Source organism: Ruditapes philippinarum, unplaced genomic scaffold (genome assembly GCF_026571515.1).
Source record: "Ruditapes philippinarum isolate M1 unplaced genomic scaffold, ASM2657151v2 ctg5209_1_1_1_1, whole genome shotgun sequence".
Classification (NCBI taxonomy): domain Eukaryota; kingdom Metazoa; phylum Mollusca; class Bivalvia; order Venerida; family Veneridae; genus Ruditapes; species Ruditapes philippinarum.
The window spans coordinates 1-72,089 of NW_026867272.1; the positions used below are offsets into that span (position 1 = coordinate 1).

General features: G+C 33.3%; 4 protein-coding genes across 6 annotated transcripts; 1 reads left to right on the top strand and 3 right to left on the bottom strand.

Moving 5' to 3' along the window:
* Positions 1-9,587: 9,587 nt before the first annotated feature.
* Positions 9,588-15,002, bottom strand: LOC132735477 (uncharacterized). The gene is made up of 3 exons (XM_060722430.1): positions 14,941-15,002; positions 13,227-13,423; positions 9,588-10,261 (listed from the first exon to the last, which is right to left on the bottom strand). Exons 1-3 carry the CDS (start codon positions 15,000-15,002, stop codon positions 10,068-10,070), a joined length of 453 nt encoding a protein of 150 aa, XP_060578413.1. The 3' UTR covers positions 9,588-10,067.
* A 3,166-nt stretch (positions 15,003-18,168) lies between these two features.
* LOC132735478 (solute carrier family 23 member 2-like) lies at positions 18,169-21,772 on the bottom strand. The gene is made up of 2 exons (XM_060722431.1): positions 21,454-21,772; positions 18,169-20,012 (listed from the first exon to the last, which is right to left on the bottom strand). The coding sequence occupies exons 1-2, from the start codon at positions 21,770-21,772 to the stop codon at positions 18,490-18,492; spliced, it is 1,842 nt and encodes a 613-aa protein (XP_060578414.1). The 3' UTR covers positions 18,169-18,489.
* A 2,495-nt stretch (positions 21,773-24,267) lies between these two features.
* On the top strand, positions 24,268-33,203 carry LOC132735482 (copine family protein 1-like). 3 transcript variants are annotated; one of them, XM_060722435.1, is made up of 6 exons: positions 24,268-24,588; positions 26,042-26,161; positions 30,313-30,413; positions 31,307-31,423; positions 31,973-32,104; positions 32,800-33,203. In XM_060722435.1, exons 2-6 carry the CDS (start codon positions 26,050-26,052, stop codon positions 33,127-33,129), a joined length of 792 nt encoding a protein of 263 aa, XP_060578418.1. In that variant the 5' UTR covers positions 24,268-24,588; positions 26,042-26,049; the 3' UTR covers positions 33,130-33,203. The 3 variants fall into 3 exon arrangements, with proteins under 3 accessions (XP_060578418.1, XP_060578419.1, XP_060578420.1); XM_060722436.1 differs by lacking the exon at positions 26,042-26,161 and adding an exon at positions 27,838-27,973; XM_060722437.1 differs by lacking the exon at positions 24,268-24,588 and adding an exon at positions 27,838-27,973 and having other exon boundaries at positions 26,038-26,161.
* A 2,487-nt stretch (positions 33,204-35,690) lies between these two features.
* On the bottom strand, positions 35,691-45,967 carry LOC132735481 (uncharacterized). The gene is made up of 3 exons (XM_060722434.1): positions 45,481-45,967; positions 37,255-37,560; positions 35,691-36,337 (listed from the first exon to the last, which is right to left on the bottom strand). The coding sequence occupies exons 1-3, from the start codon at positions 45,737-45,739 to the stop codon at positions 35,916-35,918; spliced, it is 987 nt and encodes a 328-aa protein (XP_060578417.1). The 5' UTR covers positions 45,740-45,967; the 3' UTR covers positions 35,691-35,915.
* Between the last annotated feature and the right edge of the window lie 26,122 nt (positions 45,968-72,089).

The window sequence follows — 72,089 nt, forward strand, 5'->3', positions numbered from 1 at the left end:
TGTCGTTTAACAAAATGTATTTTGTTGAAATGCATGTTTACAATGTTAAATCGGCAAACTCAATCCAAGTATGCAACATTGGAGTTTACATACAAAGAAATACAATTGTATTTTAACTATTGACAAACTGTTCAACTCAGATCAACAAGGCTGGATTTTTGGCAACGAATAGCCTCCATAAACACTAGGAGTGGACTTTTTGACATTCATTATGAGTTTAAGAAATTTCAACTGAAATTGCTTTACAATATCAATGTTTCCTACACCCCACACTTCTACACCATATAACAAAATAGGAGTGACCATGGAGTCAAAAAGTTGTAACTGTAAATCTATATCAAGACAAAGAGTTCTGGATTTTTTAAGTACAGCAAACATAGCTTTTCTAGCTTGGTCACACAGGTATTTAGTAAGTTTTATTGAACTTACCATAAAATAATTAAACTTAACACCTAAGTAGCTAAAATCCTCACATATCAAGTATGGGCACTGTTAAAGTAAAAAGAAGGAGTAATTTCTACATTTCCGCTTTTGAAAAAAATCACCACTTTAGTTTTTGGCTGTATTTTACTTGAAGTTTCCATAACTCGGCAAATAAAGTAGACATACAAGCATCTAGTGCTAATTGAAAATCAGATGCAGATTCTGCAAAAATTACAGTATCATCAGCATAAAGCAGTAAAAACAATTTAAAAGTAAACCTCCTAACTATATCATCACTTAGTACATTTTTAAATAGACCTGCGAAAGTAAATCTAAACCATATACGGTTTTGAGATATGTTCTTACAAGATAATTCAGGAAGACAGAAAAAAGAATGGGTGATAGGTTTCAGCCTTGACGAACACCTGTTGCACCTTGTAAAATATGTTGAGAACCCTGATTGCTTTTTACACCAGGATTTAGCTTTGTCGTAAATGACTATAAATTACCCTTAGCATTTTACCATCTACACTGTGCTTTAAAAAGTTTCATCCATAAAAAAGTTTTTCTATTTAACATATCGGAGCTTTTTATAAATCCACAAATGCACAATATAATTTCTTATTCTTACTATAGATAAGGAATCACTCACTAACACGTTTCAAAGTAAATATATGATTACAGTTCCATAATCTTTACGAAAACCAGCCTGCTCTTCACATAACAGTCCTGAATTTTCTAGAAAAGTATTAAGTCTGTTATTAAGAATACTTGTGAATAATTAAGTTACGCCATGTCGCACAGGTCTTCGTACATTCGCATTTTCGGATAATAAAATAAAGGCGACCATACAACACACTAAATATGTGCGAGCATGCGTGTGTGTGCGTGCTTTTTTTAAAGTATCCATATTTTTACAGAAAAAAAAACTTCATGGGGAGGGGGTGCAGGGTCAGGTGGATCCCATATGAATCTCAAAATTGATCCAGATGTGCACTGTAACACCATAAGTGAAAGGGAAGATAGGTCAGTCACATTGAATAGTAAGTTTTCAACTATTTAAATATTTATGTAAAATTCAACGCCCTTTTGAAGAAAATCGAAATATTATTCTCGAATTTTCATGCAGTCTTCGCCGAGATATACTTTCCGTCGTACGTGTGAAGAAATGCCGTTTACAATTTTACCACCAAACGATGCTTAACATTCAAACAGACCATTTCTGAAATATTAATTCAGATTTGAACAAAGAATCGTCGGTCAAAATTTCATCTTATCTCAATATGTGCTGAAGAAATCCATGATATGGGCGCATGATATCAAAAATCATCAACATAATTACGAATGACTTCCATCAAGTAAATTGTGTATCATTTTGTTATTAAATCCGAAATAGACAGATTTTCAAAGCCGGGCGAGAATAACATAATCAATAAAGAATGAGATAAAAGACATTTATCAGCTTACTTAAAGCTATGTTTTATTTATTTTAAAGGTATACGTCCGTCCGGTAAGCTTAAATAGGTAAAGCGTTAGACTGTGAATCGGGCGACCCGGGTTCGTTTCTTTCTACCTCTGTCCTGGTTAAGGTTTAAGTTCCTTGCTAAAGTGAAATGAAAAATGGACAAAGGTAGGAGAGAAAAGTATAATTTTATAGAGAAGTCTAAATCCGATTTTGATAAGATTGAGAAACTCGAAGATGAAACATTAGACCATGGTATTGATGGAGGAAAGGACACTTCCGATGGCAGAGAACTGGAACAGAAAGTTGGAGAAGCAATAGAAGGCAAGGCAGAGAAAAACGAAAAGGAAGGATTAAGGAAGAAAATAAATAAAGTTAAGCGGCAACGGGGTGATAGTTGAGTTTTATACTCAGTTGAAGATAAGCCACCGTGGCATTTATGTATTCTACTTGGATTTCAGGTGATTATTTTGCAAATCGGTTCCAAAATGCTCTTCTTGGTACGGTCGATATGAGTTATACATTACTCATGTACAGCAAATATTAAGGTGGCTGATTTGGAACGCTTTTGTGCGTCGTGTTCGCGCTAGCGACAACAGGACAAAGCGCCAAACGGCGCGTTGTCAGACTTTTGTCTTTGTCATCTTGTCGCTAACGATGTACGCCAAACGGCGCGTGGTCGTGCAGCATGTTGTCGCGATGTCACATTGTCGTTCGGTTATCAAAATTAATAATATAATAAATTAATGAATAATAAATCGGAGAATGTGAATGTTTGACAAGTGATGTTCACAACGAAATTTTGTCCAGATAGATAATGGCTCTAAAAATGAATGGACACGCGCACGTTTCGACACAAGATGCTGTACACTAATCCATGTCGCTTTTTATACCGTCAGGTGTATGTGGCACGCAGGTATTGTTCAGTCGTGTTGAGTCGCTAGTGATGAACAGAGCACTTGAAAAGGCTCGACTCAACTGAATATAAGGGCATTGATAAGAAGTAAAGATTTGTTGGAATGTTATGTCGATAGCTGAACTCAACGGTCAACTGTTGTCATACAGATACTAATATCAGAACTAACAAGTACATTATACTATTTAGCTTGTATTTTATTAAGCGATACTGTCTTTCTCTGAGATCCTGTAAATCTTATTTATCATCTTCATCACTATATCATTATACAAAAGAATCGTAAACTTCATATATGAAAATCGCACTCGAGTCAGTATGCACTGGAACTGACTTAAATTATAAGAGATATAATCATTTTTATGTTGTGATTCAGCCTCTGTGAAAATAATCACGTCATTGTAAGATTAGAAGAGCAGACAAATCCCGCATACATATTGAAATTTATTGTATTGTAACATCATTATTCACTATCGATATTCACTATCATTTTTCTCATTATCTTATCACGTCAGTATATTATGTGTTCAGTGTATGATATATTGTCCAGTTACTTGTTATCATTTTTATTTCATATAATCATAGAATAATAATTATGAAAACTACTGAGTCACTACGATATCGAATACTCTGAGAGTCAGCAGTAGATAAATACAACTGAGCAGATAGATCACAAGTCAGAAAAGAATCGCAACTCCATTCGAAGAGAAATCCGGATCATCGCATCATCATTGGAGAATCTAATTATATTCAATATGTTTCTATCACACTTGACATATATATGTCAATTAGAAATCAGACCTTTATCATACATTATTATTTCAGGTAGCATCACTTAATGTATTTCCGAGTCAGCGTATTGACTTTGACTCAGTCAAAAATATAATCATATTGTAAGATCATTGTATTGTGTTCTTATGCATCAAAAGTCGTATGAAATTGTCTGGTTAGTTATTATTTGCACAGACTGTCAATAGCGAAGTCTCAATGTGTTATATGTCTAGTCCTGCATTAATTGGCTTGGTGAGTTGCTCGTTCGCCGGATAACTCTGGAGAATTGTAATGACACAAGTTTGTAGCTGAGTAGATGTACAGGGATCAAAATTCTAGCCAGGAATTTATGTTAGTATAGTAACAGAGACACAGAAAGATCGAGTATATCAAACACAACGTTAAGCCTATGAGAGATGACTTATCAAGGGTGGTCAGAAGAATTTATCCATTTGATTCTTACTTATGAACGTGATCTATCGAAGAGGTAGCACTTTGTGCTCGATAAAAGTTAAATTCAGCTATACATAAGAGACTTCGGCATTTGGAAATTTTATGCTCTCCAGGCTCTCACTACTCCTAACTACTCTACCTGTGTGAGTCCAAATCATTTAATTAAGCATCGCGTAATGGGAATAGAATACATCAAGCGACTTAACAACCCAAATGTATAGTAGCCCAATACAAATTATAAGTAGATGGAGATTTTCATTTTCGAGGTCACGTAGCGTGTGTCGATCAGCTCTGTACGGAGACATTGAATATTCAGTTTGCTAGAAAATAGCTCGTTGCTAGAATATTTCTGTATGGACGAAGAAGTGGTCGGTATAAGTGAACTAGTAATTGTGTTAAGTTTTAATAGTTATGCTGAGCTATTTAAGATAACGTAACTAACCCACATAGGTATCTGTTTCTAGTCTATAGTTTTTCCTACCTATCCAGTCTGATGGAATCTTGAAACTGTGTCTGAGGTGACTATCTGTCACTGTGGCTTTCTACAGTGTGATTTAATCAGTTTTCCTATCGAGCTATTTACAACAACTAAAGGTGACCTCTACTAGCTTTGGGAGTTTGCGTAGTGACCTTTAGTTCCCTGTGTTTTGCCACCGAGACATATTTGCTTTGATGGTTTTGAGTAATATTTGAGCCATGAGAGAGGTCGAGCTGTGTGGGTGTGGTTGCCACGATGCGAAGTGACAGCGACTTGCTATTGTTCTGTTATAGAATTATTGGTTTTTATAATCCATTATTTGTTGTATACCTAGCATACTCACGCTGACGCTTCTTACAGTCCAGTGAGTGAGTTTTCCTAGTAGTGAGATCAGCTGTTGTTCTTGTCATGTTCTCGAATAATTCGTATCACTAGTATACACGCCCAATACTGTGAGTCAATTCTTCTCTCCGATCAGGAAGAGATAATGTCAGTAAAACTTCGTTGCAGTTTGTGTCCGGATTAAGAATCGGTGCTGGAGATATGATAACTTGTTTGTTGTACGGCTAAGAGACTTCGGGTTGTAATCACAATGAGTCGTGCTGTACGAACTTAAATGAATACACGGATTTGAAGTCCGTACAGCCATAATATAAGATATATAACTCGTAGTTTGTTAATTTTGGGATCAAGTTATTTCCTTCCGCGAGAAGTCCGTTTTTGTCTTTTCGCGTAGTTCTTATAAAGTTGTTCGTTTGAAGATTCCCCGCGTAGTGCTTGACATTATAATTTGGTGATTAGCAATTTATAGAAGTTGCACGAATGAAGATGAAGCTTCAGTAACAGCATTACATGAATTCGTAAAGCTTTTTTTATGTATTTAAAATCGTGAATTCAAGTTGTTGATAAATTTATGAAGTTAAATCTCTACAAGGTCACTTTACTCTGAATATCTTGTGAGTGTAAACTATGATCCGATCATTTATTCAATATTTCTGAATTACATGTTTTATGCTGTACAGATTAAAATCGGGAGACTAATAAACTATTAGATAATAGATATAACGTGTCAAGCAAATAGGTCTTTTGTTCAGTATCCTCATCTCTGTGGTGTCTAGAGAGATACACTGGGATTACAAGCGCCAATGGAATAAAAGTGGCTATCCGGGATAGTCATACCCTCAAGAGCTTATGGCAGCGAAACAATGCTTTGTATGAGCACATTTGCCTCGGAGGCACATTTGTCTCCGAGGTGGTTGATCTCTGAGATATCTGTTTGTCACAAGTGAACACACATTCATGTTTATGTTCCTGATCGCGTCATATGTGTGAAGCACATGAGATTGACCTTGACTAGGTAGCTACGATTCTGGGTGTTAGACCTAACTAGAAAGAAAAGTTTCAGAGCGCTAGGACACATTGTATCTCTAGTTACTATCTCCATAAAATTTTTGTATACCAAACGTATACAATTGCATGCTCTTCTGTTGCAACCTGTGCAATGGGCAGATTCGTAGACGTCATGCCTCGTAATGCAGTCTTATGGTGATTTCTAGTTGAGTTAGCTGGGACCAATATCTAAAATTTAACCTACACTTGGGTTGCCGGAAATAGGAGAGTGTGTAATTTTAGGTCGGTTCGGTCTACCTCACCATGACCAGCTCCTGGCCGTAGAAAATGTATGATTTAGATCTTCTGATAACGTGAAGTAACAGAAAGGAGCTATAATCTGTGCGTCCTGACTGTCTTGGTTCACAAGAGCTGCTACTAGCAGTGAGTACAGATGAAGTTTTATCTAATATGTAACATTGTTGTAGACAGAATAACTACAGAATAAGGCCTCTTCCTGCATAATAAGTGCCAACTTCATGATAGACAGAGTTAGTAACGAGGTTGTATTGTTCACTTCTCATATATTAGCAGCGGATGACAACAGTAGTATCTTGTGCGGCTCGAGAGTCTATTGGTGACTTTGACCATTAACGCTTTATATGTTCTTAACATGTATCTTATTTAATTATAGAGCATTAATATCCTGAGAGCACGAGTATCAGAAATATCTCGGTATTGCTAGCTACCATAAACGAGAAGAGGCGGCAATTTATACGACGTAATGGATTATTACTCACCTTTTTGGCTTTTTGCACTTAGCGAGTTTAATGGACGGCTACGTTTAAATATCAGTGTGTGTGCTCATACACCGATATTATGCACACTTAGGCAATCAGCTTAGTTTTCAGTGTAGACTCGACCTTTCCGTGTAGAGTAAAGGAGAATGCAGGGATTATCTCTATGACCAGTAAGAGAGATCAATTCAGGAGCTATACATAGTTATTAGGTTTAAGCAATGTACTTCGAGAGAAAGCCACGTGAAATTTTGAGTTTTCGAGAGTTTCATTATATACAGCCGCCATTAGAGCACATAGAGCGGTCTAATTGCACCAATATCGATCTTGAGGTGACAGCGTTACGCTGTACTGATTCTTGTGCAAGGAGATCTTCGTCGCTGCGCTTAAATATGAGAAATATGTCGCTATGATCTGAATTCTCATATATATGGAGTACGAATTGTGTACTTTTTATCCTTGAGCTCATGCCAAGACTTAGACAAGGAGCTGCACTATCCGCGGGGACACAATTGATCTACTAGCTGACAAATTTAAGTTTTTGACGAGGATGGAATTTTCACAAGAAGGTGTTGCCATTGCGTTCTTGCAGGATTGAGGGGCACCTCTAGAAGAGTAGAGCGAGGAACATACATTGTGATCTAATGCTGAAAACATGAGATCTGTCTTAATGTAAGACAAAATGGGCTGTCACATTCGCCGCTATGTGACAAATGTGCTCAACACAAAGTTAGGCATGCCTTTCTGTATAGACTCAGAGTATCCAAATCGGTACCTGGGCTTTGAGTATGTTAGTGATAAAGTAGTGGGGTTCGCTTGACTTAATATTGGAATAGTTTTGTCTGAGCATACTAGTTTAGGTTGAGTATACACAAGCACGTTAATATAGAAGAGCGTATGTTTAACAATAGTAGGAACACTGTCATGAGGTAGTATCAGGACTGTTAGGGTTATCAATATGTATCATAGTATATTGATCCTCGAACTATTACATCTCTACGAGAGATACTATTACATTTGAGATGTCTATGTGTACGCTTTCGTGTATATCTTCCTCGGTAATTAGCAGTCTCACAGATATGATGACAGCTTAAGAGTGTAGCATGTATGTCTCACTGGAGCATAACCTTTTGTGACAAATTCAATATTGGTGTCCACAATGGCAATCTTGTTTGTGTAGTAATATTTTGTATATCAGATAAAGAGTAATCACTGTATTATCGCGTTATGGGCCTTTTGGTATGTACGAGATAAGCTCATATTTTGTATTAGAGAACGTAACACTTGGTTTTGTGATTACGAAATTACACAGAATATAGTTCCTGGACTTGGTAAGAGGAAAGGGTAATTAACTCGTGGAGACAATTATATATACTGCATATCGGTTTGTCAGGTAAAGAGATACGCGACACACACTGTATACGAAATATGCTAAATTTAGTAGGCAAGTCTGGTTGTATATACACATTTACTACACTCGCATTCAGTAGAATGTATGTAATTACAGTATCTGGAGATGTATTCATTTAACTACTTCGTCATATGACCTATGTCCCTCAGTGCTGTCCTTCCTAAGTGGATTATTATGTCCAAACGAGGCTATATTCGTTTGTATTAGCACGTTCGTTATTTTGATACAAACAGAAGACTATGGAACGTATAATATTAAGCACATTAAGGAGTACCGATACTCTCTGTGTATGGTAGGCAGGATTTTGTGATTTCATCCTTCCCTGTGTTTGTTAGCCAATAGTGATATTACCTATATTTTGTATTCTCTATGTTTTGTATGACTGTAAGTACTTTATGTATCTCATAGCTATGCATATTGACTCGGTGTACACAGTGCTACATTCGTAGGCGAGATCGCTCTATGGGTCACATATATGGGGAGCACATATAATGTGTATATGATTCTCTGTTCATCTGTTAATAAAAGTGCGTAATACACCTTTTGTATATCTAATACATAGAGGTATTAAATGAAATTGTGTAATAAGTGTCATCTTATTGTTGTTTTTATGAATACTATATGTGGATTGGCAGCTGTGTAGTAGAGCCGAATAAAATGCTACCTTGACAAATGTCTGTTTAGATCTGCACAGTAGTATATAGTTATGCATTGCTTTTAAGAAATGGTCATTACACAATAAACTCGAACTCGAACACAAAATAACTTTATTGAGTATAGACAATTTGTATAAAATGCAAATACTTGCATCATAAAAGGTAATGGTGATATTTTTCTTTATAATTCAATAAACATTGAATAATAAATAGATATGATTAAAACAAAGTATGAGAAAAAATACTATAACAAAAGCATGAGTTATGATGGGTTTAGTTCCTGCTATCTCGGTACTCTAAAAGCAATAAAGATATAACAAAAGTTTGTTCTGGAGAATCATAAATGGTAAGCTATTTTGCTAAATTAACATTTAAAAAAAATATTTAAGATATTTCAACAGATGTGATTATTATTTGAAATAAAGTATCCCTTACTCAGTAATGTGAAAATGAAAGCGTTTAAGATACAAGTGTTCAATTACGTGAAAATGAAAGCGTTTTAAATACGAATGTTCAGTTAATTATGTGAAAATGAAAGCGTTTAAAATACGAATGTTCAGTAATATGAAAATGAAAGCGTTTAAGATACAAGTGTTCAATTACGTGAAAATGAAAGCGTTTTAAATACGAATGTTCAGTTAATTATGTGAAAATAAAAGCGTTTAAAATACGAATGTTCAGTAATGTGAAAATGAAAGCGTTTAAAATACAATGTTAATCTATGTGAAAATGAAATCGTTTAAAATACTAATCATTTGAAGCAAGCATTGCCTCTATCTACTTATGTACTAATTTGTTTTGGTAACAACATAAACAAAATTTTGAAATAATAATTCAAAGATGTGTTGAAGTTTTAAGTTTTTTTTTTAATCTATCTATCGTGGCAGTAATCGCGAAAAAATTGAACATATTTATTATTTGGTTGTAATTGTAACCATTATGAGACGGTAACAACGAAAAAGAAAGTACAGTGTCCTTCAGAAATGCAAAATGAGCTTACAAAAAAATCCAAACAAAAGAAATATTTTTTACTTTTCATAAACGCCATTTCTTGATTGGCATTGTTAGTTATACATGTGTAACAAAATAGAAATAATTTCAGAACACTTTCCATAACTTGCAATAAAAGAAGCAACTATAAGTGCGACAATGCCTTTCTCACCAAAGATGCAAAAAAGAAACACAATAGCATTAAAACCGCCACGACGCCTTTTTTAAGTTATAAGTTCTTAAAAGAACAAAAAAATCTGGACACATACACTCTGTTCCGATCTTCCTTTTAACGAAATACAGTTAAATTAAACAATTAAGATATCAAAATTGAAGTATGCAGTAATGTAAGGCAAGATTCACACGGATCAATATTCGTTGATTTTATCTAAGGCCTGGAATAGCTCTGGCAGCCAAGATCAGCATCGGTGAAGCCACAATATTGAGTATACCAGCAACAATACTCAAACCAAACGATGCATGAGGTTTGAAATGGAGCAAGGGTCTCGTCGATTCCGCAAATTTCTTTGCCTCGTTGTCGACAACAAACATAATGACACCGGTTATCACGAACAAGCCTGCACAAATATAATAAATAAATAAATAAATAAATAAATAAATAAATAATAAATGAATTAAGCTCTCCGACATTTTACTATCATTGTAGCTTTATACGTCAGGATGCAGGATGCAAGAATTTGACGGATAAACCTCCCCAAGTACAAGCATGAAATAAAGATTTGTTTGATATGTTAAGTTCATGTTTTTCATATATAACATAAGGTCATTTTAACTATTTGCATTATCATCATCTTCTCCATAATCATCTTTATCTCTTCATCATCATTACCTTATCATCATAATCATTATAATCGCATCATCATAATAATCATTGTTTCACCGTCATGATCATCATTATAATCATTATCTCATCATCATTATCTCATTATATTAATCATCATCATCTTTTTCTCATTATCTTAATCATTATTATTTCATCATCATTATTTTATCATCATAATCATCATTATATCATCATCATAATCAACAGTACATAGTTATCATTCAACATTATCATCAAGAGAAATCATCATTATTATCCGTACATCATCATGATTTATTACAATGTTCTTAATCAATATCAAAAATCATCAATTTATCAGTGCATCATCAGCATCTGACATTACCATCGTAAAATTGGTTATCAAGCTGCTCTGGTAAGTTTAAATGTCATAGCCATAGTTGTTATGGTCTTAGTCGTGGTCTTAGTGTGACATAAAGTTGTCGTAGTCGCAAAAGTTGTAGTTGTAACTGTACTCGTAGTGTAAAAGTTACTAGACTTCAAGGGTGGCCGATTCAATTGTCCCTATGCTTCAGGTAAAACGGACAAGTAAGTCAATATCTGATTTTGCCGGCTCCAGTAGTAGTCTATACGTAGCTGTAGCTGTCTAGTGGTCATAGAAAATACCAATATACTTGCTGTCGAGGTCGTACTGTAGATAACGAATTGTTGTCGTAAAAGTGTTATAAGAAGCTTGTTAAATGGTAGCCGTAGCTGTTTAATACCAGGCGTAGTCTTTAAAGTCTTAATCAATCTATTGTCTATGATTTTCTTGTCGGTTACTATTATTTTCTTTTATGTATTATGAAAGTAATTATCCTATTCTTGATCTGCCATGTGCCTTGTCCTGTTTTTGCGACTTCTTGCCGCTGGTACTTGTTGCTGGGTCGTGTGGGGGTTGCGTTCATTGAACGCCGCCTTTTCTTATTGATATTGTTTATCATATTTTGTTCCTGATCGTAGTTCTAGTCGTAGTAATCTTCATTTTGGTAGCCGTTTGAGTCGAATAATTCGTATTCGTAGTTAAAGCCATCGTAATTAATCTTCGTGGCTGTAGCCGTACCTGCAGTCGTGTCCTTAATTGTCGGCGTATATTTTTTAATACGTAGGCTTGGACGTTGTCGTGCTGTAGTAGTCAGCGTAATCGTAAAAGCCAAAGATATACTCGTAGTTGTTAATTTTGGGATCAGTTATCTTCGTAGTCGTTGCTGTACTTATAGCCGTTTGAGTCGTAGCTTGGACAAAAGTGGTGATCATGTTGCGAAAATGAACTATATACGGTGATACCCAGCATCTTGACGGATACAGCTATCTTACATGTAGCTGTATTATACGATATTACAGGTAACGTATACAGCTCAGCTCACGGGTGCTGTACATGGGATTACAGCGCAATGGATAAAGCTATCCGGATAGTCATACTCCTCAAGAGCTATATGCAGCGAAACAATGCTTTGTATGAGCACATTTGCCTCGGAGCACATTTGTCTCACGAGGTGTGACCGATGTGCTCGTAAACATTTATATTTGCGACAAATTGGAAATGAGACAGATGTGTTCGGCACACAATAGAAAGGACACTCGAGGCACATTTGTCTTACATTCTTCCATAAAATTCTATAAAGGTAATTTTGCTCGTCTGTATACCATCTACCAGCCATTGTTCTGTGTTTTCTGTACTGATAATACCGTTTTTTAGGTCAGTTCAGTCAATCAAAATCTCCCTGCGTCTGCATCTGCATAGAAGTCATATATTAACTTATATAAGAATACCCTTGTTCTGCAAGTTACGCACGGTGAAAATTTCTATCATTGCAGTATCCAGAACCAAAACACATATATGCAGCGAGTCGATTCTGATCGTTTTCAATTGTGAAACGTTTCTTTCCGATGCTTAAAGTTTAATAAATGATTTAAGAAATATTCTGAGCAACAACAAGGTAGCATCTACGGTTGCATAAAGAGGACATAGGATTAAGTTATTTATTGCCTGCGAACACGATAGCTATTACGTGGCCACACGATACAATTATTTGCTTGCGTTTCAGTGTACGCCTTCAGGTTCAGGGAAACAAATTTCTTGAATAAGAGATATCAGTTTTAATAGTAGGTTTCAGGTTTAAGAGTTCACGAAAACAGGTTTAAGAGTTCAGAAAAAGCATTAGCAAACCTATTGATGATTACACTTGAGGTAAAACGGCACAGAAATTCTGCCGTGTGAAAATATGTGACAAATAATTCATAAAATGAGACAAATGTGCTTTCTTGTCCCCTTAAAAAGCTTGATCGGAGGACATTGTTCACACAAATTAGTTTTGTGGGTAGACATTTGAGGTCCAACGTGGGACAAATGTGACCGCATCTGTCTTATGTAAGAGACAAATGTGCTCCTACAATGCTTTCTTACTGATGTACTTTTGTTTGTTAAAAGTGGGGGTCTCCACTACTATTGTCCTATTATTCAAAGTGGAAGCAGGTCAAGAACACTGTATTACAAATGGTCACAGTTCAGACAGAAAAATGAAAATGCACTTTTGTTGTTTATAAGGGCAATTAAACACGATATTTGAAGACGTTTTTCAACATTACACGTACTAGTTGACTGTTTGTTTCAGTTATAAAACTGAACTATACTTTAGGCAGTTTTACTGTAAACCTTTTAAACATAAATTTGACTGTATCTGATTCACGTATCGCCTTACTTGCAAATAAAGGAATGGGTGTGGCTATGTACAACAGACGGTTATTCTCCTTCTTGAAAAATATCTTCAAGCAGACGACAACTATTGCCGCCGTGGTTGCCAGGATGGCCAGGATCTCGAGAGCACGTGCAGATTCAAATGCATTAGCTGAAAATAAAGTAAATAAGTAGTATAAAAAGTATTTTGTCAACCGAAAGCTTGTTCAAATTCCTTTCCATTTTGATGTTGGTCATATTTAAACGCCTTTTATCTTACAACGCAAGAAAAATGGCGAAATATACTGAGAAGGCACGAGATGTATGACGAATGAAACACCTTAATTACACTTCCGTCATTATGTGAATGCAACTGCTCAAACTATGTCTTTATGTTTGAATTTTTTACACTCATGATAAAAAATATACATACATTCTTGAGTTGTTAAGAAGTTACATTTATCTAATTGGCTTCAACAAACCCATAAACGCCGTGAGTCATCTGATAGGGAAAAATAAACAAACAAGATTGCATTTGTGAAACAATATTGAATTTGTCACAAATATGCTATGCCGCCGTATTAAACACTGCTCTATTAGATCTAACTCTAGTAAATTCCGGACTCAATGTAATATTTCAGCAAATATAACGAATAACAATGTAATACTGTGACCATTTGTAATACAGCGTTCTTTACTTGCTTCCACTTTGAATAATAGGACAATAGTAGTGGAGACCCCCACTTTTAACAAACAAAAGTACATCAGTAAGAAAGCATTGTAGGAGCACATTTGTCTCGGAGCACATTTGTCTTACATAAGACAGATGCGGTCACATTTGTCCCACGTGGGACCTCAAATGTATACCCAAAAAACTAATTTGTGTGAACAATGTCCTCCGATCAAGCTTTTTAAGGGGACAAGAAAGCACATTTGTCTCATTTTATGAATTATTTGTCACATATTTTCACACGGCAGAATTTCTTGAAGAATCCAGGTGTGCCGTTTTACCTCAAGTGTAATCATCAATAGGTTTGCTAATGCTTTTTCTGAACTCTTAAACCTGTTTTCGTGAACTCTTAAACCTGAAACTATTAAAACTGATATCTCTTATTCAAGAAATTTGTTTCCCTGAACCTGAAGGCGTACACTGAAACGTAAGCACGTAATTGTATCGTGTGGCCACGTAATAGCTATCGTGTTCGCAGGCAATAAATAAGTTAATCCTATGTCCTTTTATGCCACCGTAGATGCTACATTGTTGTTGCTCAGAATATTTCTTAAATCATTTATAAAACTTTAAGCATCGGAAAGAAACGTTTCACAATTGAAAACGATCAGAATCGACTCGCTGCATATGTGTTTGGGTTCTGGATACTGCAATGATAGAAATTTTCACCGTGCGTAACTTGCAGAACAAGGGTATTCTTATATAAGTTAATATATGACTTCTATGCAGATGCAGACGCAGGGAGTTTTTGATTGACCGAACTGACCTAAAAAACGGTATTATCAGTACAGAAAACACAGAACAATGGCTGGTAGATGGTATACAGACGAGCAAAATTGCCTTTATAGAATTTTATGGAAGAATGTGAGACAAATGTGCTTTGAGTGTCCTTTCTATTGTGTGTCGAACACATCTGTCTCATTTCCAATTTGTCGCAAATATGAATGTTTACGAGCACATCGGTCACACCTCGTGAGACAAATGTGCTCCGAGGCAAATGTGCTCATACAAAGCATTGTTTCGCTGCATATAGCTCTTGAGGAGTATGACTATCCGGATAGCTTTATCCATTGCGCTGTAATCCCATGTACAGCGACCGTGAGCTGAGCTGTAAACGTTACCTGTAATATCGTATAATACAGCTACATGTAAGATAGCTGTATCCGTCAAGATGCTGGGTATCACCGTATATAGTTCATTTTCGCAACATGATCACCAATTTTGTCCAAGCTACGACTCAAACGACTATAAGTACAGCAACGACTACGAAGATAACTGATCCCAAAATTAACAACTACGAGTATATCTTTGGCTTTTACGATTACGCTGACTACTACAGCACGACAACGTCCAAGCCTACGTATTAAAAAATATACGCCGACAATTATGGACACGACTGCAGGTACGGCTACAGCCATGAAGATTAATTACGATGGCTTTAACTACGAATACGAATTATTCGACTCAAACGGCTACCAAAATGAAGATTACTACGACTAGAACTACGATCAGGAACAAAATATGATAAACAATATCAATAAGTAAAGGCGGCGTTCAATGAACGCAACCCCAACACGACCCAGCAACAAGGACCAGCGGCAAGATGTCGCAAAAACAGGACAAGGCACATGGCAGATCAAGGATAGGATAATTACTTTCATAATACATAAAAGAGAATAATAGTAACCGACAAGAAAATCATAGACAATAGATTGATTAAGACTTTAAAGACTACGCCTGGTATTAAACAGCTACGGCTACCATTAAACAAGCTTCTTATAACACTTTTACGACAACAATTCGTTATCTACAGTACGACCTCGACAGCAAGTATATTCAATTTGGTATTTTCTATGACCACTAGACATCTACAGCTACGTATAGACTACTACTGGAGCCGGCAAAATCAGATATTGACTTACTTGGCCGTTTTACCTGAAGCATAGGGACAATTGAATCTGCCACCCTTGAAGTCTAGTAACTTTTACACTACGAGTACAGTTACAACTACAACTTTTGCGACTACGACAACTTTGTGTCACACTAAGACCACGACTAAGACCATAACAACTATGGCTATGACATTTAAACTTACCAGAGCAGCTTGATAACCAATTTTACGATGGTAATGTCAGATGCTGATGATGCACTGATAAATTGATGATTTATTGATATTGATTAAGAACATTGTAATAAATCATGATGATGATGTACGGATAATAATGATGATTTCTCTTGATGATAATGTCGATGATAACTATGTACTGATGATTATGATGATGATATAATGATGATTATGATGATAAAATAATGATGATGAAATAATAATGATTAAGATAATGAGAAAAAGATGATGATGATTAATATAATGAGATAATGATGATGAGATAATGATTATAATGATGATCATGACGGTGAAACAATGATTATTATGATGATGCGATTATAATGATTATGATGATGAGGTAATGATGATGAAGAGATAAAGATGATTATGGAGAAGATGATGATAATGCAAATAGTTAAAATGACCTTATGTTATATATGAAAAACATGAACTTAACATATCAAACAAATCTTTATTTCATGCTTATACTTGGGGAGGTTTATCCGTCAAATTCTTGCATCCTGCATCCTGACGTATAAAGCTACAATGATAGTAAAATGTCGGAGAGCTTAATTCATTTAGAGCCATATGCTATCTGACAAATCGTGTGAACATCACTGGTCAACATCACATCTCCGATTTTATTATCATTTATTTATTTATTTATTTATTATATTTGTGCAGGCTTGTTCGTGATAACCGGTGTCATTATGTTTGTTGTCGACAACGAGATAAAGAAATTTGCGGAATCGACGAGCCTCCATTTCAAACTTCATGCATCGTTTGGTTTGAGTATTGTTGCTGGTATACTCAATATTGTGGCTTCACCGATGCTGATCTTGGCTGCCAGAGCTATGCCAGGCCTTAATTGTTTAATTTAACTGTAATTCGTTAAAAGGAAGATCGGAACAGAGTATATGTGTCCAGATTTTTTTGTTCTTTTAAGAACTTATAACTTAAAAAAGGCGTCGTGGCGGTTTTAATGTTATTGTGTTTCTTTTTTGCATCTTTGGTGAGAAAGGAATTGTTGCACTTATAGTTGCTTCTTTTATTGCAAGTTATGGAAAGTGTTCTGAAATTATTTCTATTTTGTTGCACATGTATAACTAACAATGCCAATCAAGAAATGGCGTTTATGAAAAGTAAAAAATATTTCTTTTGTTTGGATTTTTTTGTCAGCTCATTTTGCATTTCTGAAGGACACTGTACTTTCTTTTTCGTTGTTACCGCCTCATAATGGTTACAATTACAACCAAATAATAAATATGTTCAAGTTTTTCGCAACACTGCCAGATAGATTAAAAAACTTAAAACTTCAACACATTTTTGAATTATTATTTCAAAATTTTGTTTATGTTGTTACCAAAACAAATTAGTACATAAGTAGATAGAGGCAATGCTTGCTTCAAATGATTAGTATTTTAAACGATTTCATTTTCACATAAATTAACATTGTATTTCAAACGCTTTCATTTTCACATAACTGAACATTCGTATTTTAAACGCTTTCATATTCACATAATTGAACATTCGTATTTTAAACGCTTTCATTTTCACATAACTGAACATTCGTATTTTAAACGCTTTCATTTTCACATATTAACTGAACATTCGAAGGTTAAACGCTTTCATTTTAACATTACTGAGTAAGGGATACTTTATTTCAAACAATAATCACATCTGTTGAAATATCTTTTATCTTTTAAAAAGAAAATTTAATTTAGCTAAATAGCTTACCATTTATGCTTCTCCAGAACAAACTTTTGTTATATCTTTATTGCTTTTAGAGTACCGAGATAGCAGGAACTAAACCCATCATAACTCATGTTTTTGTTATAGTATTTTTTTCTCATATTTTGTTTTAATCATAACTATTTATTATTCAATCTTTATTTAATTATAAAGAAAAATATCACCATTACCTTTTATGATGCAAGTATTTGCATTTTTATACAAATTGTCTATACTCAATAAAGTTCTTTTGTGTATTTTCGAGTTTATTGTGTAATGACCATACCAAAAGCAAGTATAACTATATACTACTGTGCAGATCTAAGCAGATATTTGTCAAGGTAGCATTTTATTCGGCTCTTCTCAAAGCATTCAGCGCACAGCTGCCAAAAATATTAAACTCTACTGAAGGTATTCAGAACAAAGCTGCCAAAATTATAAATAAAAGTCAATTTCCACAATTAGTATTCATAACAACAATAAGATGACACTATTTCACAATTTTCATTTAATACTTCTATGGTATTAGATATACAAGAGTGTATACGCACTTTTATTTATCATGAACAGAGAATCATAAGTTTGCTTCGTGAATACATTATAATGTGCTCCCATTTACACCGCCTACATGGTTACACCGTATAATAACAAAACTGACAGTCTACAAAACAAAACATATATCATTGCAAAAAAAGGAAAAACAAGCACGTTTCAAAGAACTTACTCCATAGCTTCGTTTGAGAAGCTATTCACGATTACAGGTTTGGCTAAAAACCTTGGACACACCGGGACATAGTTAAATAGTTTAATTTTGTCCAGATAAGGTTGAATATAAGGGAAATTATACAGATCATAATTTGATTGTGACGAGCCGGACTTTACCGAAGACGACGTTTGTCTCCACGAGTTTATTCCCCTTTCCTCGTCAGTTCCAGGAATAGTATTATCCAGCACAAAACCAATGAGTCCTCCAACAAACATACTGGTACTCAAAAGGACGGATAATAATTGATCTATGATGTCATTTCCGGTATCGATGACGTCATGCTCTGTAATCCACATTGGAAGACTAAGACCGAAGAATAAAGAAACTCCTAGAATAAATAGGTTTCGTGGTGAGTTAAGATCAATATACTGTAGATTTGATAACCCTACAGCCGTCACCATACCGAAAGTTATCATAAACATTCCTCCGATTACAGGTGTTGGAATTAAAGTAAACAGTGCCGCAAACTTTCCAAAACAACCAAGGACTAGCATCATAAGCCCGCCGATTTGGACTACACGTCTACTGCCTACTTTTGTTATACCAATAACGCCTATGTTTTCAGCATAAGAGGTAGTTCCGTTTCCAGATCCCCAAATCCCTGCAAGAACGCATGCTACACCTTCTGTGAAAACTCCTCTGTTCACCGCATGTAATGGCGGAGGAGGAGCACCTGCAAGTCTTGCGCATGCGTAATAATCACCAATGGATTCGATCATGGCAGCTATTACGCCAGCGAGCATTCCAAATACACCAACCATGCTGACTTTTGGTAAACCCCATTGTCCTGGATAAGGAAAACGAAACCATTTAGCTTCAGTCAGTACATGCATACCTGTGTCAGTTCGTGCCATATAGCCCCATTTGGTTTTATCAGCCGGAAGTACATCTGTTGCCGTCAAAATTATACACACTATAAACGACGTCATAACTCCAAGCAAAACAGGGAACAGCGAGAAAAATGCAATTTTATCTTTTGTGCAGAAACAGGGAATTTCAACTCGTTTCATATATTGGCTAAATATAGTAATGAGAAACATTGTAAGTAAGGCAATCCACCAATGACCAGACGCCATCTTGGATCCGGCGGGAAAAAGTGAAATACCTGTTAATGTTATGATTGGCACAATGCAAAGAGGGCCTATATATTTCAACATGTACATAAGTATACCACTGACTCCTGTTAGCACTTGGAACAACGATGCCACAATTATAGCCCCTTGTATTTCACGTATCCGCAACATCCACATTTCGCGGTGTTTTTCACTTCCTATTTCCGGCAACCCAAGTTGAGTTAAATTTAGATTTGGCCCATACTGGTTCCTAGCTGTTACAAACTCACACTCCCATTGCGGTTGTAGAAGAATTGCTATAGTTGGTATAACGAAAGTAACAGTCCCTCCTTGAACTATTGGTAGTCTAACACCCAAAGTGCTCTGAAGCAAGGTAGCCAGACCAGAGACAAACAAGATGGTCCCTTAAAAGAATTAAAATGTTTATGTATAAAAGATAAACAAAATATTTTTGCAGATACAGATTAACATTATAACCCCATTATCAGAAAACAGTAAGACAAATATGATGAATATGGACAGATTCATAAATACGAAAGACTTTTAACTTCATAAATTTATCAAGAGCTTGAATTCGTGATTTAAAATACATAAATTCATGATGTAAGCTTTACGAATTTATGGTTTTAGCTTTACGAATTGTCATTATAACTTTATTAATTAACGAATTTAACTTCACGAATTTAGTTAGAATAGAGGTCAAATCATTCCATTTAAGTTGTCTTTAAAACGTTTGCAACACAGTTCTTTAGAACCAGGTTCCATCCGAGAAACGAATTATAATTTTCTGCGTTTTCTGTGTTGGTTGAATGAAGACAAGGGGTTCTAACTCAGTAAACTCACGGTGAGGCTTGCACGGGTTTACAATTTGGTTTTAAAACAATATTTTTAAGCTCGAACAGGAAGTCGCCCTTTCCCTTTAACCCAACCCTAAATTGGTGTCCCTATGGGAAAAACATGGGCGTAAATGAAATTTGTGCTCGAGCCCATTTATCCCCGTGTTGGAGGGGAGAGAACCCCTTTAAAAAAAGACCCCTCGGCCCCCAAAAGAAAAGGGAGAAAATATGTAGAAAATAAATGTTGTTTCTTTGTCAATGTAGAAAATTAAATTAACCAATAAGTTTTACTTAACCGACCCCGTTTTCGTCCCTACAGAAATATTTGGCAAAACACAATGGAAAATGAAATAATGTTCCCCCAAAAGGGTGTCCCCGTGTGCTGAAAAGAAAACAAAATTTTTTTGTTAATTTTTTTGTTTGCTTGGGTTTTTTCCCCAAAGGGTTTTTTTCCCACAAGAATATTGAAATGTAAATGAATACACAATGCAGCCAGTCTCTTATGCTGAATTATATGCGAAAACACTACAGATATGCGGCTGAAACACAAGATTTCGCTTTGGCGCGCAAAGAAACATTATTACGCTTTCGATCATTCTCTTTTTCGCCACTCCATATACATTGTTCATGCATGGTAAAAATCAGACACTATATTTTGCAATAAGGAGGCGATACATAAAGTGGTTCAGTAATAAAGCATTCGATGGCATAATAGATTATAATGATTATCATCAACATTCAGCGGTGCGATTTTCCTTTTCATCTCAAACGTTTTTTTTTCGACTCAATACGAGCCTGCCAGTGTTTTCATAAGTTATTCTTTTTTGATTATGAAATAAAATATTTACAGTCTACAACATCGCTAACAATAAACTGGTTGTAAATGAATAATGTATGAATAATATTGCCCAAAACCAAATAGAACATGTGTTATTTTAGCCTGGTTTGTACCCGAAAAAACCAAAATAAAAATACAAAAGCCACGGTGGGGTTATCTTAAAATGAGTACAAAACCCCCATAAACACCCCGTTTCCGCTTTAAATTCATTTTTTTTCTTCCTTAATCCTTCCTTTTCGTTTTTTTCTCCTTCGCCTTCTATCGCATCTCCCACTTCTTGTTCCAGTTCTTTGCCATCGGAAGTGTCTTTTCCTTCATCAATACCATGGTCTAATGTTTCATCTTTGACTTTCTCAACCTTATCAAAATCGGATTTAGACTTATCTATCCAATTATTACAATTATTACCTGTTTCTCCAAGCTTTGTCCATTTTTCTTTTGCGTTCTCATTTCTTAACTGTTCTTCGCCGTCTACTTCCTTTAGCTCCATATTTTATATTTCTCAATCGCACACGGTATATTGAACATGCACTTTATAAATGCTCGACCTCATTTAAGCAGTTATTTATCCTGAATTTAAATGCATTCATCAACAAATTTAACAGGTAAACCTATGATACCTATGACAGGTAAATAAAAATATGCATTAGTATTCCTTAACATAAAACGAAACGTGACCATGACCTTTTAACCCTAATTTGCATAGATGTCTTCCTCGGATAACTTATTCATGAAATGAGAGGACATAAATTATTTTGACTATAACTATACCATTTACGCATGAGAAAATCTTGTCCAGATGACCTGCCAATGATGGGACTCTTACTTGTAACACTTACTTATCTTTTATAACTTACTTAATTTTCTACCTTATTCACGCGTACAGTAAATTTGTCCTCTTCTATCCTACACGCACACTCATTCATGTAGGATCTATCCCACTTAATACAAATAACACAAAAAGTTTTGGAAAATGGTGACTCAAAATGGTGATTTTAATGAACAATTGGTTTCAGTTGTGAACCGCTTTTTTCCATTTGAATTTTTGAAGAGCCGACATGATTTGCAAGTAAAAGTTATCTAGATCTAATGCTAAGTATACGTTGATGCAGATTCATGTATGTACTGTAGAATGTCATTATTATTCATAATGAGCATTACATATGCAAAAACTAAAGGTGGTGAATTAACATAAAGGAAAGTATTCCAAATATAAGGACATACACGGTGGAGTGCTTGGTTTATGTGCCACTATTCATTCGTTCATCTTGGCAGTGAAAGAAATCTTAGAACCTGTACTCATTGTAATAAAAACGTAATTGGTGATGCATGTCATTATTTACTTGAATGTGATACTTTTTAAGGAAATCAGAACACAAATGTTACAGAATTACTATTATTGTGCCACAAATGCCTGTAAACTGTAAGAACTAATGAACAGTAAAGATCATGCTAAATTAACAAAATTAGGTTTACTTTTGTTCAATGAGATTTTTGTCACTTGTCATACTGCCCTTTTTTTCTTTTCTATATTGCAATAGTATAACAACAATTGCATATAGCAGTATTCATTATAAGTATTAAAGCTACATGCCTCCAGATGAGTCAAAATATTTCAAAAAGATCAAACTTGAGAAAAATGTACTAAGATGAAAGGAAAAGTAAAAACTTTCAAGATTCAAGTAATACAAAATGTATTTTACATATAATGTGCGATTAATGACTGATTTTTCAGTATTTACAACTATATTTCTACTGAGTTACTAACGCAACTTAAAGGCTATTTACGCATATTTTGACCACCTTTTGGTTATATACGTGTTTGTAAGTGCCAATGATAATGTGTATATTGCTTCCTTTAAGTTACTTCACAATATAACACATTAAAATACATTTTCAAAATTTTCATGAAAATTAGCATGAATCTTGCGGCGTGCTGCTTTAAATTTGTGTCAATATTACCTATGTTTGATAAAGTTTTTGTTGTTTTGTTAGCTGTTTATACGCTGTATAATGTGTTATCAATTAATAAAGAATTGAATTGTTTTTCTAACAAATATTAATGAAAGAATCGAAATTAATTTCTCCATCTTTTTATTTGAAATGATAAAGATTACAAAGTATGTAAGTTAAATTAATGGGTTCTCCGTTGTTCGGGCTTCTCGACAAGTAGCAAATAAGGAATCTATTTTGGCACTTTGCATAAACGATTTGAGAAAGTCTGTTATATTCAAGTATATAGTGAATTTTTGAAAAAAATATTTTGCTCCAAATCCCCCACCAAACACGATTTTAATCCAAATCGTATTAATCAAACGAACGTGGGTTCTAACGGGCCGGCTCTCACCCCGTAACGTTACCCCAACCGGATCACACCTGGAGGATAACGGGTGGATGGGGGCTATTTAAAGGCACATCATACCTCAGAAATAAATAATACTTTAATTCTTTAGAAAGGGCAAATATGAGCTTTATAACATTTTAAGAATGGATTAAGAGCGTGTTAGATGGTTTACACGTGAAGAAAATAGAACTGAAGTTCTAAAAGCAGCAAAATGTAAACAATGTACAAATGTAGTATTATGACTTCCATATAAAATACTTAATCATTATATCACCATTAATTGCCAAAAGACAACATTCAGGAAATTGGCGAATGAGAGACATTTTGGACACTATAACAGGACATCAAAAATGAAAAGCTTTTGAAAAAATCTCTTGCATATAATGGGCCTTTAATAAAAGGTCATAATTATATCCCAACGAAATCCCCTCGTATTGCGTCGCCGCATGAACCAGGCAGTGTTAGTGCAACGAAAGTAATAACTGGGTTCATCCCCCCCCCCCCCTCATAATTAGTCCACACTAACTATATACTAAAGATGGACGAGAGATAAATACAGTGTTTTACAGGGTATAATAATTATATGCTTAAACATAGATATTCTAACTATGGCACCAAAATATCGGCATTTTTTCCAATAACAGAGAAAGCTTAGTAACATGCGGCCATATTGAATTTTCTACGGAGTAATTTATAAGCTTAAGTATACAAACGCGTCGAATAATTTGTGTAAATACTTTACTGATCACTGAGTTTGTGTAAACGTTTTTGTATTCAATAAATATTTCAATATACAAACGAGTTAAAAACGTGGGATTATTGAGTAAAAATCGAGATATTAAAGTTATTAATATCGTCTGTTTGGTTATATGTATATTATCGTAACGGACGTATATATACATGATTTAGGACTGAAAAACTAGGACGTTGTTAAAACATTACTGCCGTGATTATTTAAACAGGTAAGCTTTATTATTTTCTTCATGAATTTATCTAAGGTCTTCTTGACATGTTAAACTAAGCCTATACAATATCGCCTATGAAGTTCATTAAACCGCATATATATCATGATACTGGTTAAAAACTCATTCATTTATAAGCATGCACCTGTTTCGGTAGTATTTTAAACAGTTTAAAGGCACACATCGACATATTTTTTACAATAAATATAAGGGTGCAACATTTAAATTTTATCTTAAGTTTACAACTAATGCATAGATCCTTGACCTGACTAATTGTAATTATCAGATAAGAATTTCACCATGTAGCATATTTGATAACAAATCTATTGTTATTCGAATTAAAGGTCATATCAGAAATCTATCAATTTTAAAAAGTTCGGCCTTCCTTGTGTTTAAGGTACCATATAAAATGTTAAGCACATATGAGTCCATGATTTACCATTCATATACACCCAGGGTTATATAAAAGAAATTCGATTTGATATAGAAAACAATTTGTATTTTGCTAAAATATTCAAATGTTTGTATAATAAAAGAGTGTTTGCTGCCGTTGATAAAGAGGTTATAAATTTTGTATGAAATAATACGGAATGGATATTGATTTTGGAAAAAAATGGCCAATTTACACTGAGATAAGCTTGCATGTACACTAGCTATCTAGATCAACTCTCGATTTCAATGATAACAACAATGTCGTTTATTAAAGACCAATCAAGACCTCTTTATCATGTCTATTACTTAAAGCACGTGCAGTAGATTCTGGTGACTCTTTAACATTGTTGCTTGAAAGTCATTCTAGATCTTTGTTTTATTAGTTTCATGAAAGTTTGTTCGACCACGGATTTCGTTGTTTTGGTATACATTTCCAATAATTTAAAGCTCCACCAAGTCAAACTTTTAGTGATTTAGACTGCAAGAGGTCTTGACCGCTCTTTTACAGTATAACTCATAGGGGAAACGGGACCACAGATTCCAGATCCAGTACATTACTTACCGGCTTTGTCCGGCCTTTGGATACCTTTGATATTATTCGATAGTGTGGTCTTTAAAACTCAAACTTTTAAACTCAATTTATTCAAATCTGTTATAATAAAATTCGGTCAAATTTTACGATAAATTAGAAAAAAAGAAATGGAGTGACATCCGAGCTCCTATGTATCTTTTGTGGTCTATCGTAGATACATGTATGATTTTGATTGCTAGATTTTTAGAATAAAAATAACTATATTTTAAGTTATGGTATAATACAACCATGTTTTATTTATACAAATGTTCGTGCCTGAAATAGGCCTAATGCACGAACGGGCACCTGAGGTCTTTCACCACCAGTAAAGCTGGAACGTCGCCATATGACCTATACTGTGACGGTACAAGCTAAAACCCAATCAAACAAACATATAAAATTAATACAAATATGTTATATGAAATGTAGGATTGTAACACAATTTTACAGAAACGAGTATGCTACGGAGAGAGAATTCGTTGAAAATCAACCAGGAACGCTTCAATGCATTGAGAGACGTCACTTCCGCTATGCGCGAAGAAGGCCTGCGCAAATGCGGTCTAATTTTTGGTATGTCTGTCCCGTAGTAAGTTATTATGTACATGTACACTGTCATATACTTATATATATTTTGTGCACTTTAAAGCATTATTGCATGCTTGTTTGCTTTTAAATTACGTTTTAATTTGGTTGAATTATTTGAATTTGTTGGTTTTTTTTGTTGCTGTTTTTTTTTGTCTGTAACTTGTAGACCTAGGTAGTTCTATGCTAGATATGCAAGTAATTATTAAGTGAATCACAAAGCATATAGTATACGTTTTAAGTGCAAAAGAGTGGCATATATAATTTCGCGAATTGTTTTGAAGGCATGGACTAATGCTTTAAAGAAAATATATTTACAACATATGGGGCATGATATGATTAAAGCATTTTATGGGAGTGGTGCATAATGCGTTGCAAAGCTTTTTATATATATCCAAGATGTTTTGGGTAATGCCCAGTTTTATATGGATGCTCAGAGATCATTTATTGCAGTTGTCCACGTAAAATTTTACGAAATATTAACAAAATATACCTTTTCTAGCTCTACTTACTTAACAGCCTTAACCAGGTGAGCGATATAAGAGGCATTATGGCCCTCTTGTTTTAATACTCCCGGCGACCTTTCCTTTTCATGAATAATACTGTTAACACATTGTTGACCAACATTAAATTGCTTCTCGTAAAGATATATGTGGCCTTCTGTTAGTGCATTTGAGGGATATATGAATAAGATTTTTCCAGTATAATTTTATGATGTTTGGGAACTGCTTGTGACCTTTTGTGTGCTGTAATTATAATTGTGAATTGTACAACGCATCGTAAAACATTATAGTTTGAGTAATATACATTTTGTATTTAAATAAATTCAGATTATCCATTTATGAAAACTTATGTTGAATGTGAAGCGCGTATTTTGTAATGAATCACTGAGGTTCTGAACCACTAAATGAAGTTTGACCCGTGGTTCTAAACCACTAAATGAAGTTTGACTGGGGTCCCTGGAATTTGTCGCAAATTTCAAAGAAACCTTCCAACTTTGGATTCTGAATATATTTTTCATCATAACATGGAGGGATAGTTTGAATGTTTGGTGTTTTTTGGACTGTTTTATTACACTATACTCACCATAAGGTTCAATGTCTGGTACACTTGAATCTACTACAACAAAAATCTCTCAATAAAAACTAGAACTAAATTAAGTCACAAAACATGAATCGGTAACTGTCGAGTAAATAAAGAAGGGTCAAATAGAATTTCGATTTTTGAAAAAAAAATATACATGTATATGATATACATGTATGTGGAAAATAATTGATATCGAAAAATCTCACCATTCATTTTTTTCCTTGACACGCCGCATATGGATGCTTAATCCTCAAATGTAAAGACGGAAACCCACATACTTATCTCTGAGGCACATTTTGTTCATCCATATGTAGTACGGTTGGTGCCCCATGTCAAAAGATAATTTCCTGTATCACATAAACACGTGGTCGGAACCCCATATGGATCTCAAAACTGGATGAGCGGAAATTCACATATATATTTTACCGATGCTCACGTTTGATATCCATATGGGGTTCCGCCCCCGTGATAAAAATAACGTCATAATGCTGCGCTCCTGAATGGTGACAATCAACTCATGCCCCGTCTTTCTCTAGATGTAGTGTAGAATGTTTTGTTTCATTTTGCTTCTGTTTTAGGGCAGTTAATTACTAACAAATGTGCACAAAATGGGGGATAACACTCTCCGCATCAACAGAGATAGATTTTCTAATCTCCGTGAACTTGGAGACGCTCTCGCCGAAGAAGGCCTGAAAAAGTGTGGTCTCATTTTTGGTGAGAACTTTTGAGTTTAATTATATAACTCTAGCAATTTCTTGATTTTTATTGGCTCGCAATTTCGCAAATGAATAAATCGTTTCGAATTCATAGCTTACTTAGTGATTTTGGCACCAAATGTTTAGGTTTTAGTTAAAATGAATTCATTTAATTGTTAACATGCGTTGATGCGAGAATAAAAGCTCATTTTGTATAAACAAGTTACAACAAAACTTGATCGGATTCGAAAACAAGCAATTTTAAGTAATTTCTTCTTTTCCAAAAGATAAGCAAAAGTAATTTATTTACTTCATATATGGAGAAGTAGTAACTGTCTATCAAAACATTCACAATTGCTTACTTTCGAAATCTGTATTTTGCTGTTTTGTTTAATATTAATTTTGTATACATTTAAGTTATTCATTTATTTTATTTGAAAGTAGACCGTAGTTTATCATGCATCTTTTCTTGTTTAAATCTAATGCGTTTATTAAATGCTTTTCATCACTCATGTAAATACCTCATACATGTACTTAAATTACTTAAATAGTCATAAAGTATTTGAAAGGTATTATTTTTATATCTCAAAAACTTTTTATTTTTGGTATCTTTTGACAGTTGCCGAAAATTTGCTCACTGACCATATTGATTTTCTTTTGCTTCTTCTGTTCTTTAGCAGTTGTTATATTTGTAGTGATTTAGTATTTTGTATAGAAGTCAAAATACTATTTTCTTTACATTTTGCTACCTTGGCAACACATTATTGCACATCCATTACTACTTTATTCAGTTGTTTAGCATCCATTATTAAAGCATTATTCGACACATGTATGACATTTCTATACACAGTTGCTTGAAACAAACTTTTTTGTTCTATATGGGCTATATACTATAATAAGATATATCTTAATATACATATATAGGCCGATTATTTAAAATATTTGATTATGTGACTAGCGCCTGTGTTTCTATAGAATTAAAAAAAATCTGACTGGTGTCTGTCTACTTAAAATGGCTTCCATATAAATATATTCTTATCGTCTTTATTTAAAATATCGTGTTTTGTTTCAATGGAAATGTACAGGTATTCAACATATTTATAGATATGTTTCTAACAAAAATGCACGTGTATGATGGATGCAAACATTATTTATGTATATATCTGTATATACATTGTATTATCATAACGTTGTTTAGGATGACATTAAACATTTTCATATAACGTATAACTCGTAATTCTTCTTAGTTAATTTCTAACACACATTCTCTCGTAGTTTTCTCTGGCAAACTACACCTTTCTATTACAACTGTCAGAGTTCTTCATAGTTACAAAGGTAAAATACCTAATAGTATATAATTATAGATAAATTTAGAAGCTTCCCAGGTATAGCTACGTATTGCTTTTCTCGATTGATTGTACACATTGAGAAATAATGAATATTTCAAGATATGTTTATGCATTCGTGACGTTATAAGACTATTTTTGTGTGTGCCTCTCGTTAAAGATTTAGCCCAATTTACTAAAATAATGATTGGTGTAACATTCGGAAGAAAATGTCTTGACCATAGCGTCGTGAATGGAAAATTCAATATTTTACAAGTTATTTAAATGAAATCAAACTTTTTAAATTCACCAATGTTTAAGCCTTAAATTTTGTAAATTAATACACTGTTTTGTCTGCTTTACGGTCACCATCGTCCACCTCACGGAATGTTTTCATAAATTAAGTTTCAATCGGTCAAGACAAGATTTAACGAAAAAAAACCGAAGTTTAACGATTTTGATTTGTCTGATCAGTTTCGTACTGTGGGATACTTTCATATCTATTTTATTTTCTTGGCTTTCAGCGACAAGCTATTCAAGTCTAGATATTTGCACATTGATTTCTCCCTACTTTTAATGGCTTTCCAGCAACGTTACGTTATATAAGATCATAATACCGTAACCGGAAATAAGAGAGAATATTATCTCAATATGTCTTCATTACACATAGCCACAAACTATTGATCAATGTTATAATAAATAGGTTGCTTGGCTTATGACAGACATTATCTAATCATCTAGAAAAAAGTATAAAATAGAAAACTTTCAGATTCTTGGTCAATTACTTTTCGAGGACGATTAATCATTTAATGTTATACATTTTCAGACTGCTTGTAATTCCATAAACCGAGTGTCGACTCGAGACTACGTGTCAGTCTTTAGACCACGTGTCAGTTCTTAAACCCACGGGTCAGTCAGTACTGTCTTCTTCCTAGGCATTATAGTCTTGATTAATCGATTGATTGATTGATTGATTGATTGATTGATTGGTTGGTTGGTTGATTGATTGATTGATTGATTAATATTATTTCAGGTATTGATTACACGATGAGTAATAAAGTTCAAGGAGAGAAAACTTTTGATGGAAAGAATTTACATGAAATTAGTGAGGACTGTTTAAATCCGTATCAAGAGGTATTTTGTTTTATCTATATATCATATGAGCCGCGTCACAACAAAACCAACATAATGGGTTTGCGACCAACATGGATCCAGACTAGCCTTTGCATCCGCGCAGTCTGATCAGAATCCACGCTGTTCGCTTACAAACCCTATAACAAGTAGAGAAACTGATAGCGAACAGCATGGATCCTGATCAGTCTGCGCGGATGCGCAGGCTGGTCTGGATCCATGCTGGTGGCAAACGCACTATGTTTGTTTTTATCTATATATTATATGTTCGTTTTTACTCATAAATAGAAAATCTACTGGTAATTGCTCGAAATTATGCTCTCCGAAAGAGGGAAGATAATTTTGGGAGGAAAATGAGATAGTTACAGTAGATACACGTTTAATCAAAGTGGTATTTGTTGAAAACCTTGGACATAGCCATAATATATCCCAATGTAAGTATTCCGAATGTGACCGATTCACCATGGTTGAGTGATGGAGATCACTTATTCCGAATTACTTCCCTTTGTTCTGGCCGCTGTGGACGAGTATATGTGCAAGAAGGTGCACATGGTGACATCATCTATGGTAAAGTGAGAGTGTTGTCATGATATGTGACTGTCATGAATAACATCACCGCCATTTTACAAGTTCCAGTATGTCGCATTATTTTGCCAGAGGTCTTTTGCGAAGCGTAATTGCCGAGGAGATCAGACTCCTTTCATGTGCAATGTTTAGGCTGAAATGATCTGATTATGTTCGGAAAATGACGAAAACTGCCGAATATTTCCGACTTAACTAAATACACGCATATTTCCATCATGCCTTTAAAATTAACAACATATTTTGAACATTTATATTACTCAATATTTATTCATTCTTTAATAGTTCTCCGTTTTTTCGTGATCAATTTTCAGGTGATAAGCATCCTTGGTGAAACCCTGCAGCCTCTGGACTCGGACGGTTTGATACCCGCATATGGGTTTGGCGACTTTGTTACAAAAGGAGACGATATATTTCCTCTGAAGGATTATGTAAGTAGTGGTCATGTAAGGTCATCTTTCAAACATTCAAATAAACTTCTACTAATACGGTACGTGTGTATAATCTCGCTCATTTCAAACCTCATATATTGCGCATGTACCGTATATTACATTCCATAGTAAAGTACCAATATATATATATAATAGCCCGTCGGAGGTTTGCACATTTTACGACGGTTTTTAGTTTATATTATGGCATGTGATATAAATAATAAAACATGCTTTTTACTGCTTTTTTTAAAATAGCATTTTAACATTAAAATAACTTGTCTTATAATTATTATATAGACCGAAACATGCTAGCTTTAGATGCGTTTAATGGAAGTCTATATAGAGTGATAACTCATATCTATTGGCCGGGTATATAGAACTGAAGAATAAAAAGTCTGAATTTCAACTCATATCATTGAGAAAATAAAGACGGACAACACAGAATTTTAAAAACCTATATATTTACGTCAAAGAAGCTTCAATTCCAAGTCTTCCAGAAGTTTTTACCAAATTAAATTTATGCATGATTAGTTATTAACTTCATTTCAGGGCTCATGTGTAGGATTCCGTGAAGTTTTACAAACATACAACAGGATAACACCTGATATTAAACTCTTTAGACCAACAAACTTTGCACCGCTTATCCGGAAAGCCATAAACATCGTTAAACAATCTAAAAAGGTGAGTATTTTACCAAACATTTTGTCTCACAAACGCGGTGATCACTCCCATGATGTCTTATATGACCCTTAGACTGGTTAGCTCCAGGGAGTGGTTGAAATAAGCTACAAGTATTTTTCCTAATCAAGTGCATATAGTACAATATTAAGACTGGACCGAACATTTGCACGAAAACCATGCTTATGTCATTGAAAGTCATGAAATTTTGAAACTGACGCATTTCCATAGCAAATATTGAAATTGATTTTGAGTTCTTTGGATATGTAAAAAGGATTTTTCTCAGAAGACAATAGTGCTAACCAGTCAGAAAGAGAAACTCGATAGTATAAGCGTTGTTTTTTTTTAGCATTAGTAATTACAGTAATTTTGTATAATTATGTGCTTTCATCTCGTTGCCTATTTTCTGACCTTTTATGGACTCTAAAACATCATAAATACCGAAAGCTATTATCTTTTACCACCAGTGTAGAACCAGATCTGCTTGCATTTCTTTGTACATAGTCAGACCAACTCTATTCTGTAACTCTGTTGTTATTTCAATTTGTGTATGTTGCTTTTGTAATCCTTTAAAATTTGAATGGACTGTTCTTGATTAAAAGAAATGCAAAGCCATTACATAAATTTAGCAGGTTAAAAGTCAGACTTTTTAGTTCCAAATTATACTAGTTATCTCTCTTGACCGTTTTGTATTTCAGTACCATATACTTGTTATCGCAGCAGACGGACAAGTTAACGCGGAGGAGGACACCATTCAAGCTATTGTTGATGCATCAAACTACCCACTCTCAATTATTTGCGTCGGTGTTGGAGACGGGCCATGGGGAATGATGAAAGAATTTGATACGAGATTGCCCAAAAGAACTTTTGATAATTTTCAGTTTTTAGATTTTCATGACGTAGTAAGTCACGCGCGAAACAGACAAACAGCGTTTGCACTGCACGCGCTGATGGAAATTCCTGACCAGTATCATGCCATACAAGAATTAGGGCTACTCGAACGTCTGCAAGAGGACGAGGAAGCGTGATCGTGATGACGATTGATTTTAATTTTCGGAGGTGTGTTCAGATATCGGTTCAAAAATATTTGAAATAACAGTATGAAATATCTCAAGGAAGAATGTGTATAGATCTATATGAATTTGAGAAAGTGTGAAACTTATAATGTGAAATTATGTTAGTACTAAAATAGTGCTAAACTTGTATATTAATTATTGTATAATCAGAATACTATTTCAGGATGTACAAATAAAGTACGTTTTAGGTACTTTGTTTGTTACAAAACGCATAATTACAATATTGTAAATGTTCATTGTGATAGTTGTAGGTGAATTAATGTGAACATCCGACTTCTAGAAACGTCGCCCTTTGACCCATTAACCCTCTAAATATTTTAAATGAACTTTATTTGATTAATAGACCTATATTTCATTTCCTGTAGTTGTATATGTTAAATAATTATGTTTATTAATTCTAAAGATATTTTTTGACATTCATGTACTTACAAAATTTGTATTACACTATTTTTTGCTCACTTAATGATTAGATAGTTTATTCATGAATATTATATATTAAAATTTATATTAATTTGTTTATGCCGACGACATTTTCCCGCCGTAATGTTTTGTTCTACATTCTTGACGACGGCAATTTATTGGTTGCCTCAATACGCCTTTCTTATACATTCATACTTATATTTTATTTATTCATGTGATGTGTAGGTTTTTGTCCGTGATATTGTCCCGAAGTCTTTGTCAGTGATAGTGACTCAGTTTATAATAAAGATATTTATATACAACTATTAACAATGTATCTTCTTTGTAAATTTTTGCCATTTCCCCTCTTCCTCTGTTTACAGCCGTTCGCCTTTGAGGCCTTAATCATTTTGTAAATCACTGATTAAAATCCGTATTGATTACCTCCCTTGGTTGTTAATACGTGGATTATTATGCAACTTGGTTTTCAATTTTGAACATCCTAGACATTAGATTGGCGAATAGCGGGTGGCTGGGTGGTTTGTGAGCGTGATGGTTTCCGGTCGATAAATAGAGTTAAGAATCCAACTTGGTATGTAGCAACCTATTGGACTCCGAGGGTCAAAATAGAAAATGGTTTACCTACCAAATGAGTAAACTAAATGATAACAGAAATAATGAATCCGTTTAGACAATATACGAGTTCCTTTTCGCAATTGGACTTATACAGCTTACGTTAGCTGTATACGTTGTCAATTTACGAATATAGCTCTCCGTAAGCTGTATACTTATCAAACTAACGTATACAGCTCACGGGTAAGCTATGTTCGTCGTAAACTGTATACCGGTATATAAGTACTTCAAATATTTTTAAAAACAATAGAAAAATATCATTAAATAAAAAAAATATTCTTATAAAATGATGCTTTAAAAGTAAGTTTTTGATAAGGTTAAAAATGATTAAGAATGAACATTTATTGGATCAATAATAGTATTTTCTTCAAGAAGATTTTAAGGTCTGCTATATAAATACTAATATGTAATATCAAATCATGTATCTCACACTTGCCAACAACATCCATATATAATTCTGTCGTGGTTTGTTGTCATACTGTCATAGTAATTATCTATTGTATTACATACCTTGAATTATAGACTAATTTACTTTAACAATTAATCAAATTTGAAATCACATTTCGACAAACCAAACCATCGTGATGAGTAATTCAAATTAACCTTGATTTTTGAATGATTTTCAACCAATAATGCGTAATAGCGTGGAGTACAATCTTTTTTAAAGCCTAGTTTCATGGCATCGCGATGTTTCTTGTATGTTTTTTTTTATTTTTGTGGGGAGCGGGTTGTCATTTGTGCGTTCGTTCTCATGTTGTGTCACATGTACACCTCTTAAAGTGCTAAAGCTAGAGTCAACAAACGTTACAAGAATGTTGTTGATTAGCATGTGGTTTGTGCGTGTGGTTTTATCTAGTTTTGTCAGAAATATTTCCCTTGACTTCGCTAATTTCAAGTTGTGTCAAAAAGCGTTTGACCTACAGTCATGAAATTTTACAGAAATGTTGGTCCGCATGTGTAGTTGTGCATCTGCATGCGGTGGAGAAAAATCAAGATGTCAACAAAGGAAAAAATGGATGTCGTTTTTATGCCCATCTACTTATGGGTAGGGGGAGTCATGTAGACATTCCTTTGTATGTCACACTGTCATTCTGTCCTGTTGTACGTCACGTGATAGTGGGGACATCCGTGTCCTATGAACACATTTCTAGTTTATCATTGATTTTTTTTTATTTGATACAGCGTAAACATATGAATAGACTTTACAAATATACTGTACATTTATATTATAAAAAATATTTTATATTAAAAGGATCTTTCCAATCTGATTAAAATCAGCTCCTAATTAGCTACACGAAGGAAGTAACTTATAAGTTTAGTAGATCTGTACTTTAGTCAGATTGGGGTCTTTTTAAACCATGACAGTAAGGTATAAAATGTATTCATAAATAATTAACAGGTTTGATGGTTGATTAAGAAGGATGAAAACTTTAGTTATATGTATGTTCAGTTCAAAATCGAGAAAAAATAATTGAAACCCATTCTTTATTAATTTTAATGAATAATTTTGATTTTCAATGATCAGCATAATAATGCACTTAACAAGAAGCCTCCGTTCTTTTTAAAAGTACATGTTTAAAAAATATTAGCTAAAGCACATTAAACATGAAATTGCTCGTGATTGGGATGAGTTTTCTCCAAGAACCTCGCCCAATCTTCCCTTCCCTGCCACACAACTCCCTATTAAAAGTTAAAATGATGATTTATCAAAAGCACATTCCAAGGGAATCAAAACACTCTTTAGTCGTTGAAATAAAACATATTTTACAATTATAATCAGCGTGTTTTCTACAACAATGACACCGCACTTTACACAACTTTGAATATAACCCTTCAAACACTTTCAATCTCTTCGATAAAACCTTGCGACTCGTTTCCGGTGCCAAATTTTTAAATATGGGCGACGCCTCGAGTTCATGTGATTTCCTTTTTATTGCCAGTTCTAGAACTTCCTCTTTCAATTTTGTCAGTTTATGTTTGTCAGCGGCACTGAGCATACTGACAAGTCCATGAATGAGAGGTTTTTCCGTTTTCTTACATCTTTGAATCATGTGATTCTCACATTTATTAATGAGGTCTTTCTCGTTGTAATCTACGGCAATACGCAATACGTCATGAACGTTGCCGTCTGTAATAGATAAAACATAACGTTAAATATGTATTGAAAAAGGCAAAAAGTGGCGGCATGGCCGAGTGGTTGACGCTTCGGACTAGTAATCAAATGATCGCTAGCCGCATGGGTTCAAACCCTGACAGAGGCAAGTCGTTGTTTCCTTGAGCAAAAAACTTTACACTCATTGCTCAGTACTGGTTGGTTCCAGGAACGGATTCAATAATTTGTATAAAAGCTTATAGCTTCCTGCACAATCGAACTAAAATAAATTCTGTATAAACCAAAAAAGGCCAAACACTTGCTAGTGGTAAAGAGGTAATGAAGTTTATAATTTCCTTATTTTGTTTTCTACGCTGGTAAATATTGCATAAATAAACTCTGGCATTTGCCGTTTATTTATAAACTAAAACAGGTTTTTCAAGTTGGTGATCCAATGTTAGTAAGAAAGATACACATCAGTATGTAAATTGCCGGCACGTATGAGCATATTCATAAGAATTATTTGTATTAAACAGAAATGAGGAACACGCATTCTTGCTATGTAGGAACAAGTTTCCTGAACTTCTAAAGAGTACTAGTATTTAAATCAATAATGAATAAAAATGTCTTAAATATATGAAGGGGCGACAGTGTAATCGTGGTATATCATTGTATGATGATCCGTAGTTATTATGAACCTGGTATATACACCCAGCTACAGGCAATGAGACATGGTGGATAATTTGTTCGAAGACATTGAATCCCACTAGTATCGGTTCGTTCCAATCAGCGGGCTCGTGAGTGGACCAAATAAACTATATTTTATCAAAATTTAGCAAAATATTAATGTGTTTAAACTAATGCCAAAAATAATAACTTCCTTATACGATATTATATGATTCCATACATTCCACATCAGTTCTTCACAGTCAGATATTTGTATAGATACACACCTGTTAGATTTACGTCTAGTGCTTGTTCTCTTAGCTTTTTAAAGGTTTTCCTCGTGTCTTCGTGAAGTTTTACATACTCCGGTACAGATTTCACATCATCTGGATGAATTTTAGAAACTCTATCAAACGCTGCGTTGAACAGTTTCTTCAGATTGTATTGTTCCGCACATATTAATATATTGACCAACGCGGTCATGGGGGTATTTTTGTCATTGCACTTTGACAACAAATAGTCCTCGCATTTATGGAGTAATATGTCTACCTGATATTCATCCGCCAGACTAAATATAGGAAAAACTGTTTCATCTGAAAGCAAAAATGATATATAATATATACATGTGTCAAATTTATTTAAGTTGATTAATAATGAATATGTAAGTAGTATTGATGACTTTCGTAGTTTCTTTTTTAACTCACAGTTTTCCTAGCGATTGGAGAAACAATGTCCCATGCTTGGATCAGGAGTTGATAAATTGTCAGTTGTCATTTGTCATGTTGAGCTGAATTAGCTATAATATATCTCAAAAGATTGTCTACCATAAAAGTAAATGACCTAAAAATTGATAAATACAGATGATGAATATACAATATAAAAATTGCCTAAAAGAATTGTCGCATTTTCGCTTTCCAGCTGTACAAGCACATGCGCAACGGAGAGACCTTGCAAAATGTGATGCATATATTTATATTATTCTGACCATTGTAGTTTCAGAAATTAATTAACATATTCGCTTAAACTGAATCCATGTCTCGTGCTATATGACATATGGCAAATTTGCAATAAATCTACAAGTGAGTAACCGTAATGCGACGATGCGCAAAGGCGAAAATGAAAAAAAAAAAAAAAGAAAAGACCAACATAAATTTGAAAACGCGAAAATGTAAAGTCACGACAAATTAGAGGCGAACACATGACACGTCTATCTATCCATCCAATTATGTCGTCCTTTTGCTTTTTCACGTCGAGAATGCGAATGTACTATATGGTGTGATTCAGCCAACATTAAAGCGGCATATTTATAAATACGCCATAATTATACATTTGTTTTGTGTGGTGGAATGGTTAGGGAAAGGAAACTGTCAAAACACGACACAATATTCATTTTAGTTTAATGAGTTTTTGCCCTTCAATCGAAAACTTACATGGCATAGTAAACGCCACCATAGAGATTGGAGTATGCCTTGTTCAAATGTAGGAACAATACGTATTTCGGTAAAACATTTTGATAGATATTCATTATTTAATAGACAAAAATAAGACAAACCCTTCGAAAAGATTGGACTGGCTCCAAATTAAACAATAGAAAAATTGATTTACGTAAACGTTAATGCCATTTTGCATTTATTTTTAGATTTTTTTATGAACATGAAAATGTTTGTCTCGAGTATTAAAAGATAAGAATGCTGATTGGGACCAACAAATGGCATAAACATATCGACAATGTAAGGTGTAATAACAAAATTAAAAAAAAACGTATGTAGGATTACGTTATCATTTAATGTAGTTAACATTTCTAGTTAATCTTCACCACACTAAATAATTGAGCCGCGTGACGACAAAACCAACATAATGGGTTTGCGACCAGCATGGATCCAGACCAGCCTGCGCATCCGCGCAGTCTGATCAGGATCCATGCTGTTCGCTATCAGTTTCTCAACATGTTATAGAGTTCGTAAGCGAACAGCATGGATCCTGATCAGACTGTGCGGATGCGCAGGCTGGTCTGGATCAATGCTGGTCGCAAACCCATTATGCTTGTTTTGTCGTGATGCGGCTCATATCTTAAATGAACTTGTTTAATACCATTCGTCATTTTAGGTAAATTTATATATGTATCATGGGTTGACTGCAAAAACTACAGTAACTTATATATGAAATAAAGAAAGCCTTGCAACAGATTTGCGGTCAACTCTCAGTATGTACTAACTGAATAGCGAACATTGCTTATCATGATCACGTACTGGCTTACTTTGGTCTGCACTGGTCGGATTGGTATACGAGTACATGTATTCAGTTGCCACTAGCACACTAAGAGTAAATATCGGATAAGAACATTCAGGCTTCGTGAGAGGGGAAGGCGGCAAGGGATCGGGCCGGTCAAGGAATTTTCCGAAAATGTCTTATGACTTTCCAGACAATAAGTTTTACGTTATAGAAAAAACACAATACGCAGAACAAAAACATAACATTTAAAAGCGAAATAAACAAGTGTTAAAGGCATATAAAGCCTCAGAAAAATACGTTTTCACTTCTTTAGAAAGGGCAAACATGACTTTTTTATGTTTGAATTATGATTTTAGAGAGTGTTAGATGCTTATTATCTGAAGAAAGTAGCGATAAATTGAAATAGTTCCTCATAAAAGTAGCAAAATGTAAACAAAGTAGTATTTTGACTTCCATGCAAAATACTATTTCACTTTAACTGTTGGTTTTGCCAAAAAGCAAGAGATGAAAAAGATGGTTCAAATAATTGGTCAATGAGTAACTTTTTGGATACATTAAAAGTAAAAAGCTTTCGAGAAATAAAAAAAAAATCTAATGCAAAATGGGCTTTTTATATGTTAATTGCAAGATACATATAACGTTCGTCCTCATATCAATTTAAGCGAGATTTCAGGGATAGTACATTTTATTTTCTTTCATTCATTACATATGCCTATATGGTCTTGATTTGTTTTCGTTGAAGACTGAATTATGTGAAGGTCGAGTAATTGTATAGGCTTCACTTTTGACGAAGGTTGTAGATAAGTGGCAATTTAATGAAAAACATTTTGAAAAGAAAAACTGGGGACGATTTTTATTCAAATATTTGAACAATTCTTCTGAATCAATGACTAACTTAACACGATAGGACTCTGAGTGAAGAAACTATTTTATAAGAAAAATGTATTTTTACTTTTAACTTTCTAATTTATAACTTTTTCTGTATAAAATGTTTATATATTGCTTAGAGTTCAATACTATTCTGAATTTGTACTTTATGTAAGCAGAATATTTTTATGTTCGACATAGCTATATTGGCATACCTTTGTACATTATTGCATTTATTCGCATCTTCTCGGCCAATTTATGACATTCGCTAAAGGGTTCCGGCGACATACGAATAAAACATGTATATACATGTACTTATCTTAGAAATCAGATGTAAAAGTTTCAGACAACATGTCATTATGTATATCAAATTCAAAATCACCTGTATCTTTGGAAACATTTCTGTATTCACGACTGTTCAACGCACAAGTTGAGCACCATTGGCGTTTCCCTTTAAATCAGTTGTGAGATTTCCGATGGTCCTATTGTGTGTAAAATCTTAGAAAATTCGAGGGAGGTGGTTATCTTTACTTTTCTATTAATGATATATCAAGAGAATTTGCACACCTGATATGAAACGAAACACAAATGTGCTAAAGGTGCGCGTGGAGTAGGCCTGAGTGTACATTATATTCCAATCGAGAGCCGGAAATTAGTTGGATATCTTTTCTTTTTTACAAATTGTAAACACTTCTATGGCAGGACCAGGATAATAATCCGCAGCCTTGAGTAGCAAGATACCGATAATATCAAGTTAAGCTTATGTGCACGTGCAGTTATAAGCACGCGCAATTAATTAATTCGTTAATTATTACCTTTGGCAATGACCGAAAACTTGGCAAGAGACCGTATTGTTTTCAAAGCTTTTAAGTAAACCAACACCTTGATGTCTGATTAAGATGATCTTAAGATGTCCTATAGTCCCTGTGTTTACCATATTATATGACATTCCCATTTGTTTTCTCAAACAAAGCATTAATGATTTGACCGATAAATTATAATAGCATAAACACTAAATATACGTAAACTTATTCTGTGAGAAAAAAGAGGGAATGGATCATATTTTGTGGTAAATGTTTGAGTAATGAATTACTAAGAGTAATGACATAGCATAATTCTTGTTTCTGTTGAACAAGGATTTTACATAAGAAATTCCCTTTATTGTGACTTGGCAGGAAATGACCCGTTAAAAAATTATAATTGGTAGTTCATTTTATTGCTAATTCTACGAACGAACGAACGAACGAACGAACGACGTTATATAAAATAAAACAATATTAAACTATGCCCCTATCCTGTTACCATGTACATGTCATTTTTTTTTCATTTTTCATTGGATTTGTTAGTAAATAAAACAAAGTAAAGTTAAGAATTAGAATCAAAGACAAAAAATCTTTTTTTATTGTTCTACGAATTTACAATTCTCGTCTCTATTTCCTTGCCATGGTCAGTTAAATAAAGGTGGTATTTTGTGAAGAAAGTCACGTGTTTCCTTGCCATTGACAGTCATATCGGTGGCATCGTGTAATGAAAGTCTGTTTCCTTACCATGGCCAGTCACATCGATGGCAATTTGTAATAAAAGGCCTTGTTTCCTTACCATGGTAAGTCATAATGGTGGTATTTTGTGATGAATATCTTGTTTTCCGTGCCATGGTCTCTCTGGCATGGGCATTTTGTCATGAATGTCTCTATTTCCTTACCATGGTAAGTCATTTGTGGCATTGGAATAAATGTATTTGTTTCTTTACCATGGTCAGTCATATCGATGGCAATTTTGTAATAAAAGTCTTTGTTTCCTTACCATGGTCAGTCACATTGATGGCAATTTCGTAATAAAAGTCTTTGTTTCCTTACCATGGTCAGTCACATTGATGGCAATTTTTAATAAAAGTCTTTGTTTCCTTACCATGGTCAGTCACATTGATGGCAATTTTTAATAAAAGTCTTTGTTTCCTTACCATGGTCAGTCATATCGATGGCAATTTTTAATAAAAGTCTTTGTTTCCTTACCAAGGTCAGTCACATTGATGGCAATTTTTAATAAAAGTCTTTGTTTCCTTACCATGGTCAGTCACATTGATGGCAATTTTTAATAAAAGTCTTTGTTTCCTTACCATGGTCAGTCATATCGATGGCAATTTTTAATAAAAGTCTTTGTTTCCTTACCATGGTCAGTCACATTGATGGCAATTTTGTAATAAAAGTCTTTGTTTCCTTACCATGGTCAGTCACATTGATGGCAATTTTTAATAAAAGTCTTTGTTTCCTTACCATGGTCAGTCACATTGATGGCAATTTTTAATAAAAGTCTTTGTTTCCTTACCATGGTCAGTCACATTGATGGCAATTTTGTAATAAAAGTCTTTGTTTCCTTACCATGGTCAGTCACATTGATGGCAATTTTTAATAAAAGTCTTTGTTTCCTTACCATGGTCAGTCACATTGATGGCAATTTTTAATAAAAATCTTTGTTTCCTTACCATGGTCAGTCATATCGATGGCAATTTTTAATAAAAGTCTTTGTTTCCTTACCAAGGTCAGTCACATTGATGGCAATTTTTAATAAAAGTCTTTGTTTCCCTACCATGGTCAGTCACATTGATGGCAATTTTGTAATAAAAAGTCTTTTGTTTCCTTACCATGGTCAGTCATATCGATGGCAATTTTTAATAAAAGTCTTTGTTTCTTACATGGTCAGTCACATTGATGCAATTTTGTAATAAAAGTCTTTGTTTCCTTACCAATGTCAGTCACATTGATGGCAATTTTTAATAAAAGTCTTTGTTTCCTTACCATGGTTCTAGTCCCACATTGATGGCAATTTTTAATAAAAGTCTTTGTTTCCTTACCATGGTCAGTCCATATCGATGGCAATTTTTGATAAAAGTCTTTGTTTCCTTACCAAGGTCAGTCACATTGATGGCAATTTTTAATAAAAGTCTTTGTTTCCTTACCATGGTCAGTCACATTGATGGCAATTTTGTAATAAAAGTCTTGTTTCCTTACCATGGTCAGTCACATTGATGGCAATTTTTAATAAAAGTCTTTGTTTCCTTACCATGGTCAGTCATATCGGATGGCAATTTTTAATAAAAGTCTTTGTTTCCTTACCATGGTCAGTCACATTGATGGCAATTTTTAATAAAAGTATTTGTTTCCTTACCATGGTCAGTCACATTAATGGCAATTTTTAATAAAAGTCTTTGTTTCCTTACCATGGTCAGTCACATTGATGGCAATTTTAATAATAAAAGTCTTTGTTTCCTTACCATGGTCAGTCACATTGATGGCAATTTTTAATAAAAGTCTTTGTTTCCTTACCATGGTCAGTCACATTGATGGCAATTTTTAATAAAAGTCTTTGTTTCCTTACCAAGGTCAGTCTTATCGTTGGCAATTTTTAATAAAAGTTCTTGTTTCCTTACCATGGTCAGTCACATTGATGGCAATTTTGTAATAAAAGTCTTTGTTTCCTTACCATGGTCAGTCATATCGATGGCAATTTTTAAATAAAAGTCTTGTTTCCTTACCATGGTCAGTCACATTGATGGCAATTTTTAATAAAAGTCTTTGTTTCCTTACCATGGTCAGTCATATCGATGGCAATTTTAATAAAAGTCTTTGTTTCCTTACCAAGGTCAGTCACATTGATGGCAATTTTTTAATAAAAGTCTTTGTTTCCTTACCATGGTCGTCACCATTGATGGCAATTTTTAATAAAAGTCTTTGTTTCCTTACATGGTCAGTCATATCGATGGCAATTTTTAATAAAAGTCTTTGTTTTCCTTACCATGGTCAGTCACATTGATGGCAATTTTGTAATAAAAGTCTTTGTTTCCTTACCATGGTCAGTCACATTGATGGCAATTTTTAATAAAAGTCTTTGTTTCCTTACCATGGTCAGTCACATTGATGGCAATTTTTAATAAAAGTCTTTGTTTCCTTACCATGGTCAGTCACATTGATGGCAATTTTAATAAAAGTCTTTGTTTCCTTACCATGGTCAGTCATATCGATGGCAATTTTTAATAAAAGTCTTTGTTTCCTTACATGGTCAGTCACATTGATGGCAATTTTTAATAAAAGTCTTTTGTTCCTTACCATGGTCAGTCACATTGATGGCAATTTTTAATAAAAGTCTTTGTTTCCTTACCATGGTCCAGTCACATTGATGGCAATTTTTAATAAAAGTCTTGTTTCTTTACCATGGTCAGTCACATTGATGGCAATTTTTTTTTTTTAATAGTCCCAAGTCTTTTGTTTTCCTTACCAAGGTCAGTCACATCGATGGCAATTTTTAATAAAAGTCTTTGTTTCCTTACCATGGTCAGTCATAATTGATGGCAATTTTAATAAAAGTATTTTGTTTTCCTTACCATGGTCAGTCTCACATTGATGGCAATTTTTAATAAAAGTCTTTGTTTCCTTACCATGGTAAGTCATTTGTGGCATTGGAATAAATGTATTTATTTTCTTACCATGGTCAGTCACATTGATGGCAATTTTTAATAAAAGTCTTTGTTTCCTTACCATGGTCAGTCATATCAGTGGTATTTTGTAATAAATGTCCGTTGCCTTTTCATGGTCAGTCATATAGGTGGCATTTTGTAATGCATGTCTTTATATCGTGATATTTTATATCGCTGAAGTATGTGTCCCCTTACCATGGTCAGCCATATCAATGACATTTTATAATGAATGTGTCCCCTTACCATGGTCAGCCATATCAATGACATTTTATAATGAATGTGTTTGTTTTCTTATCATTGACAGTCCTATCGTTGTCAATTTGTGAACCTGAGTTCTGTAAATTACTAGTAACTATGTTTATGTTAGGTGGACTTTGTAATTTAAGGTTTTGTAGACTAACCTTACCACGCCCAATTTCTAGAATAGACTTGTCCATCTTTCAATCCGGACAAACCCATTCACCATTGTAGGGAAATTGGGGTACTGTCTACGCTATAAAACTTCTGTGAGGTGTGTTGTTCACTCTATAAAATTTTGAGGTTTGGGGTTTTGACTCGTGGGGTTTTGTCCTACATTCACATTAATTTAAAGAGTTAAAGATCTTGTTTTTACAAAAATGACTGTGTGCCATATGTCATATATATAAATTCAGCCTCTACCGTAACCGCCTAAAACTATTTCTATTCTTTTTTTAAAACAAAATAATAGGCGGTTTATGAATATTAAAGCGACACGCCTCCATATACGTTAAAATCAATTTTCAAAACAGCAAACTTTAGAACAATAAAATATTTGTCGTTCGCTATGGAAGAATACTTTCTGCTTACGTTTGACATTTTTACAAATTAAAGCATAAAGTGACATAAATCTGGAGGTGCGCTGCTTAAAACCGATTCAACCTAAGAAAACATGAACTTTGTAAGTCCAACCTCCATTTCTTACCAGACAGCGGTTTCTGTGTGTCGGGGTAGAGACATAGAAGAAATTCTACTAATTCTTTGTAGCATTTTCCTGGAAGAGGTATACAGTCGGCTAGTCGCTCCCGGAAATCGGACTCGAACATGTTCCTGAACACGGGTGAGCACAGAGCCAGCACCTCCTTAGAGGCGTACAGTTTCCGGTTCTCGACTAAGAACACTATACTTGACGTCAAACCATCTGACTGCGCAAACCTGGTCTCTTCTTTCATGTTGGCTTTCATTTACAATTGTCTCCAGAATTGTCGGACTGCTTTCTTATTGGTCAGGTTACAATAACAGTAAAATGATCACAACGTTACATTGAACGTATTTTAACAACACAGTGATCACAACGTTTCTTTAAACGTATTTTAACCACACAGTGATCACAACGTCACATAAGTAGTATTTTAACCACAAAGTGATCACAACGTCACATAAGTAGTATTTTAACCACAAAGTGATCACAACGTTACAATAATGGTATTTAAACCACACAGTGATCACTACGTCACATAAGTAGTATTTTAACCACACATTGATCACAACGTCACATAAGTAGTATTTTAACCACAAAGTGATCACAATGTTACATTAAACGCATTATAAGTGTTAAACAATATGTGCTAAAAGTCACTCACTACTTTAATCCGTTTACAATCCGCCTACTATTTTTCGCATGCTTTTTCCTTTGCTGAAGTTATCAAATAAACATTTCAGATTATTTCATTATATCGATCCACTATTTAAATCGTGTTCATTTAAAGTTTTATCTATTTTTTAAAAGCCATGAACACACAATTATCCGAACAAATAAACTACAACAAATAAGCGAACGATTCGATTTAAATGTATAGAACTCTATACTGAGACTATTAGATATCAACTGAAATGTTTTATGTTAAAATGCTGTATATATAAGTATTGAAGCTTCTTTGTGTGACACGTTCGTTATTTAATTTGTTGGATTCAAAAGATTATTCATATTCCAATATTATGTCTGTACAAAAATTTGGCAACAGATCTGTTTTTCTCTAAATAGCAATCATCTTTGTGATAAATATAGATATGTTATAAATTCAAATACAATAGGGGATAAACATATGGATTTTGAATAAGCTATCTTTAAACATAATGCTATAGTGCCGTCCAGATTTATCAATTACATATACATGTAGTAGTTTTATGAAGAGAATTTTTAAGAGATCATGTTATTTATAACAACAAAAAGCCACAAGCTTTTACATTATGATTTTTCCATAAAAAAGATAAATAAATAAAAGGCAATAATTCAATGAGCGCAAAAATTCCGCCCTAAGCACTTATAATACACGCTTGAATCATTTTTCTTATTTTTTTTTAAATAAAATGAACACAAACGTATATGTTTGTATGATATACCACACATCAATACAAAGATCGAAGTACAATGACCACCTTTTAGCAGTGAACAGGTTTTCAATGTTTTCATAAAATTCTTTACATCCACAAAGAGGGAATTTCAGCGGTGAAAAACAAATGACCATTAGACTAAGTGTAAATGTTCAATTAGTCATCGAACCAGTGAACTGGATTACTAATCCAGATTCCCTGTTCAATTATAGTCAACGAACCAGGGACCCCTTGACTACTAATCCAGAGTCCATGTTCAATTGGTCAACGAACCAGGGACCCCTGGGCTACTAATCAAGAGTCCATGTTCAATAAGTCAACGAACCAGGGTCCCCTGGGCTACTAATCCAGAGTTCATGTTCAATTAGTCAACGAACCAGGGACCCCTGGAATACTAATTTAGTGCCCCTGTTAAATTAGTCATCGAACCAGGGACGCCCGGAATACTAATCCAGTGTCATTGTTTAATTAGTCATCAAACCAAGGACACCAGGAATACTAATCCAGTGTCATTGTTCAATTAGTCATCGAACAAGGGACCCCCGGGTGCATGTTCAATTAGTCAACGAACCAGGGACCCCCGGAATACTAATCCAGTGTCCATGATTAATAAGTCATCGAACCATTGATGTTACAAGATCTTAACTGGCAAACTCTAGAGTAGAGATGCAACATCAGCTCTGTTACTTACCTCCCCACAATTCGACACAATCCTGTGAGGTTTGACCATCACCACCTTAGCCGTGATAAAAGGGGAATTACTCTTACAAGAGTAGCGAAAAACTTCTCGCAGTGATTACCTCCCTTGGCAGTTTCCCTGTACTGCTAAGGGGGATTACTGCGTACGAGATTGCATTTTTATTTTCACAGAGTACACTCCCTTTTAAAATTTATTTCGCTTCCGGTTGAAAGTTGACAGTGTTTATGAAAATTTAGACGATTTTGATTATTTATTTTCTGCCATTTGGATGGGCTGATACGAAGAGGTAATGAAACGTCTTGAAACTTTAGAAATCAAATAATTTGTAAATTATGTTCTTCTCTTGTAAGTTATGGAAGTCATTTCGTAGAACGTATCCACGTTTTTGACGTTTCGCACTATTGACATAGTGGGTGGGGTAATTTTCATAAAGCCATTAGATAATGATTATTTTAAAGTGTTGCTTTTCCGTATTGTTGAAAATTATGAAATCTGATAGTATTATCTTTACTTATAAAAATTATTAGCATCATCCATGATCAGTAAAATACTTATTTCAAATCTGTTTATGCTTTACTCAAATGAAAAACGATGTTGGATGAGTCATGCATCATCCCCATGTCTGAAGCATTATAGTGTCAGGGCTCATCCGGAAGGGCGATTCAGGCGAAAACTTCGCCGTGTATATTCCAATTTCGCTCTCCCGATTGATCAAAGAGAAGTCAACATCGCCGATAAAATCTTAATTCCCAAATAGTAATTACTTAGCGATGTAAAGAGCAGAGATTGTATCCGCCCATATGACGACCGCTAATTATCATTATCCAATCAGAGCGTCGCTTTATACTACCCTTCTACCTGTAAGCAAAGCGATAGACCGCCTACTCTAAACAGTAAATAATGAGAGCATCGGCCCGAAACGGTATAATTGTGTGGTAGTTTTGCGAGTTGGCGATAATTATAGATTGTTTTTTCCCGATTATCTAAACATGTGCAATCTTCTGATATACACGATGCACTTCGATGGCGGGTTTTTAACCCGAGTAAAGGCGATGTGCAATTGATTTTTCACGGCTATCACAAAACTTTTAGTCAATTAAAAATAATCAATTTCATTAAGGATTTAAATCTTAATCATAGTCTTGAATGATTTCAGTCTGTTAACATCAATTTTTACTGTAAAATTGTTATGTCGCTCACGTCATGGCCACAAGGCGAAATGCCAAATTATTCTATATAAAGATATTACCGAATTTAACATTTCATGAAAATAAAGGGAGGTAATTAGAAATTAATTTTCTACAATTTCTCAGTCAAATTTTTCAATAAGAAATGAATGTATGTAATTTTAGTGATCAAATATAATGTGCACAAATGTTTGCAGTACATATTTTACATATTCTTTGATGTTTGAAAATTGTTTTATAAGCATAATTATATGCATATAAATGTGACATTACAACAGTTTGGAACTGGAAAGAAAATTCTGTCACCAGAACGGAATAGAACAGATATTATAAATCAATATCCAAAGTGACTACATCTTCTATTAAAAGTCAGGAAAGTAAAAAATATATAATTGATTTTATCATCATATCATTTCTTACACATTATTATCAACAAATCTACATGAAAATATATAAACACATATTTAGAGAAAGCTTATAAATAGCTGATCAATAGATATCAAAAATAATTTTTTTTATTCATATTTGCAGCTCAAAAACAGTTAGATGTCATTGCCAGATCTACTATTAATTAATCTACTATTAATTAATCTACTATTTATTAATAAACTGGAGAAATATTATATGTGATGTTAATTGTGTTTATATTATAATTAAAGGATGTATAGCCATGCATGTTAATGCATACACATTGGGTTGTTTCCATTCTCCCTAATTTTCGCGAGGAAGTCACTTCTCCCTAAAATTTCCCCCCAGGATGAGCCCTGAGTGTTATAATGTAAGCTGTCACCAAACCTTGTGTCACTACAAAGTCGGTGATTATTTGTACAAACTTTAATTGCATTCATGTCTAAATGTACAAACTGTATGAACACAACTATAAGAAATTATATTAGATCGATCTAAGTGTGAGTATCTTTGAATGACTTTGAATGAAAATTAATTGCTTTGAGCCTGAGTCTCTTTTCATTCAATATCTTCACAAAAATTGAATAGATTTTCGACAAAATTGCTGAGTGAATCTAAGGCATATGGATTTACGTTAGAATAATTATATTTTTATCCCCCGCCGCAAAAGTCTCCGTCCGTCCGACCTTCCGTCCAACATTTTTGTCCGGAGCATATCTCTAAATGTATTTGAGTTATCAACTTGAAACTTCATAGGTGGATAGACCTCATTGAGGAGGAGTGCAGTGCACAAGAATGATAACTCTACCCTGCATAATTTTTGAGTTATTGCCCTTTGTTATTTTTCAAAATTGATTTTTGTCCAGAGCATAACTCAAAAAGCCTATGAGATATCAACATGAAACTTCATAGGTGCATAGATCTCACTCAGGAGGTGTGCAGTGCACAAGAATGATAACTCTACCTTTCATAATTTTTGAGTTATTGCCCTTTGTTATTTTTCATACTTAATTTTTCACCTGAGTGGAGCATAACTCAAAAAGTGTTTGAGATATCAACATGAAATGTCATAGGTGGATAGATCTTATTGAGGAGGAATGCTGTGCGCAAGAATGAAAACTCTTCCCTATACAATTTTTGAGTTATTGCCCTTTGTTCTTTTTCATGCTATTTTGTCCTGAGCTTATCTCAAAAAGTATTTGAGGTATCAACTTGAAACTTCATAGCTGGATGGATCACATTGAGGAGGAGTGCAGTGCACAAGAATGATAACTCTACCCTGCATAATTTTTTAGTTATTGCCCTTTGTTATTTTTCAAAATTAATTTTTGTCCAGAGCATAACTCAAAAAGCCTTTGAGATATCAACATGAAACTTCATAGGTGCATAGATCTCACTCAAGAGGTGTGCAGTGCACAAGAATGATAACTCTACCTTTCATAATTTTTGAGTTATTGCCCTTTGTTATTTTTCATACCTAATTTTTCACCCGAGTGGAGCATAACTCAAAAGTGTTTGAGATGTCAACATGAAATGTCATAGGTGGATAGATATTATTGAGGAGGAATGCTGTGCACAAGAATGATAACTCTTCCCTATACAATTTTTGAGTTATTCCTCTTTGTTCTTTTTCATAATATTTTGTCCGGAGCTTATCTCAAAAAGTATTTGAGGTATCAACTTGAAACTTCATAGCTGGATGGATCTCATTGAGGAGGAGTGCAGTGCACAAGAACGATAACTATACCCTGCATAATTGTTTAGTTATTGCCCCTTGTTATTTTTTAAAATTAATTTTTGTCCAGAGCATAACTCAAAAGGCCTTTGAGATATCATTATGAAACTTCATAGGTGCATAGATCTAACTCAGGAGGTTTGCAGTGCACAAGAAAGATAACTCTACCTTTTATAATTTTTGAGTTATTGCCCTTTGTTATTTTTCATACTTAATTTTTCAATTCAATTTTTTTCTTAAAAGTATTTGAGGTATCAGCTTGAAACTTCATAGGTGGATAGATTTTACTGAGGAGAAATGCAGCACACAAGAATGATAACCTACCCTGCATTATTTTTCAGTAATTGCCCTTTGTTATTGTTATTTTCAGCCATCAGTATTCACATAGGTTTCAAATCTGTAATCACTATAGCCATCAGTTTTCATTACCAAAAGACCTTAAAATGGAGTTATTCTGCTCTACTACATATACATTCTTCCAATGAGCAAACACATTCGGCGGGGTATGGCCATGTTGACATGGCTCTTGTTTTAGTTTGTGAGAGATTTCACACATATAATAAATCATCAAACATATTTACTTGTAACAATCATTAATCTCCTAAATTGGAAATAAAACCATTCTGTAATGTCTTTTAACACTACTTTTAAGCTCGACTTTTCTATGAAAAGGGGAGCTATCCTACTCGCCCCGGCGTCGGCGTTGGCGTCACACCTTGGTTAAGTTTTTCGTACCACCCCACTTTATTTCAGAAGTATTACAAGTATGGCTTTGAAACTTACCATACTTGTTCACCATCATAACCTCCATCTACAGACAAGAGTACATAACTCTGTCAAGGTTTTTGACAGAATTATGGCCCTTTTTTGACTTAGAAAGTGTATTGAGCTTGGTTAAGTTTTTTGTACCACCTCACTTTATTTCAAAACCATTGGAGGTATTGCTTTGAAACTGACCATACTTGTTTACCATCACGACCTTCATCAACAGACAAGAGGACATAACTCTGTCAAGGTTTTTGACAGAATTATGCCCCTTTTTGACTTAGAAAATACATTGAATATGGGTAAAATCCACTTATTGCCTTAACCCTTTGAGATATTGCTTTGAAACTATTAATGCTATTTCACATCATTACCCCCATCTGTACGCAAGAGAAGGTAACTCTGTCAAGGATTTGTTTTAAAAATTAAGGCCTTTTATCGACTTAGAATCTTGGTTAAGTTTTTAGTACCAGTCCACTTTTTGACTGAACTGTTTGAGATATTAATTTGAAAGTTGGAATACTTGTTTACAATCATGATTCCCAAACATGTCCAGGAGAAGGTAATTCTGTCAAAGATTTTATTTGAATTATGGCCCTTAACTGTCAATGTTTTGTATTATAGGCAAGCACTAAAAAACTTAAAAAATCTAAAAAAATTCATTCCTATCCACTTGTTCACTTTACCATAAATTATGTCATATAAACATTGCTGTAAGGGTATCACACAATTCAGTAAAATAATTCTTCACTAAATATCTTAATGCTCATGGCCATTGTTCACTTTAAAAATACAGAGATTCTTGTATTGCCTTTTACTGCAAAAACTTTTTTTATTGGCAAGCAATAAAAAAGTCGAGCGCGCTGTCTTACGGACAGCTCTTGTTTATCATTTTTGTAATCTAGATTCCTGTTGCACTATACATGCATTGTCAAATAGTTACATACTTATTTTCTAGAATAATACCTAAAATCATTTTTAAAGCCAAGTACTATATATGTGTGAGTTTTGTTACTTCTATCTAACTGATAGTCATTCTTGTAAAATAAGTTATTGTAATTTATTGCATCAGGGAAGACCCGTTGCTAATGTTGAGAGAACTTGTGGGTCAACCCTTTTGCCAAATATGTCATGTTATTGTATTGTAACTGTCTACATGTATGTATTTGTCTTATTTTTGGCAATAAAATATGTTTAAATCAAATTTAGAATAATAACTTAACATACATATACATGAATTATGCTATTGATTTTAGGGTCAAGAGGTCAAAGGTCAAGGTCTCATTGACCTTTTACATTAGATTGGTTTCTGATCAATAACTAAATAACGCATAGGCCTTAGAACTTAAAACTTGGTATGATGATTGTTCATGACTAGAAGATGACTCCTATTAATTTTTGGGTCAAAGGTCAAGATCACATTGACCTTGTAGGAAAAGACAGTTTCTGATCAATAATTAAAGAGCGCTTAGGCCTTGGAACTTTAAACTTGGTATGATGATTGTTGGTGACCAGTAGATGAACCCTAATGATTTTAGGGTCAAAGGTCAAGGTCACATTGACCTTGTAGGTAAAAACGGTTTCCAATCAATAACTTGGCAACCCTTGGGCTGTGGCCCTCAAACTTTATAGGAGCATTGGAGTTGGCCAGAAGATTACCCGTTAATTTTGGGGTCAAGGGGTCAAAGGTTAAGGTCATATTGACCTTGTAGGTCAAAACCGTGCCCTATCAATAACTTGACAAGACATGGAACTTTGTCCCTGAATCTTTGTAGGTGCATTGGTCTTGGCAAGTAGATGATCTGTTTTGATTTAAGGATCAAGGGGTCAAACGAGTGCATTGCTTTTGGTCAGAAAATGACCTAAATGGATTTTGGGACTAGGGGTCAGTGGTCAAGATCATATTTGACCTTAGGTAAACGCTTTCTGATCAATATCTCAACAACTCTTTGGCCATTTACCTTCAAACTTCATAAATGCATTGGTCTTGGCCAGATAACCCCTAATGATTTAAGAGTAAAAGGTCAAAGGCATGTTGACCTTGTACGTAATTCACCAACTCAAAGTTGCCTTGGTTTCATTAAACTAAAAATGCTTATACACATTTCAAGGTCTTATGTAATACAACAAATTGGCTGTCATTTACAAGGGCTACATGATTTATAAAATTTATGCATATATTATTTGTTAAGATTTGTAATAACTTTGTTATAAAATTGCTGCACACAACCTTTACGGTCACAATTACCTAGTGACTAGTCATGAGTCATGACTAGTAGATAACGGTTAACCCCTTTTAATTTTTTGGTCACTAGGTCAAAAGTCAGTTACCATAACCTGACCACATGACTAATTGGCTGCTGATAGGGGGCATACATGTTTTACAAACTGTGAACATATCTTGTTTTCCTGGATATTGATGATGATGTCATGGGTTTAAGCCCTAAGCCTGCCTGTGGTACCAAAATTTTCCAGTGCAACCAGTGCAGACTGTATGTACCAAGATCAGTAATGAAGTAAAATCATGGTCTGCATTGTTTACTTTTTAGTTGGCACATATTTTTCAATTTTCCATTAAAATGATGAATGGTTTTGTTCAGATTTAATGATTAAAAAATCCATTTAATATATTAATGGAACTCTACTAAGATCTTAAAGCCTAAAAAAACCCATAAAATTTGAATTTCTTATATAGATCCTCTGGGGCACATAAAACAGAAAGATATACAAATGATAGTTTAAAGGAAATTTACTCAGACATAAATTAAAAATTATATTTTTGTGTTATTCTTAGCAAGATTGGAGTGAAAAGCATTGTAACACTATTAAATTGTGGGTCACTTTTTGCTGTAAGGATAATTTTTCTTGAAAAAAGCAGTGAGCGCAATGGTGATCTGAAATTTTGCGCACAGGTAGTAGGTCTAGACTCTAATCAATTTGAACATTAATCTCAAAAAATTAATTAAAAAAAATTTGTGTAACAGGATCTTTAATTCTAGTTCTCTCATGTCAAAAACCTCAGTGGAGTCCCTTTAATTGTGGAACAAGGTTAAAGAAGCTAGATTTCTGTATCCTTGAATGATAAAAAAAGATATGAGGACCCTAGATTATGTTTACATAATGCAAGTTTCAGTTTGACCTGTGAGTTTATATTGACTTTGAAACACTATAGCAACATCCCTTTTGATTATCAGCATTGCCCTTTGTTTGCTTTCATAAGAAATATTTTGAATAGTATGATAATAATATCTTTATTTCCTTCAAAAGAAGAGCACAAAGATCCCAACAAAGAATAAACAACATTGACAGTGAATAGAAATGTTATAACACTAACCCAAATTTAAGGTTTTTTTTTAGATTTTAAGTTAAGATAGATTGAAAAGATAACTTTATTCAAGTGTTAAGTCTTGTCCAACAAAAATTGCAGCGAAGGTATAAAGAATTATATTTAAACTATAATAGCCTTCACCCACCGCTGTGGTAAAAGGTCATGACTCCTTTAAGACCATGGTCAACTGTCTTGTACTTATATGGCTCATTAAGCAAAGTGTATAGTCTCTAATAAATGCACCAGTTTTTGAAAATATTTCTGCTGCTTGAAGGTGTTTAATACAGACGTTAAGATGTAGTATTATACAAAATATGGCACAAATTCAACAGCAGTCTTTGATCATGTAAATTTTAGATATTAATAGTCATTCATGTCAGATATGTTTTGTTTAATCTAGTGCATTATGTAACAAGAATGGAATGCAATACTTTGTTAGTAACTGAGATTTGATTAAAACTGTAAAATGATGCACAAAACTATATACCAACCAGCTAATTGATATAACTACATGTACATAGAACATTTTTCATTAGTTTAAGATTTCTTGATTAACTATTAGCTTGCTTGCAATAATTTATTCTACTCAAGTGACCAGTGCAGACCACAATCACACAGCACATCTGTGCCATCTGATCATGGTCTGCACTGTTTGCTTTTATTTTGAAATTTTCCCTAAAATTTTGTTCAGATTTCATCTTTCATCCTGGACAAAATCATTCATCATTTTAAGAGTGAAGTTCAAAATAAGTACAGAATAGCAAACAGTACAGACCATGACATTGTAAAGACAACAAATATATACCGGTTGATTTAATGGTCTGCATGGGTAGGTTCAGTTGCTGTTAGCAAGCTAGGATTTTGTTTTCTTTTCAACGATCATAAGTTTTCACAAGGTTTAATTAATTTTTGTCAAATGGCTTTCCACTTTTAATATGAAATAATGATCAGATCTTGTTAGTGGGTATAGAATATTTATACTTCATTTATTGATTTGAATTTGAGATTAAAATTGTGACAAAAAGACTTATCTTGAATTATTGATTATATCATATATTGATATTCTGTTTAATTTTGTCTGAAATGAATTACTTAAAGGGACCCCACTGAGGTTTAAAAGCCTAAAAACATAACATTTGAATTTCTTACATAAATGAGCTGGAGCGCTTTAAACAGAAATATATGCAAAGATAGTTAAGGAATATACTTTGAAATAAATTGAAAATCGTATTTTTATGCTTTTCTTAGCCCGATTTGAGTGAAAAGTGTTTAAAAGCTTTTCATTTTGGGTAATTTTTTTACGATTTGAATAATTCATCTGGAAAAACGAAGTTTGTGAATGATCTGAAATTTTGCACAAAGAGTAGTGATCTAAACCTACATCAAATAGAACATTTTTCTGGAAAAAATATATTCAGTCCCATCATGTCAAAAAACCTGAATGGAGTCCCTTTAAAATAAAATAAAGTGTGATTTAGGTAAATTATTTTGATCTTTGATCATGTCATTTTATGACATAAAACTATTATGATTATGCACATATTGTGAATTCACTTAATTTCATTGGCATGAAATTTCTTGGTGTTTTGTCACAAAGAACATTATTTTTTTAAAGCATTTTAAATTTGCGAACTTTTTATTTTTCCAAAAGGTAAAATGTAAATAATGTAATGCAAAATAATCTTACAGGAGACAAATTTAAATTTCATTGAATCTTTAATTTGTGGACAAATCTTTAATTTGTGGACTTCTCCACGAAAACCATGAAAATTAGTTCCCCACAAATATTTATAATTTCAGTGTCTATTAAATTTCTGTGAAATACGAACATGCACCTTTGCCACTTTATATTGTTCTCCACTTAAGTTTAAATACTTTACACTTTGATCTTAGTGGAGAAGTTGTAATTGAATAATGGATTAATGAGTTTAAATAGAAACACTAATGCACATGCAGCTCTGCATTAAAGTCTGGATCATTAAACTTTTACGTTTTGGATTAATAAATACTCTTTCTATTGTGATTTGACTGAAAAAATTACAATTGAAAACAAATGTAAACAAAGTGCACGTACTCGATCCATTATAGTAATAAATTATTTCTAATGTTAGTGAAAGGATTTTACAGTATAATACTTCGCAATTAATTGATTAATATAATTAGGTCATAGACTTATTATTAATATACCATATATAGATTAGACTTTAGCTTAAGATAGTTTAGAATACCAATGAAATGTTTCGTTGTGCTGTTCATGATTGTACTATTTATATCATCATTATTTTAGACTCAGTATAAGATTTAAGGAGAAAAATTGTCCTGTTTTGATTGACTGCGATAAAAGTAAACTAAACGTTACTATATTTCCTTTACGATAAGTTATGTGTGTTTAAAATGATAAGATTCGGGATAGTTTATTGTTGATTAGGGATAGTGTATTGTGTTTAAACATAAAAGGAATACATAAAGTGGAAATATGAGGTTTTTAAAAAAGAAAAAACGCAAGACTTTGCTTCAAGAAGAACCAAAAGGTATGTTAAAGTGGCTTGATTGGATATTTAAGAAAAAAAAATATTCTGATTAAAAAAATGTTATATTGATATCTGGAACACACATTTTATGTGCTGTGCATTATTGTTTGTGTAGGTGTATGATGGGATAGCCAAATGATAAAGTTATTTTTAGGTTAACTGTCTATATATAGTACAGAAGGGCAACCCTTTTTATCAATATCTGTGTGTTGCGGGGTCAGTACATTGGTTAAAGAAAAAAGAGCAACGCAGTTCAGGTGACATATTCATATGAGCTTTTGATGTACATTAAGATTTTATATTAGAGTGATTTTTACTTAAATATTTAAACAAATGATGTTCTCAGTCCTCAGTCATTTGTAACCCTGATTGCCCAAGTCTCAGCCCAAATTAGGGGGTAGGGGAAGGGTGTTATCGCCTGCCTTGCATATTGCTGGGGAGTGGGGAATAAACAGGGGTTGTGTCTGGCAGTGTCCAGATTTTATTATGGCTTAAAATTTGCTGGTCTCAAAGTCAAAGTGCTGCTTAGTTCTTAGGGTGTGATTGGGCTGGGATTTTTACTAAAAACAATGATACACCTTAAAAATGCTGAATTCAATGTTTTCAGGTTTTATAACATTTTCAACTGTAATGATTGGCACATAAGTTGTTTGTATTGAGGTGAGATGTTGAAAATAAAAACCCCTTCATATTTGTTTACTTAGAATTTGAAAAGTATCAATTTGGTTTAAGTAAATTTATCATATGGATGACATTGTTTGAAAGTAGATAAACAAATATTGCTATATAAGCTCTTCATATTACATGAATAGTTAATTATTTATATAGTTCAATAACCTATGTTATAATAGTTATTGATTATAGATTTAGAGTATTTAACAACTGTATGTGAATCTCAATATGCTTTAGAAAGGTCATACAAAAATAAGACTATTATAAAGGTAACAGAAACATTGAAACTGTCATGTTGTAATCTTAAAAAAATAAGACCATTTTTCAAGGTAACAGAAATATTGAACTGGTGGTGTTGTAATCTAAAAAAAAAATAAGACCATTTTAAAGGTAACAGAAATGTTGAACTGATGGACATTGGTGTTGTTATCTAAAAAAATAAGACCATTTTAAAGGTAACAGAAATGTTGAACTGATGGACATTGGTGTTGTTATCTAAAAAAATAAGACCATTTTAAAGGTAATAGAAATGTTGAACTGATGGACATTGGTTTTGTTATTTAAAAAATAAGACCATTTTAAAGGTAACAGAAATGTTGAACTGATGGACATTGGTGTTGTTATCTAAAAAAAATAAGACCATTTCAAAGGTAACAGAAGTGCTTAACTGATGGTGTTGTCATTTTAAAAGTAACAGAAGTGTTGAAATTGGTCTTAGGATTTGTTCAAATGAGCCTTCAAAAACAAAATCTATTGTTATCACAATAGATAAGTCAACGGTTTGCACTGATGTTCGAAGCTGTACCTGTAAAAGTTTTTCTGTACCCCCCCAGATTAACTGACAAAAACTCAAAATATTCTTCATTCTGGAGTAAGTCTTTTCTGATGATGGCTTTTGCTCGAAATAAAAATAGAATTAGACCAAGGGCACCTGAATACTCTCACTGACTTGCAGGATTTTTTTATCATTGTTATTTGGAAAATATTAGAATGTGTCTTAATAAACTAAGGCCGTAAGACAAACTATTTTAAGTCGGTTATGATTTATAGTACAAAATAAGCTTTAAGCTTAATGTATCCCACATGACAAAAAAACTTGAAGAAAAAATCTTTATGTAATACTCACACTTTGAGCAGTTTAATATGTTCAAGCACATATTCCCTTTGTTTTTTATCGTTTTGACAGAATGTAGAACAGCTGTTGTTATTGTTATTTTCAGGAAAAAGCCCAAATTCTCCTTCAAGTAAGCAGCGCACATTAGGTTGTAAAGAAGGAGTACTCAAACACAGAACCAGCAATCTTAAAAGGAAGCCATCATATAATGGTAAGTTTGGGAACCAATCAACATCATATCCACATGTCAGTGATATAATATGATTAAGGGAGACTATTCAGGCTGTTATTTTGTTAACTGTAGTATAACAGTATATAACAGTTGTCTACCTTGATGTTTTTTCTGTTCAAAATTTTTGATCAATGGTGCATAACATAAACTTAATATTGACAAACAGCTTGACACTTAAGTTCAGTAGACCTGTTTATAATAGGCCAGATAAAACTGGGTTGAATTATAAAGTTTTTCTTATATTATGGTACAGTATAAATTTTGATCAAAATATTGAACAACTTGCAAATGTGGGGAGAAACATACTTTTCGGCTAAGAAAATGGTGCTGACTATAAATTGGCACTTAAATGGGCCAGGACAGATTACGGTAATTTATGAAAATAACAAGTCTTCAAAATAATATCAAATTTTATTTTCAAATGATTATATAATTTCATGCCTTGGAGACATAGTATTGGGATAGAATGCTACCCCCATAAATTAATTCTAAATTGTGTCAAAATATGAAAAAAGAAGCCCAAATATTGTATTAAGAATTTGGGTATAAATATATTTGATTCTAGGATTCTTTCATACGAGTAACCTATCCAGCTAGTTTACGGAATGTTGGTGGTTCTACTCAGGTGCCCGTTTGTGTCTGAAACAATGCATGGAAGGGCACATGAGGTCTTCCTCCACCAGTAAAGTTCTAGAACCTCGTTATGTGACCTGTGTCTGTGATAAGAAAAACCCAATTGAATAATAATACATGCAGTTGATTCTATAAGAAACTCTTTTAATATTGCATTTAAAACTTCTGTGGCTGTTTCTTAAAATTTTGATTTTACTTTTTTTTCCAAAATTTATTGTTAACTCATCAGGATCTGGAATGCAGATTTAAAATTTAATTTTACTATCCGTCTGTTTTGAAAAAAGTCAAACTTTTTCAGTTCAAATAACAAATGCCATTTTAATTCACAGATCTATTGATTTGTAAGCTCCATATTTTGGAACAAACAAAGACTTAAAAGACACTTTTACAATGCATGTACATTGTACATACATTTTATTACACATCAAATTCTCCTGAAAAATCTTTTGCATTGAATTTTTAACCAGGTAATAATTTATTTATTTCTTTTCTTTTAATCAGTAATGCAAATTAGGCTTTCATTAATTTTTTATTTGTTAAGAATCATGATCCAAATATAGTAATTGAGGTGTGTTTTTTACTGATGACTTAATTAGTTGGTATAACATTACACCACGGAAATAGTCTCAGACCGGATGTATGCCACAGATATCTGAACTTTTTTCTACGGAATGAATATTTGAACTTCTATTTTCCACGGAATGGATATTTGAACTTTTATTTTCCATGGAATGGATATGTGAATTTTTGTTTTCCGTGGAATGGATACTTGAGTTGTTCAATTCAAATACCTTATTTGATTTCTATTGATTGGAAGGTAAATATTTAATTACAAAATTACAAACGATTTGTATGAATACATGTATCTTTTAAAAGCCTTTTTTTTAAACAAAAATGAATACTGTAATTATTTCAACAAAGAAATTTGAAACCATAATGCAGTCTGTGCGAAAGTCAGGTCGGTCCTCGGTCCTGGCTGAATAAAACTCGTGAGGTCCGAGAAAAATTCCTTTCCGTCAGTCCTCATGTCCGAATAAAATTTCAAAAAGTTAAAAATATCAATGACCTGATTGATAAGTTCCCGGTGATGCAAAGAATTTATTAAAGAAGATATTGACCAACCTTAGATCTATTTTGTACATGTCAAATAAATACCAGTCAACTCTATCTTCAAAAAGTTTCATCAACAACGGTAAATTTTGCCGTAAATTACAGATTTGAAAATTTTGTTTTATGATGCTTGTTGAAATAGCCGATTAGTAACAATCTTAAAATAATCAAAAAATATTTAATCTAATATAATCAAAATCAACAACAAGTAGAATTGTGAATGTTTCTGCAGGAAACAGACAAATTTTCAATTGTCACATATTTTCGCGATGCCGCTTTTTATAATTAAAAAAATCGTAACCAAAAGGAAACTTTGTTTTGTTAAAATGTGTGTAATAACACTTAAATGTAGTTTAAGAATTAAAATTACTAAAGATATTGTTCACATTAGTTGAGATGGAGGTATTTAACCAGTATGTGTTTGTCACATACAATGAATATTTTCTTATGGGAGGGGGGTGTGTGGAGTGAATCTGGAAGAAAACAGCATAATGGTCTAATGATGTAGGGTTTTTGAAATTATATTTCAAATCTTTTCAATCACTTTTATGGTACAGTGTATTCCATTTGGGACATACTACCATTTTCCTGAATAAGCTTTTTCTCTGTTCAAACTCCAACTTTTCAAAACCTAGCTTCATATTCGTCAACTGCATAAGTGCAGTAAAGATGGCTTAACATATTCAAAGTGCTCTGTGCTCCTACTTTTCTGTGCTTGGGAGTCCAAGGACTCCTCCTTTGAAAATCCTAGTGAGCACCCTGCTTAAGTTATTTCAATTGGTCAGCATCTTCTTATGTTTCTATATGGATGGTCTCACTAATTTAAAGAAAGACAATCATTTTTGCATTCAACCGTGTTAATATAAAATAATGCTTGAAATGTCTGGGCCGGAAAAATATCATCCGGGCCGGAAATAAACCTAAGGGTCTCGGTCCTTGTGGCCTGAAAAAAAAATTGACTTTCGCATAGACTGCCATAATGTTTTTATTTGTTCAAATACCTTTGAGTCATACCTTTTTCTGATTTACAAAAATCAGGTTTGGTTAAGGATCCCGGTGGGATGATCAAATCCAAGTGGGATATTATCATCCAACTGGGAAGAGGGTTGGATCCCACTGGGAAATTTGACCAATTTTCCCAGTGGGTCCCACTGGGATCCCAATTAAAATTCCACTGGGATCCCACTTTCATCCCAGTGGGATTCCCAGTCAATTTTTCAGTAGGGTTAAACCTTAAAAAAAACCACCTACAAATGATTAATACGATCTCTTAGAAATTATACAAGTTCTAAAGAATTTAAGGTGTGACTTTTGATTCTTACATGTAGGGCTTGGTATTGTATAGATAAGCCATATTGTGAAATATTGCAATATTTACAGACATATTGCAACATATTGTAATATATTGTGATATATTTTGAATGATATAAAATGCTTGAAAATCAAGGATAAGAACCTTGACTTAAGAGTTTATAGTTAAAAATTGTGTCCCATTGATTTGTACTTAGCTTTTATAAAAAATTTGCACTGTGTTAAAGAGTTAAATTAAATAACCTAATATGCAAATGATATTTAAAGTCAAGCTGTAAAACATATACATTAGTTGAAAACGCTTGAATTACTTTAATTTTATGATTTTATAAAAACTTCATAGCTTCATACCTGAAAACATATTGCAATAATGTTATGATATTGCGGATATTAAATATTGCCAGAAAAAATATTGCAATATTTACTATATTGGGATATTTTTATTGCACACTCCTACATTTACATGTGAAGAAGCTATCCAGCTAGCTTATTGAACATCAGTGGCTCTATCTACTCAAGTGATGTCTGTGGTTCCACTCGGGGTGCAGTGATTTTTCTACTTATATAACAGACTCCGAAAAAAGGCCTCTTCCCAATTGAAATTTTCTTTAAAATCATGCAGTTTAATTCCCAAAAATATGAACTTAAACCAGCTTTTTTACTTCCCAAATCAGCAATTTTAGAGATAATTTTTCCCAAAATCAAGAGGCTAAGGTCTCTTTCCAATTAAGTGAGAAAAATCACTTGGGTGCCATATTTGTGCCTGAAATGATTCATAAAGGGGCACCTGAGGTCTTTATTCGTTTCTGAGGCATAATGTGCCTTTAAAACATTATCTACCAATTAAATCCATATTAAGAGGATGTGAAGTATCTTGCAACCTCTGGTATATATTGGTCACTGGAATTTAAGTCAATTTTATGTGGGTCTGACTAATACAATATTATTAATGTCTGTATAAATCTGAAAATAGACACACCTCATGTAATATGGCTGACCATGTTGATTTAATTGGTCAGTTTATATGTGTCTGACAGAAATGTCATTGATTAAAGAATGAGGGCTAAATAAGTGTCAGTCTGGCTTATGCTTATGTAAAACTAATTGATTATTTGATAATATAATGAATCTAATTGGGTCAATTATTATGTCTGAATGAGTAATATCACATTCATGAAATTATTATTTTTTATATTTTAAAGAAAGTAATGGTTTCAGACATATGTTAAAAGTTCAATTTGTTTCATTTTGAATATAAACAAGGACTATTTTAAATCATACTCAAGGTTTTTTCTTTATTTTAATATTTACTTCTTAAAGGCCCATTATATATGCCTTAGAAATGCTTTTATTTTTATTTCTCAAAAGCTTTTTATATTTGGTGTATGTACTTATAAAGTTTCCAAAAAGTAACTCATTTGCTAATTATTGTAACCATCTTTTTCCTCTGTTGCTTTTTGGCATTTAGTACTGTTATAGTGATTAAGTATTTTGTATGGAAGTCAAAAGTACTACTTTGTTTACATTTTACTATTTTCATGACAGATAATTTCTTAGGCATTATTTGCCTTTAAATAACACTATATTAACATTTATTGATCAAGCTAATTTATAATGTAAATAAAAGAATCACCCTTCGTGATGTGAATTTTAGAACTGTGAATTATTAGTAGGATGTCATGTAAAATATCAGAAATTTTCAGCAGAAGCTCTGAGACTTTGTCACGCAGGTCAATCTGCAGTTTATTAAGTTGTACCAGTAAAACAAACTTGAAACTTCATTTTACACTTTCTTTAAATGAATAAGTCTTTAGAGGTGACCCACATGAGCTGGTATTCATTTGTAACAGAATTGGTGAGTCTGTCATTCTGTTTTACCATTAGGTGACACTATGATGATGTTGTTGTTGATGATGAATTGTTGGGCAGGCTTGCTTATTGGCTCATTAAACTATTAATAGTGTTGTTAAGTATTTTATTGCCATAACATGTACATGTATACAGCAGTAAAATACAATCATTCTAAAGTAAGTAAAAAGGGATAATGTGATAATGTACAATAAAATAAAAAGATATATGTATAAAGCAAATTAAGATCTATAACCAAAATTTAGTGACGTAAGTATAAAACTGATAAAGTCAATAAAATATGATACAGATGAATTAATCAATAGAATGTTCAGGGAAGGATTTTCTTTATCAAGATAAAAAAACAAAAACAGCAAAACAACATTCCATTATTTCACTAGATAATGATTTATTGGTATACATAATAAACTTCCTTTTAGCTCACCTGAGCACAATTAAAGTGCCCCCATTATAAAAAATTTAAGCATGTAATTGGCTCTTGCATTTTATATTCAGGTATTAATTGGGTCACAGTGGTAGGTTAACTTAAAGTGTGTTTATTATTCAAGATAAAAGGCTGTTGAAAATTAAATAATATCATTAAATTTTCTGTATTGAAAAGTCAATAATTACATTGTACTTTTTCTATGTTTTGCCACAGTTTGTGAAATCCCTTAAACTTTGAATGGACCGCTCCAAAGTCAGATTGTTCAAAGGCCAAACCAGGCAAATCCATTTCTAGAAATTAAGGAAGAAGTAAGATTAAGAAGCACTGAGTCATACAGGGTGTGAGAAAATTTTTATTTTTTTTACAGCCGTGTGTAAATTATTATCCATATTTGCGTTTATTTTTCCTTGAGTCTACCATGTGTTGTTATTTTGTATATGTATATTTCATATCAACTTTATTGGATTGTAGGATTGCTGGGAGAGATATTTTGTGAGAATTTTAAGATAGTGAGTGCAGAATTATTTTCTCTATATACTCTAAGAAGTGTAAGTAATAAATACAGTACTGCACCCTTTGTGCTTTGTGAGAGTTTAATTTTGTACGAATATGATATATTATTATTACGTAGACTTAGTAGTGTGTTCTATCGGCAACTGAATCTACCTATCAGTACCATCTGATCATGGTCTGCACTGAATGCTAATCAGTCAGTAGACTCAGTACAAATTTTAAAATTTTACCTAAAAATGATGAATTGTCTTTTTCCAATATGTGGAAAAATGAAAGTCTTTTTAAGATATTTTTAATATGGTAATTAGTGCCTATAATTTTAAGGCACAAATAACATAACCAATAGATTAGTCCTAACTAGGTTCTTATATAGGTTCAGCATAACAACATAACCACATTTTTATACCCCCCTTTCAAAGAAGGGGGGGTATATGGTTTTACTACAGGGGCCTTAAATGTCAGAAGGGTTTCTGCTGATTATCTTTAAAAGTATTCATTACAAAGTCTTCATATTTCACATGTTGATTGGTCATAACTAGAAGATGACCCCTACTGATTTTGGGGTCACTAGGTCAAAGGTCAAGGTCACAGGGGCCTTAAATGTCTGAATGGTTTCCCCTGATTATCTTGAAATTTATTTATCCTAAAGTCTTCATATTTCACATACTGACTGGTCATAACTTTAAGTAAGTGACTCCTATTCATTTTGGGGTCACTAGTCAAGGTCACAGGGTTCTGGAATGTTTAAGTTTGGTTTCTGCTCATTATTTTAAAAGCTTTTTATCACGATCAAGTCTTCATATTTTTAATATTGATTGGTCATAACTATTAGATATTGATTTTGGGTCACTAGTTCAAAGGTCAAGGTCGCAGGGGCCTTTAATGTCAGGATGGTTTCCGCTCATTATCTTGAAAACTGTTTATCACAAAGTCTTCATTATTTTTCTTTTTTCCATAATTGAACACTTCAGTGTATCCATTTATGGCAAGTTTCTAAATAATATGAGTCAAGGGCTAGAAAGGGGGACATATGTGTCGTTCCACATTTCTTGTTAATAAAATGCATGTAATTTTATTGTATCACAATATGAGACAGGCCGTGAATATTGTCAATATTGTCACACTTAAAAAAATATGGCTCTGTCAAGAAATTCCGAAATATCAATTGTTGTGAAATTCAAATATTATGTATTATGTGTAAGGAATATAATTAAGAGGAGATAGCTAATCTTTCACCTTTTTTTAAACCATTCTTATGAATTATTTATAGCTGTCTTGTTTTTATCTTGTACCAAGGTTTGTTTATCAACGGGGATCATTGACTTTTATAAGATCAATATCACCTAAACAGAATAGAGGATCAAAGCAAAGTGTTATGTGATGGTTCATTTGAACCTTGTTTTACATATTATCTATTTTTGTATGAGGCTATTTAAATTGGGAGTAATTGCCAATGTCTTTGTAAACAGACTTCAGGCAATCAAAGAAGTGGACCTCAGACAGATAGAGACAGGAAAAATTTTAATGGTCAAGGCACAAATATGATATTATATTATATACAGTGAAACCTTTGAAGAGAACACCACCTCTGTTATATATTTGGCCCCTGGAGTCTCAGTCCGCTATCAGGCACTTACAATCAAAATTGGACAGTCCAGTCTCTGTGTCATGTGACACAATACAGTGATAATAGTTAGGTCAGCATTAAAAACTTTTCCATGTTAATATGTATGCATATTCACTATTTCAGTAGCTTTAGTTAAACTTAACTTTAGTGGAAAGGTAATATTATATGTAAGCCTCATTCCATATTGACAATTATACTTGACAACTACCATATATAGATTGTAAAGAACAGATCAATGTGTTACTTTAAATACCAGCATTATCTTCAATATATTATTATAGTGATATATTATATAACCACTTAACTTAATTGTTAATGTAGGGTACTGTGTATATGTGTTTCTAAGGGTAGTTTTATTTTTGGGGGTGGGGGAGAAGTCATTGCTATAAGTGTAAATGAATTGTTATTACTAGTAAATACAGTCTAACTTGTGTATAACAACACTGACATTGGGACTTGTTGGTTATGTCTGTAATGGGAGGTTATGAGTACTGCAACAATCAAGTGTAGTCAAATTAGTCCAAATTATATAAAATCAGTAAGAAAAAAAATTGGGACCAGACATGCAGATTATTGGTATTTGCCATTATTTTTTTAGATTCTGCAAAAAAAAATATAAAAAATAAAATAAATAAATGAAAAAAGATAATGTAAACAAAATATGGCCAAAACATTACATGCTTTAGAAAAATTGTATTCATATGCCTCACAATTATTTAAAAGCATTAAAGTATTTATTCCCAGTATATATTTATATACCTGTTTAAATCAGCTGTGAATTTCCCTTTGTTTACAGTAACATAAAAGTGTGTTACCCACACAGCATCTGTTCTCTCTATCAGCAATCATCTTTATTACAAATTTGCCAAAACTACTTACACTAATGCTGATTCGATAGTTTTCTTGTTCTCATCATAGTATTATAAACACAAACTTTATTTTAAATTCTCTACCCCCCATCCCTATGGCATATATTTCACTGTATGTGTGAATCTTGTTAATATGTGCATATAATACTATAAATTGATGAAACGTGAGATGTATGTAGGTGTGAATATAAATGAGGTCTGAGTTAAATCCAAAGAAACTTATATGAGGGAAAGAGAAGTTAATTGAAGGAATGTGTGTATGTGTTAAAATTTATTAAGTGGATTTTACATTAAAATTTGGGATATGATATTAAATGTGGATATCGCGGGTAAAAATATATGCAATTATATGAAAGACGTTTCATATACAGTGTATGTGTGGGAATTTAAGTGAAATTTGAAAAGTCGGTGGAAAATTATTATGATACACAGACTTGTGAAAACATATCAATATTTGAAAGTTTATATGAATTTATTATCATAAACTGATCTATATGAGTGCCATTTATTTATATAACTGCGGAAAGAGTGTGATAATTTGCAAGTACTTGACCATAGGAAATACATCAGTATATACGAGTATAATGGATATACCTAATAATTGTGAATGGATCATCTACATGTATAATGTATATCAATAGGCTATCAATACAAGTGTTGTTCTCTTTTTTTTGCGTTGTTGTCTGAAAAATGAATTGTGGATCGTAATGAAGTGTTAGTGATTGTATCTTAAGTCGAGTTCTAAATGTTAACCTCATTATTGTTGTTTTTTTGTGTGAGGAAGTAATGATATATTTCGGGGAGTTCATATACATAATTAAAGTAGTCTACTTGAAGTAGGAAGTAATTATAGATAAACAATGAATTATCTATATGACATGAACATTTTCCTTTCCTGAATGGATATTTCATATTTTGTACAATTTTTTAAGGAATACATTTTTTAATCTTGATCGCAAACACTAGGGATATGTCAACTTTTATCTTCATTGAATAGCGAACATAATTATGACAAAATGCAGTATAGATAAATAGATAACGTGACTATTTGGGTTATAAATTTTAGAGTGGATCAAAGTTTTCATGCAATATCGGTTAAGTATAGGGGTGTATATATCAAAGTTATAGATCATCATATATCAACTTTAGCAGTTGGCTGGAATTCTAAGAGTATAATAATGAAATGTAATGAACGGTTATTGACAGGATTTATTCACATGCTCCAGTTAGTGTCTATTGTCTGAAGTGCGTTGTTGAATATAATTTTATATTCATGTTATTAATTGTAACAATTATTTAAAAAAAATAATTTTTTTTTAGATTGTGACCTAATTTGAATTTTAATTGTGATACTGGATCAGGAGTCTCAGGTGTGATTAGGTTCAGATTAGAAAATGTGGAATTATAAAAAAAAGTGAACTTTTAAAAATATTCACGGTATGTTTGTCCAAGGACATAAATACAGCAAGAAGTTTTAGTGGTATTCTTGGATAAATCGACGTATTCAAACATGCTAGGTAAAAAATTATTATTTTTGTTACTATTGTTTTGAATTTGAATTTAAATATTCAATGTAGTAAATAAACATCCCCAGTTATATGAATAAGACCACCTCTGTACAGAGGCCAGTTTACTCCTCACTGACACACCTTGAAATTACTTGAATCAGGGTGAACTCCACAAGTAATTTGAAAGAAATGGAGTTGATTCTACTTAATTCAGATACAAGAAAATATAAAGCCCTGCAGTGAAAAAAATTGTGGGTTTTGACCTTTAAAAAATGAAACCTTACAAAAAAAGTTATACTATATTTTCAGTGTGCTGTCAGTTAATAACCAGTGATTTTTGTTTTCCTTTCACTATGAATTAATAAAATTCCAGCATTATATCCAGATCTGGCAAATTTACTGCATTTTCAGTCTATTAAATTGTCAGATCATTTAAATTTTGATGTCAGAGTGGGAAAGTGTAACACAATACTGAATACTGCCTTTTTCTTGTTTATTCAAAATAGACTTTTGTAAAAAAAAATACGTTCTTAGGTTAAATTACACATAACCTTTGACAATTATGACCCCAAATTTTACTTAAGGCAATGTTAGATTGTACATGTATATTTATTTATGTGAATGTTGGATTGTGACTTGAGTGTCGTGTATTATTTTAATTAAGTTTTAACTTCAAAATATCATTGTATACCATTGTATTAATGAAAATGATTAGTAATGACTTGCTGTCACTAACAGAGGTAGTCAACATTGACTGAGACTGAGTAGACTGGGTCTGTATGTAACACCCAAAGTGTAAAAATGTATCTTTTATTTACAAGCAGGAACCCAGACATGTCACCAGTCATGCTCTTAAAATAACAGCTCACAGTGGTGATAATTTACTTTACTGCACAGCATTTTAGATCCGGAATTAAGAATATTTCGGTTTTTCCCAGCTAATAACGTAGGTAAAAACAAACTTACAGTTTCAGCTTCGAAAATAAGCGAAAAAGGTTGACTAACCTATTGTGACGAGTAGTTCACAGTGAAATGGTAAAAGTTAGTTTGTACCAACAGATTAGCTTGGAAAAACCCACATTTGCCGAGTTCCGGGTAACGTCTATTATGAGCTAAAAAGTAGATAAGGCATTGTGCAGTGGCAAATGAGACTGACAAGGTATTGTACTCTGTGACAAAAATGGAAAGTAGAGGTTACTGTAGCACTGACATATACATTTAAGGTTGTTTTTCCAGCTTAAAGGGCCCACCTTTAAGACCATCTCTGCATATTACTAAGGCCCGGGCTCATGCAGCCTATAGTTCCCTTCCTTGTTGTTCTTGCATAAACAGTGGTTGCATAAACAGTGGTGAATTGCCATTCATATGATTTTGCAGTGTATTAACTATTATAGTAAATCAATATCTATTCATTGGGCTCTTGAAAACAGATATGTAAAAGAGGATCTTTGTATATAGACTTTATGTACATATTGGGCCAGGGACAAAACTTGAAAAGCTTGAAAAGTGACATAATAAACCCAAGGGCATTACATTAAAAAAAAAAGAAAAGCTCTTTTATGTTATATTATAAGTCAGTCTGATAATGAAAGACAGTAAAGGCCCCCACCTCTACCCCCTTTCAATAAGCTTAAAAGATAGCATCAGATTTGCAATCAAGGTGTCCCTGGTACTGGTTTGATCATATGGCGAGGAAAGTAATAATTGATTGAGGACATTGTGGACATTTGTATCTCACTCACTTCATCAGAGGAATTAGCAAGTATTCAATCACTTGTGGACTGGTTAGTTTTCCTTAAAAATGTCAGTAAGGTAGACCGACTGCTGTGACAATACCAAATTGTGTTAAAATGAGCATATTTTATAAACCAACCAACCGACGGATGGATGGACGGACGTGCCAACATTTGGGGTTGATATGTGCTTTTTCTTTGATCTTTATGTGGCATTTTTCTTCATAAACTAGTAAAATTACCACATAAACCAGTCGGTTTATGGGATTTTCTTCTTTTTTTAACTAAAATTATGGATGGAATGAAACTCATAGACCATTGGATATGTGCCTGGACCGACCAACCAATCAACCAAGCCTAACTGTCAACAAACAGTCTTGATAAAAAAATTTGTAACTCTTCATTAATCTGCCTCATCATACTCCAATTGTGACCCTGTATGTGCTACTCATGAGTCAATACAATAAAAAATTATATAGAATCTCATAATTATTTGGAAATTTTCCCATTTTGTCAATCCATTTAAGATACTTAGTGTAGTAATTATATGGTTTAAGACCAATTTTATGACTTGGTTTAAAAGTGGTACATCTTTGAACTAATCTTAATTTCATATTGAGACACTCTTAAAATTAGTATTAGTTTGTCAAAAGCAACAATAGATTTGAGATGCTGATTAGAATCTTGTTGTTTAGCAAATTGAATGGAAAATATTTTGCATCTATTGAATTTATATTACTCTACAAAAATAATGTTTAAGGTAAAAGGTTTAATCCTAAACAACATGATGTCTATATCATAGAATTTTGCAACTAATGTCCATATAGTGCAACATCTTTTGGTCATCCTATACAAATACAGCTGAAGACATTGAAATGTGGAAATCTGAATTTGGCAAAATTAAAAATGTTGCAGACACAGGCCAATA

Excerpts from the sequence above, each read along its gene's own strand:
- LOC132735477 (XM_060722430.1), bottom strand. The coding sequence starts at position 15,002 with ATGGATAAAGCTATCCGGATAGTCATACTCCTCAAGAGCTATATGCAG. Across the intron at positions 13,424-14,940 it reads ATGCAGCGAAACAATGCTTT|CTTTCGGTTGACAAAATACT; the intron begins GTATGAGCACAT and ends AATTTGAACAAG. Across the intron at positions 10,262-13,226 it reads ACCCATTCCTTTATTTGCAA|GCTTGTTCGTGATAACCGGT; the intron begins GTAAGGCGATAC and ends ATATTTGTGCAG.
- LOC132735478 (XM_060722431.1), bottom strand. The coding sequence starts at position 21,772 with ATGGAGCTAAAGGAAGTAGACGGCGAAGAACAGTTAAGAAATGAGAAC. Across the intron at positions 20,013-21,453 it reads GGGGTGTTTATGGGGGTTTT|GGACCATCTTGTTTGTCTCT; the intron begins GTACTCATTTTA and ends AATTCTTTTAAG.
- LOC132735482 (XM_060722435.1), top strand. The coding sequence starts at position 26,050 with ATGCTACGGAGAGAGAATTCGTTGAAAATCAACCAGGAACGCTTCAAT. Across the intron at positions 30,414-31,306 it reads GTTTAAATCCGTATCAAGAG|GTGATAAGCATCCTTGGTGA; the intron begins GTATTTTGTTTT and ends ATCAATTTTCAG. Across the intron at positions 31,424-31,972 it reads TATTTCCTCTGAAGGATTAT|GGCTCATGTGTAGGATTCCG; the intron begins GTAAGTAGTGGT and ends ACTTCATTTCAG.
- LOC132735481 (XM_060722434.1), bottom strand. The coding sequence starts at position 45,739 with ATGAAAGCCAACATGAAAGAAGAGACCAGGTTTGCGCAGTCAGATGGT. Across the intron at positions 37,561-45,480 it reads CACACAGAAACCGCTGTCTG|ATGAAACAGTTTTTCCTATA; the intron begins GTAAGAAATGGA and ends TTTTGCTTTCAG. Across the intron at positions 36,338-37,254 it reads ACTAGACGTAAATCTAACAG|ACGGCAACGTTCATGACGTA; the intron begins GTGTGTATCTAT and ends TATCTATTACAG.